This window comes from Cannabis sativa, chromosome X, assembly GCF_029168945.1.
Source record: "Cannabis sativa cultivar Pink pepper isolate KNU-18-1 chromosome X, ASM2916894v1, whole genome shotgun sequence".
NCBI lineage: Eukaryota > Viridiplantae > Streptophyta > Magnoliopsida > Rosales > Cannabaceae > Cannabis > Cannabis sativa.
The window spans coordinates 39,364,966-39,437,054 of record NC_083610.1 but is presented as its reverse complement, the minus strand read 5'-3'; the positions used below and the strand labels follow the sequence as shown (position 1 = coordinate 39,437,054).

Here is a 72,089-nt window from a genome sequence, read left to right as displayed (position 1 = left end):
ACATGTACAATCATCATCAGCAGTTAGCTCGTTTCACGGTTCAGTAAGCCTTTATTGCTTTAGTAGTTTATTTTATTCAGTTATGAAAAGAAAAGCCTGTTAGGAAGCATGTTAGTAGCCTGATAGTAGAATAGGCACATGTTTCGTTTTTAATTTCCAAATTAAGCGGCATTAGTAAGCTCTCCTTGAATACGACCTAATATGCCAACTCTGGGTTTCGCAGGCGGTTCTAATCAGATGGACGCCAGGCGGACCACCAGGAGTCAGGGCAACTCAGTGGGGTCGAATCAAGGTCAGGGAGCTCGCTCCCCACTCGTTAGGGGCCGAGGCAGAGGTCCCCGAGGCAGGGGCTCGTGGTCGGGGTGATGAGAACCCGCCACAGGCGCCTGTGCTCCCCCGGCCGATCGTGGAGCCCAGCATCTGGGAGTTGCGGTTTGCAGAGATGCAAGCCCTGGATCGAAGAGCAAGACCTCGAGATTCGGAGGTTGAGACAGCAGGGTGCTCCGCAGCACCGGCTGCCCGTAGTTCCGGTGGCACCCGCCCGCCGCCTGTGCCGAGATAGTGGTGGCGGCCCACAGATTGGAACCTCTGTATGTGCGGTTCCGGAAGCAGGCACCTCCGGTTTTCCTGGGAGGTCCGGACGTGATGAAAGCCGAGCAGTGGCTGACGGTGATCACCAAGATACTGAATTTCATGGGTGTCACCGGTAATGACAGAGTGGTGTGCGCCACATTTCAGTTCCAGGAGGACGCTCTGGTATGGTGGGACATGGTGTCTCAGATCCATGACGTCACCACCATGACCTGGGAAAGGTTCCAGGAACTCTTTAATGCGAAGTACTACAATGAGGCGGTCAGAAGCGCCAAGAGGAAAGAGTTCGCTCACCTGACCCAGCGTGAGAATATGAGCGTCACCGAGTATACGACTCAGTTTGATCGGTTGGCGAGGTTAGCCTCGGGAATTGTGTCGACCGACTTCAGCAAGAAGGAGAAGTATCTTGACGGGTTGAATGCCAAGATCAAGCATGATCTGATGATTACCACGGACGACAGCACCACCTATGCTCAGATGGTGGAGAAGGCACTGCGAGCTGAGGGCGCAGTTGGGTGTATGTCAGAATCAGCCAGTACTCCGGTGAGTGGCGGGGCTCCTACCCCTCCTGCATCAGGCTATAGCAGGGGGAGTAGTGGTTCGGCCATTGATCAGAGGAAGAGAGCACCCACTGCTTCCGGTGGCTCGAGTCAGAACAAGAGGTTCCGGGGGAACCAGAACAGAGGGAGTCGTCCTGGTGGTACTGAGACCCGATTCTCCTATCCCGAGTGCCCTAGCTGCAAGAGGCACCATCGGGGCGAGTGCAAAGGTCAGGGATGCTTTCACTGTGGCATGCCCGGACACTTCAAGAGGGACTGTCCCCAGCTCCGATCAGAGGCACCGAGAGCTCCAGCGATACCCACTCCAGCCAGGGTGTTCGCTATCACGCAGGCTGATGCAGATGCCAGCCCATCAGTTGTCACGGTGTCGGCCTTTCTATTAACAACTCGCTATTTTCGCGTCGTTTGATTACGGGGCTACACATTCTTATGTGGCGGCCAGAGTCTTTAGTAAATTGGGTAGACCGTATGATAGATATGAATCAGGGTTTGGAACCCTGTTACCTGGCGGAGAATTGGTTATCTCCAATAGGTGGATTAGGTCTATGCCGATCAGGATAGATGGTAGAGAGTTAAGTGCTGATCTGATAGAGATGAGTTTAGTCGAATTCGATATTATTTTAGGAATGGATTTCCTATCTAAATATTCGGCGAGTATTGATTGTAAAAGGAAGATGGTGGTCTTCCAACCGAAAACTGAAGAACCGTTTGTATTTGTTGGTTCAGTTCAGGGATCTCGGATCCCGGTGATTTCGGCTATGTCAGCTAGAGAATTGTTGCACGGCGGTTGCTTAGGGTTTCTGGCCGTGGTGGTGGACACCACTCGGCCAGATACCATTCGGCCAGAGGACATTAGGGTGGTTCGGGAATTTTTGGATGTTTTTCCCGAAGAACTTCCAGGGTTACCACCTCAGCGGGAGATTGATTTCGTGATAGACTTGGCACCAGGGGTGGAACCGGTTTCCAAAGCCCCATATAGAATGGCTCCAGCTGAACTTAAGGAATTAAAGATTCAGCTCCAAGGGTTGCTTGACATAGGGTTCATTCGGCCCAGTGTGTCACCCTGGGGAGCCCCGGTTTTATTCGTCAAGAAGAAGGATGGATCTATGAGGATGTGCATCGACTACAGGGAGTTGAACAAGCTGACAGTGAAGAATAAATATCCATTACCTAGGATCGATGACTTGTTCGATCAGCTTCAGGGGAAGACAGTCTTTTCTAAGATTGATCTCCGTTCGAATTATCATCAGTTGAGAATCCGAGAGGAGGACATTCCGAAGACGGCTTTCCGCACTAGGTATGGACATTACGAGTTTCTGGTTATGTCATTCGGACTAACCAATGCTCCTGCAGCATTCATGGACCTGATGAATAGAGTATTCAAGGATTTCCTCGATATCTGTGTGATTGTGTTTATCGACGACATCCTCGTGTACTCTCAATCAGAAGAGGAGCATGAGTTACATCTTCAGATGGTATTGCAACGGCTTCGAGAACATAAGCTTTATGCCAAGTTCAAGAAATGTGAGTTCTGGCTATCTCAGGTATCGTTTCTAGGGCACATTGTGAGCAAAGATGGGATCAAGGTGGATCCCGGGAAGATTGAATCCGTCAGGGATTGGCCGAGACCGAAGACAGTGACAGAGATCAGAAGCTTCTTGGGTTTAGCTGGGTACTACCGTAGGTTCGTCGAAGGGTTCTCTAAAATTTCAATGCCCCTAACCGAGCTTACAAAGAAGAATCAGCGGTTTATCTGGTCAGATAAATGCGAAGCTAGTTTTAAGGAGCTGAAACAGAGGTTGATTACTGCTCCAGTGCTAGCTTTGCCTTCGGATAAAGAGAAGTTCGTAGTATATTGTGACGCATCCAAACAGGGTTTGGGGTGTGTATTGATGCAAGCCGATCGGGTCATCGCTTATGCCTCCCGTCAGTTAAAGGATTATGAACAGCGATACCCAACTCATGATCTAGAATTGGCCGCAGTGGTTTTTGCACTGAAGATTTGGCGGCATTACCTTTACGGGGAGAAGTGTGAGATCTATACCGACCATAAAAGTCTCAAATATTTCTTTACTCAGAAGGATTTGAATATGAGACAAAGGCGTTGGTTGGAATTAGTGAAGGATTACGATTGTGAGATCCTCTATCATCCCGGAAAAGCCAATGTAGTGGCAGATGCCCTGAGTAGAAAGGGTCCCGGGCAAGTAGCTAGTATGGTTCAGATCTCACCTCAGCTAGCAGAGGATATGGTTAGATCCAGCATTGAGTTTGTGGTAGGTCAGCTTCACAACTTAACGCTGCAATCTGATCTGTTGGAAAGAATAAAAGTCGCTCAGATGACAGATCCGGAGTTAGTGAAAATGCGAGATGAGGTGTTGGCTGGTCAAGCCAAGGACTTTTCAGTGTCAGATAGTGGGATGCTTTTGTATAAAGCCAGGGTATGTGTTCCGAACAGTGTGGAACTTAGAAATGAGATCTTTGAGGAAGCTCATTCTACCCCGTATTCTCTGCATCCCGGCACCACCAAGATGTACCAAGATTTGAAACCGTACTTCTGGTGGAACGGTATGAAGAAGAATTTGGTAGAATTCGTATCGAGATGCCTCACTTGTCAGCAGATTAAGGCTGAACATCAGAGACCAGCAGGGTTGTTGCAGCCTCTAACCCTACCAGAATGGAAATGGGAGGATATTACGATGGATTTTGTGGTCGGGTTACCTAGGACCACGGGTTTATTTGATTCCATCTGGGTAGTGGTGGATCGATTTACGAAATCTGCTCATTTTCTGCCGGTTAGAACAACATTTACAGTGGATCAGTTGGCAGAGTTGTATGTCAGAGAGATAGTGAGACTTCACGGGGTACCGAAGTCGATAGTTTCGGACAGGGATCCGAAGTTTACCTCCAAATTTTGGCAAAGTTTGTAACGGGCAATGGGTACCAAGCTGAAATTTAGTACAGCATTCCATCCTCAGACAGATGGTCAGTCCGAAAGGACAATTCAGATATTGGAGGACATGTTGAGAGCCTGTGTTATGGATTTTGAAGGCTCATGGAATAAGTATCTACCGTTGATAGAATTTTCTTACAACAACAGTTATCAGAGTACGATAGGGATGGCTCCCTATGAACTGTTATACGGTAGAAAATGTAGATCCCCTATCCACTGGGATGAGACAGGAGAGAGAAAATACCTAGGTCCAGAGTCAGTGCAGCGGACCAATGAGGCAATAGAGAAGATAAAAGGTAGAATGCTTGCCTCACAGAGCAGACAGAAGAGTTACGCAGATCCGAAACGCAGAGATGTTGAGTTCCAAGTAGGGGACCATGTGTTTTTACGGGTATCTCCGATGAAGGGGATTAAACGTTTCGGGAAAAGAGGCAAGTTATGCCCTAGATTTACAGGACCTTTCGAGATTCTCGAGAAGATAGGTCAAGTGGCATATCGGTTAGCATTGCCTCCAGCCTTATCAGCAGTTCACAACGTATTCCATGTCTCGATGTTGAGAAAATACGTTTCAGATCCCTCTCATATACTCAGTTATGAGAGCCTTGAGCTACAGCCAGACATGACTTATGAGGAACAGCCAGTGCAGATCCTGGATAGAGTCAGATATGAGAGCTCAATCTCCAGAGTTATTCAGGTTAGATTTCGGGGACGAAATCCTTTTAAGGGGGGGATAGTTGTAAAGCCCGCTTAGTTTAATTTGGAAATTATCAGTTAACTATGATTAATTATGAAAATTATTTATAGCTATTTAAATAATTTATTATACTGTTATTTATGGAATTCAGAAATGCATGGTTATGTTATTCAGTAGTTTTCATATTTTGCATTTCCGGTGCCCGGTATTTTGGAACTCGGCGTTTGGCTCAGTAGAAATCACAACTTAGTATGTTAGTAGTTTGGGGACGGGTTTTTAGACATTGGGAATGTCGGGAATGGCCGGAAATTTAGAATTTCCCAAAAATACCCCTTTAGTATGATTTATGTGGTTTTAAGGTGGAGGGGCAAAATGGTCTTTTTGCCCCATTAGTGTTTTGTCTTTAGTGACTTGATTATTTGAAAAATAAATGTTATTTGTTTAATTAATGGCTGAAATGAAATAGTATATGTGGCTTTGTTTTCATTTATTCATTTTCACAAAAAAAACACAAAGTTAGAAAGTTAGAAATTTTAAAGGAAAAGCTCTCTTTTTCTCTCTATTTCGGCTGGGTATTTGGGATTCAAAGGCTGGGTTTTTCAAGCTTGATTCATCATAACTTTGGGAACTCTTGATTGGGGTATGTATTTTCTATTTGTCTTTCTTTGTTTTCTTGAAAAAAATGATGAAATATTGAGTGAAATGCATGCTTTTTGATGTTGTTGCTGCTGCTTGTTATTGTTGTTGTTTTTATGTCTTAAATGTTGAATTAATTATGTTTAGTTAGGTTGAAATGCATGCTAGTTGTTCTTGCTTGAGTTGGTTAATTTTCTTGATTAAGAAGCTAAGGTTTTCAAAGTAAAAAATTGAGAATTTGGTGGATGTAGTTATTGCATGAATTAGGTTTTGTTTTCTGCAGTGTTTCTATGCTTGATTATGTGATTCTAAGCTAGCTTTGAGGCTTGTGAGTGAGCTTTAGCCAAGTTTGAGTTTTAACTCAAAGCTTGGAGCTCACATGGTGTTTTTCATTTCTGTGAATTCTGGGTTGTTTTGAGGCCTTAGAAATGTTCTAGGGAAGGTTTAGAACAGGTCTGGAAAGTTTGAATCAATTTGGGGTTGAATTGGTTGAGTTATGAAAATTTGATGTTGTCGCTCGCGAGGAACCGGTCGGTTGTGCATCCGGAATTCCGGATGGGCTTCGAAAATTCCCGTAACCGGAATTCGGTTGGGCAACCGGTCTGCCGGTTGGGGAATTTTCAGAACCCGTGTTTTTCCTCGTTTTTATGTTTTAGGGGGTATTGCCATGCTTTTTATCGATAGGGAAACTTTTAGTTCCTAGTTTAAGTCCCCGGGAAGTGATTTAGCGTGTCACTTATAGTGTTGTGATTTTTATGGTTTAGGAGCCTGTAATCCGCCACTCAGCTAAAGTTCCAGTCAGGTTGACCGGCACACCTTAATTCGGAATCCAGGTAAGATTAGTATAACAGTATGCATATGTAGATTACATGTTTAGCGTGCATGTAGGAAGCCTATTAGATTACATTAGATATGTATGTTGGCTTCGAACCATCCAACCCTGTCACGTCGGTACAGCCGGAGTATGACCACAATGGAGTATGACCGGCTCGACCGATCAGGTTGACACTTGGTTGGTGGTTCCGTACTATTGACGTATCCCATCGGTACAGCCTGGAGTATGACCAAGAATGAGTATGACCGGTTCGACCGATCGGGAGGATATAGTAACACGTCGGTACAGCCGGAGTATGACCAGCAATGGAGTATGACCGGTTCGACCGATCAGGTTGTTACGTGTCAATAGTACCGTCCCTATGAACGTTCAGAACTCAGTACCGTGTTGGACACGGCAGTAGCGGGACTCAGTATCGTGTTGGACACGGCAGTTAGAATTATGTATGAGTATTATTATGCTTTTCTTACTGAGTCTGTCGACTCACAGTTCTACGTTTATGTGTAGGTAAAGGCAAGGCTAAAGCTGATGGACCGTGAGCGAGCTTGTGAAGATTGTACATGTCGGGGCGGTTAGGCCTGGAGCGTACGATCGTCGGGACAGCGAGGCTGATTTTTGTAACTGGTCGTTAGACGACCTTTATTTTATGTATCAGTTAATCAATTAAATCTTTTTGTAAATGATTTTATAATCGGGATCCCGAGTCTTTTGTAATATTGTTTTATAAGTTTAATTAAAAAGCAAAATTTTAATTAATCACGTTTTTCCATAAACCTCGTTGATTAGCAACGAGCTGCACAGTATGTTTAAAAATCACGTAATACGCCTATGTTAGTTAGGGTGTTACAACATCACATTGAAAAAACACCTTCCCATTATTAATAATTGTCTCCAGAGCTAGCGAAACTGAAAAAATAATGCAACACCAAACTAAAATACAGTTATATTAGAATGATAATCTTCAAAATAAAATAAATTTACAAACTTAGAAATTAACACGCAACGCATATCACTAGCTCAACATTACTAAAAATAAAAAACAACAAAAATACTAAGAATAACTAGCCAAAGGTATTATCCTTTGGCTAGTAACAACATACTAGCACCCTAATATAAACTGTTGAACAACAAAATCAAAAAAATTATAGATAAAATTAAAGTTATGAGTAAATTCCCTGTTATTGTAGGCCCTCCACAAAATAACCTACAAAATAACAAAAAATAAACTCTATTACCACATAATATAATAAAAACGATAATGTGAAAGAACAATGATAAATCAATCCATATTAAATATAAGGACTTAAAATTGAAATACTTATCCGTTTAAAGTGAAAAGGTAGTTGAAGTAGAAATCATGAGCACACAAAGAATCACTTCTCTTGCCAATTGAACATACCACAAAATTACCCTAAACAAATAGGGACAAGCCATAAAAAATGGTACAAAAGCCATAAAAGGCACATAAGAAAAAAGTAATGTAAATTTCTATGAATTAAAGTAAAAAATATTAACTAAAATTTATTAAATTGATTTATAAATAAATTGAAAAATTAATTAATATAAAAATATACATAAATAAATCAATTACAAATATAATTAATTGTGTAAATGTTCTAAATAAATACCAAAAAATCACAAAAGAAAATTTACCTTATTTCAAAACTAAAAACTTGTAAAAAACCAAACTTAGAAAATATTATCTACATAAATTATTCTTAAAATAATTAAAAAATACTAATTGACTGTCAATAATATAAAGAAATTTAAAAAAAAAAATAATTAATAAAATATAAAAAATAAGATTGACTTAAAATTATTTAACATTTTGAAAATGTGATTGAAATTAATACAATTACAAAGACATAATTGATGCACAAATTAACCTCTCAATTACTAAAATAAAAATCTAATTGATAACGAAATAAGATAATTAAATGTAAAATAATTTGAAATGAATACAAATTTTAATAAATTAAAATATATAAGGTAATTAATTAGTTTAATTTTCTCCACCATTCAATTCTATCACGTGCATGAACTTCGTCCGGCTAATCAACCGCTTACAACCATCGTCCTCCTAAGCTCTGCCACCTCCACCTCCACCGGAAAAAACGTTAAAAACTAATAAGACCGATAGCATCTCCAATACTCTAGATTACGAACCAACTACCACTATATCATCGAGTACGAACAACCATGAACTGTATATATTGCCATGAATAACTATCGATCTGTAGATTTCACGTTGCGATCTCAGATCTGGGTTGTGAAACCCCATTGAAGACGCTCGCATTTGCCGCCTCAATACCAAAGCGTAGCCCTGGTGGTCGGAGTCACTGGCGTCATCGGCAACAATCTTGTCGAGATCCTTCCACTCACTGACACTCCCGGCTGACCCTAGAAGGTTTACGACATTGCCCGCCGCCCCCGACCCTCTTGGTACCATAGGCAGATTGCATTTACAGGGATGAACATGAAAAACACTTCCCATGCTACCTGTGACATCACTACTATGGTCCCTAACATCTGTATTTTTGATGAAGCACACCGATCCAACCTTCTTGACACTTCCAAATCCAAGACACTTTGATCTGTAGATCCTCACCTTCTAATTTATCAAACAACAAAATGGAGAATAACAAAACAAGATGATCACTGCTATTTTTTTCCAAAATGGAGAATTAAACGGAATAATATTTGTCTATGACCAAACTAATTATTGACAGATTTTAAACATATATATACGTATTATTTAAAGTTGTGTTTGAAAGTAATTTAGTAATTACTAGTGTAATTATTATGGTGATAATTAGACGGTCTAGTAATTATATTGTAAAATATAATATGTAAAAATAATATTTTTTTTAATAGTTAATTTTTTTTGAAAGGAAAATTCAATCTTTATTAACCTTCAAACTCAGCTACCAAGCAAGGTAGCAAATCAGTTGGGACAGACCCCATACTGAATATACAATCAGAATATAATAAAGATGCTCTAGCAAACTCATGAGCAACAATATTAGCTGACCGTTTAACAAACGAAAAATTAACATGACTTAACTCACACAACATGGTTTTACACTCTTGAACGATAGCACCAAACAAAGAGACCATCTTGACAACACTCCTCAAAGCTTGGACAACCGAAAGGCAATCGGTCTCAATCCAAATTGGGCAGATTGGTTGCTTCTTGATCCAGCTCAAAGCTTCCCGAAAGCCCATTTCTTCTGCAATACCAGCAGCAACATTACCAGAGAACAACCTCGTTCGGCCTTGCAAAAGGAAGCCATTATGATCACGGACTACAAGGGACATTCCAAACCGATTATGGTCTTCGAATAAAGCCGCATCTACGTTTATCTTGATACTATTGTATTGAGGTTTGACCCAATGCTCATTCCCATCGTGGTGCTGTAAACTAGACCAAGAAGTCTCGATTGGAGTATTTTGATCATGTCGCCATTGATCAAGAAAACTAACAGCAGAAGCTACTATGGCCGAAGTATTTACGAGTTTTTTTTGCCAAATTAAATCATTCCGCGCTCCCCAAATGGACCAGCAAACAGTTGCAATTAGACATTTTGTTGTAGCTGAATTATTTTTAAAAACATCCACACACCAGTCGAGAAAACTCCCTCAGCCGCTTGTGAAGTTCCAATTCCAACTATGTCCCAAACTTGTTTCAGCTCACTACATAAAACCAAGTTATGACAAATGGATTCCCTCTCCCTGTTACATAGAGGACAAACTGTGTTAACCGCCACTTTTTTAATGGCCAATTGTACCAGCATTGGTAGACAATTCGAGCAAGCACGCCACATCAAATTTTTGACTTTCGAAGGTACTTTCAAAGACCATAAATCTTTCCAAAAAGCTGTTGAATTAACCTCTCTATCTCTGCCTTTTAATCTCTGTTGCAGCTTGTATCCACTCTTAACCGTGTATACACCAATAGCCTCCATAGACCAGTACACCATATCAGATGTTTGTGTTATTCCAAGAGGAATCTGAAGTATCAATTGTCTATCTCTAGCATCAAACAAATCATGCAAAATTTCCAAATCCCAGTCACTGCCTTGTACATTTAAGAGATTACATATATTAGAGTTTTCTAAGGTAGGATGTGTCGAAGACACAAAGGGAAACTCTGGATCAGGAAGCCACGACTCATTTAGAATATTGATTGAAGAACCATCACCAATGCACCATTTGACACCCGTTCAAACTAAAGATTGTGCTTCCCAAACACTTCTCCATACATAACTCGAATTAGAACCAAGAGAAGCCGAGAGATAGCTTCCATTAGGAAAATATCGAGCTTTAAAGATCCGAGTTGCAAGAGCATCTAACTTTGACAGAAAACGCCAGCCTTGTTTTCCTAAAAGAGCTAAATTAATGTCCTGGAGATTGCGAAATCCCATACCTCCATTATCCTTAGGAAGGCACATTCTATCCCAAGACATCCACCAAATACCTTTATTACCATTATTAGAGCCTTTCCACCAAAAACCAGCCATTGAGCTTTCAATGTCACGGCTAATCTCAAGGGGTAACAAAAACACATTCATTGCATAGCTAGGAAATGCTTGAGCTACAACCTTAATCAAAACCTCTTTCCCAGCTCTCGACAATACTTTTGAATCCCAACCTTGGAGCGTCTTGCGCACACGATCCTTCAAATAACCCAAAACCGCTGACTTGTTGCGTCCCATGGTACTCGGAAGACCAAGATACATGCTTCTATCATCAGCTGTGGTCATTTGCAACAGCGCATTTATACTTGTTTGCCAATGCACCTCTGTATTCAGGCTATAAAATATTGACGATTTCCCCAAATTGACTTTTTGTCCTGACGCTCTTTCAAACTTGAGAAGAAACTCACGAATTCTTTCTGCTTCTTGAATAGTGGCTTTACAGTACAAGTAGCTATCATCGGCAAATAACATGTGTGTCACTATTGGCGCACCATTAGCAACCTTACAACATGAATCCACCTTTTGTCCTCATAATTCTTGATAAGTGCAGACAAACCCTCAGCACAAATAATAAAGAGATAAGGAGACAAAGGGTCACCTTGTCTAATGCCTCGTGAAGGTATAACAGGTCCCATTTCTCTACCACCATGGATGAACTTGTATTTTATTGAAGAAACACATGACATTATAAGCTGAACCCACTCATCCGCAAAATCGAGCTTCAACATGATTTGCTTTAAAAAATTCCATTTAATTCGATCGTAAGCCTTGCTTAAGTCCAGCTTTAAAGCCATAAATCCATCTTTGCCCTTTCTTTTCCGCTTCAGGTAGTGTAAAATTTCAAAGGAGACTAAGATGTTGTCTGAAATAAGCCTTCCTGGTATAAAAGCGCTTTGAGACTCAGAGACAATCTTATCCATGAGACTTTTCATTCTGTTTGCCATCACTTTAGTAATGACTTTGTAAAGAACATTACATAAAGCAATAGGCCTCAAATCTCCCATATTTTCAGGCACTTTCTTCTTGGGAATCATCACTACATTCGCATCACCACCATTAGGATTAAACTCCCCTGAATGAAAGAACTTCTCCACCACCTCAATAACGTCCTTTTTCACCACATCCCAGCATTTCTGATAGAACGTCGACGTCATACCGTCAGGGCCAGGACATTCATCAAGATGCATACCGAAAACAGCCTTTTTAACTTCATCTTCACAAACAAGCTGTATCAAAGCTTCATTCATCTGTGGAGTAACTTTTCGATGGATACAATGAATAATTTCATCACAATCTGCCCCTGCTGTAGCAAACAAATTGTCGAAATAATCCACCACTACATTGGATAAACTCGAATCCCAGTCACGCCATATGCCATCACTATCTTTAAGCTTCGATATTTGATTGAAGCTACGCAAATTACTTGCTGCACGATGGAAGTATTTGCTATTATGATCCCTTCTTTCAACCAAAATTGTTTAGCTCTTTGTTTCCAAAAGGCCTCTTTTTGATCAAGAATGAGAAAGAGCTGTTTCTTCATTTCTCCATAGCACAAAACAGATGCATAATCTTGTTTATTTTTGAGTATTTTAAGCTCTTTTCTGCAATTACCAATTCTTTTCTTGAAGTTGCCCGTAATTTCTTTGCCCCAAATGGCCAACTTTTCAGCACATAATTTTATTTTTGAATCAATATCACAGGCACTTGGAGTGTTCCAGCAGTCACTTACAATTTCGTGGCATAAGGGCTCTTTGAGCCAGGCATTTTCAAAGCAAAAGCGACGAATAGGGACTGAATTATCAGGTACTATAAACTCAAGCAACAGCGGACTATGGTCCGAAGGGGAAGTCTCAAGATTTACTAACCTTGCATTAGAAAATTTTTGGAGCCAAGCTGAGGAGACAAGAGCTCTATCCAAACGACATTCAATCCATGTTGCAGTTCCTCTTCCTTTTTCCCAAGTGAAAGGGTGACTAACCAACTCAAGATCGAACAAATCACAAGCTTGAAGAGTTTGCTCAAAGCCTTCTATTAACCATCTAGGATATGCATTACCTCCACGTTTATCATTTTGGCTCAATACATTATTGAGGTCTCCGATGACACACCAAAGCCCAATATTAGTGTTGACAAAAGATCGAAGTAAATTCCATGAAGCCTCCCGTTGACATCTTCTAGGCTCACCATAGAATCCAGTAAGCCTCCATTTATCACTGCCTTCTATTTCCACCATAGCATCAATATAATGTTGAGAAAAACCCAACACAGTACACTCCTCTTTATTTTTCCAAAGTAAAGCCAATCCACCACTCCTTCCTTGGGCCTCTACCAAAAACACACCCTCAAATTGCAAATATCGACCCACATAAGCAATTCTATTTTTATCACATTTTGTTTCACACAAAAAAATAAAATTGGGTTTCTTATTAGACACAATCTCTTTAAGGAATTGAATAGTCCGCTGGTTCCCAAGCCCACGACCATTCCAGCTCAGGACATTCATAATTCTTGGCGGGCTTGAGAACCAGCACCCACTACAACAGAGTTTTTTGGCCCACTTATTGTATCAGATACCAATAGCCCATCATTACCATAAGTCAGCCCATTACCATTTGTTTTTTCTAACATTTTCCTCTTTGAATCTGATATCATTAACTCCCCATCCACGATTGATTCATCCTCAATCACATTCCTAATATCATGGGAATTTATTGTATGTGAGTCAACCAAACCAGCTGGTGCAATATGGGAATTAACTCCCCTATCACCATTCAATTGAAGGCCATTAAATCCCATAGAATCAGCAACATGATAGCCTTTGCCAAGAATTTGATTGCCTAAAGATCTCCCCGGAGTTGATGAATCTGCCACCTGACTGTAACACCCTAACTAGCATAGGCGTATTACGTGATTTTTAAACGTACTGTGCAGCTCGTTGCTAATCAACGAGGTTTATGAAAATTGTGATTAATTAAAATTTTTGCTTTTTAATTAAACTTATATAATATTTCATACAAAATACTTTGGGATCCCATTTACAAAATACTTTACAAAAAGTTTACTGTCTAATACAAAATACTTGTCGCCCAGCGACTAACTACAAAAGCACTGTTGTCCCAAGGATCGTACGCTCCAGGCCTAACCGCCCCGACATGTACAATCTTCATCGGCTCGTCCTCACGGTTCCTCAGTCTTGGCCTTGCCCTTACCTACACATAAACATAGCACTGTGAGTCGACAGACTCAGTAAGAAAAGCATAAATCATAATCATACATAAATCCCAGGTTATGGTTAGACGCTCATACCCCTGACCATAACCCTAACTGCAGTGTCCCACACGATACTGTGTCCCGAACGTTCGTACGACGGTACTTTTGACAAAGTAATAGCCTATACTCGGTACACTGGTCATACTCCAGCTGCTAGTCATACTCTAGCCTTACCGATGTGTTACAAGATCGCCTATACCGCATTAATCGGTCATACTCCAGCTGCTAGTCATACTCTAGCCTTACCGATGTGATACGGTCAAACAGTGCAGTACCACCAACCCTAGAATCAGCCTATACTCGGTACACTCGTCATACTCCAGCTGCTAGTCATACTCTAGCCTAACCGATGTGATATGGTCGGATGGTACAAAGCCAACATACATATCTAATGTAATCTAACAGGCTTCCTAACATGCACGCTAAACATGTAATACATATGCATACTGTTATACTAATCTTACCTCGATCTGAATTCAGGTGTGTCGGTCAACCTGAGTGGAACGAACTGCACGGCGATTTACAGGCTCCTAAACCATAACAACCACAACACTGATAAGTGATACGCTAAATCACTTCCCGGGGACTTAAACTAGAAACTAGAAGTTTCCCTATCGATAAAAAGCATGGCAATACCTTGAACAACATAAAAATGGGAAAAACTAGGGTTCCCAAAAATCTCCCAACCGGCAGGCAGGTTCTGCAACCGAAATTCTGGTTCTGGGAATCCTGGAACACCATCCGGAATTTCGGTTGCTGAACCGGAATTCCGGTTCTAAGCAGGAAATGAACAAAAATTCATAACTCACTTAAAACGATCCCAAACATACAAAACTCTCCAGACCTATTCTAAATACCCCATTAAACAATTTCAAAGCAACAAAATCAAGCTTCATGCATAAAATTAAAAACCACCATGTGAGCTCCAAGCTTTGAGTTCAAAACTCAAACTTGGCTAAGCTCACCTACAAGCAACCAAACCTGGTTTAAACTACATAATCATGCATAATAAAACTGCAGAAAACGAACTCAAGCACAAACAACAACTACAGTAGCTTAATCAACAATTCACCATTGAAAAATACAAGATTTTGAGTTTAAAAAGCTTCACACATGCATAGACCAACAACTAACAACATAATCAGTTCAAATCCATTCAATCAAGCATGCTTAAACTTTAGAAACCACACCTAATCACAGCAGTAACAACAACTCAAAAACTACACATGCAACCTATCTAATTTCCTTAAAAATTCAAGAAAACATCAAGACAAGTTCAAGAACCTTACCAACAACTTGAATTACACTTAGATTGGTTGAAAATGCTTGAAAAACTAAGAAAAACCCCCAGCCCTAGCAGTCCACACCAAGCCGAGAGAGAGAGAGAGAGAGAGAGAGAGAGAGAGAGAGAGAGAGAGAGAGAGAGAGAGAGAGAGAGAGAGAGAGAGAGAGAGAGAGAGAGAGGAAAAGAGCTTGAATTTCCTTAAGTTTTTCCAATTTTTTCTAACTTGAATAAAATGAGAATAAATGCATATAACTAATCTTTATTTCAGCCAAAAAGATGCCACATAAATCACATATTCACATTACACTAAGTCCACTAAAGGACAAAACATAATTGGGACAAAATGACCATTTTGCCCATCCACACTAAAATAACATAAAGGGGTATTAAAGGGTATTTTGGGAAATTCTAAATTCCCGACCAATCCCAACATTTCCAATGTCTAAATAAACGTCCCACAATACTAACATGCTAAGTTGTGATTCTACTGAGCCAAACACCAAGTTCCATGTTACCGGGCACCGGAAATGCAAAATTATGAAATTCACTATATGACATAAAAATGCATTCAGAATTATAAAATAACAGCATAAATAATTATTTAAATATCTATAAATAATTTTCATAATTAATCATAATTAACTGCTAATTTTCAAATTAAACTAAGCGGTCTTTACACTGACCACCACCATTGTGCACCGTGTCACCTCCATCTTTACTAGTTAAACCTTGCCTGAGCCATTTTGCTCCAATAGTATGTTGACGTCGCCTAGGCATGGCTTTGAGTTCAATACTACAAGGCTTTTTAATCAAGTGTAGTGGAGTATCAAAAAGCTTGTGACAGAACTTTTCGGAATGGCCAAGTATTCCACAAATGAAATAGAAAGTTGGTAAATCCTCATATTTGAAATTAGCATAACAAGTCTCACCTCCTTTTTGCTCTAATTTCATTCTGCGTTTGAGAGGTAAATCCACACGGACTGAAACTCTAACTCGGAGGTAATCGCGCCATATTCCCATGAAATTGTTTTTATCTGCCTCTATAAACTTGCCAATATAATTCCCAATATCCTTCACCACTTTTGCTGACATGAAACCGGTAGACATTCCATGAAGTTGGATCCAAAAATCCAGCTTGTTTAAGACCACAGATCGTGGTACTTCATTCTCCTTCAGACGAGAGAAAATCAATGGCACCCTATCAAAGGTCCAAGGACTTCCTTCAATCACTCGATCAATATCAACTTCATGATAAAACTGAAACAAATACAAGTTCTGATCCAGTTCTTTAACATATAAACCTCATCCTGGCCGCCATAAAGATGCCATCTTATGTTGCATTGCCATGAAATCCAACGTTCGGTCTGTAAGAAATCTTCCCACGAGGCACCCACGATCATCAAAATCTGATAACTCTTTTTCCCCTGACTCGTATACAATGCCACCATCATCGTCCTCCCCTCCTTGTATAACATCATACTGACGTTCTCCATCCAAATCCATAATATCTCGATCAGACATAACAGTAGGTACAGACAATAAAAGACAACAAACCATAGCAAAACAAACAACACAGGTCAAAAGACCAGACTCATGTTCCAATACCAAGCTTCTAATACCTTCCCTAATTAAAACATTTTCATTTTTTTAATAGTTAATTTTAAAATAGAAAATTTTTAGTAATTTACACATTATAATTTTACTCAATTTTTATGGGATCCATGAGAATAAGAATTAGAACCTCTCAATTACTTTTAATTATACAATTAAAGTGTAATTATATAGTTAAACAAATATGTAAAAGTTTATAATTACTTTCAATTATACACATAAATTCAATTATATTGTGGCTTTCCAAACACTTTAGGAATATTTTATTACGAGTAATTCATGTACATTATTGATCAACCAACAGAAACATCAGTTCAACAAGCAATTAGCTACCGCAATACAATCAAAACAAAGTATAAAGAATTCTACAAATTATAAACATTAGGTATTATGTTACAAAGAGTACTTATGGTGTATGTATGGTCCAAACTCCAAAAAACTTAGGTGCCGTTTGATAACACTTTTGTTTTCTAATTTTTTAATCACAAAATGAAAATAAAATTTTTGTTTTTAAAAATTTTATTTTTGAAAAATAAAAATGCGTTCCGTAACCACTTTTGTTTTTCAATTTTAAAAATAGAAAATAAAAGTGTGTTCTGTAAAGTTTATTTTTATTTTTATTTTTTTATTTTATTTAAGTCGGGTCTACGTCCGGGGTCGAATTCGGATCCGGGTCAGAGGTCGGGTTCAGCACAAGGACTGTGGGAGAGGATTTGGGTCTGGGTCGTGTCGGAGTCCAAAATATTGATTAAGAAAAAAAACTGTTTAAAAAAATATTGAAAGTGATTTTTTTTTTGTTTTTAAAATTTTGATTCTCAATTAAAAAATTGAAAAGCAAAAACAGTTTTATAGAACATGTTTTTAAAAAATATTTTCACTTTTCTAATTTTAAAAACAAAAAACTAATTAAAAAAGTGTTAACAAAGGCCACCTAAATTTCTCACTTTCCAAATGTCGTAGTACACCCTAGCACGAAATTTGGATATGCAGCCACACTGTTAAAGAATTAAAGAAATGGTGACTGTGATCCTCTGCTTAATTTTCTAGCCCACAAATTCCATCAATATATCCATATCCCAAATTTTGTCAAACAAAGAACCTATTCCTATATATATGCTTCGGATTGTCAAAGTTACCTTTCTCGCATGCTTGAGAGTAATGAGCTCTTATAAGCACTATATTAATAATGTTTATTAGTCATATATTTATATATTTAATGAATTTTACGTACTCTCTTTCTTGTTAAAGATATATATGTGTATATATATGACATGGATGGGCAATTAATACAAACTGCTATGTACATACATATTATCAATTAATTGAAAATTAATGTTTAGGTTTTTAATAAGGACAAAATATAAGCAAATATGATGACGAGAAATTATTAAGCCGTGGTGCTAATATACCCAAGAATCCAACATGGTGTTGTCCAATTTCCATCATTATTTTATATATAATTATATACATAAGACACAAACGCACGACGAATGAATTATGAATTTATATATATATATATATATATATATATATATATATTAAATTATTTAATTCGTTTTACTCAATTTATGAACATTCCGTATATATACGTAGCTACTACGTGTGATATGGTCCTTCTTTCCCTCTATCTTCTACGTGTATATAATGATTAGTTTTACTACAGTAAATATATATAAAAAAAAAAAAATTATTGTGAGAAAAATTTGGGACCATATTATATTTTGTATTAAATTTGACACAATTTTTAATATTGATCAAATTTAATACATTTTTTTAGAAACTATAAAAATAATTTTTTTAAAGTATTACTAAAATGTAACTGTATACTATTTTTTTAGCACTTTAATAAAAAGTGGAGAGACTAATAAAGCTAAATAGTCATATCAATATATTCAACCTAAGCCAAACAGTACTCAATCCAAATGCCACCATAACAGCTAGAGCTACACCATAACTATATATATAATATAACATCATAACTACCTAGGCTAATTGATTGTTGAGAAACCAAACAAAAACTTGTATATAGTTTGGGCAACTTTCACGTGATCTTATAGTGAGATGTCTTTCATTTTATAAAATTTAAAATATATTTATATATAATATATTAATAATAATTGTGTGATGCATTTAAATTACACATACTTTACACTATGTAATTAATGTTTTCAAAATGTGTATATGTAATTAATTGTTTTCAATTATATAATTAAAAGTAATGTGATATTCACTTGAAAGTAATATATATTAAGTGAATGCATTGCATATCAGTATGTGTAAATATTATACAGGTTAAGTGTATCTATCTAATATTACTCATGGCAAGACCATGTGAGAAAATATATCCTAAAAATAATAATTAATTAATTTTTGATAAAACCACACCAAAAATAATATTTATTTAATTACTAAAATTTTATAATAAATTTAATCCATAATTAATTACATAAAGATTTTAAGTTTTTTTTCTTTTGTTGAGCAATAATTAAACTTTAATAAATGGTCTGGGCCAATTTATAGAAGATCACATGTGTTGCTTAACTATATAAAGAAGCTGGGTACTGAGTGACTGAATATAATGCATATAGTGTGGCCATAATTGAAAAAATAATAATGCATCTTGGTGAGGTAATATTATTATAATATAACAAAAGTTGTTCTAACAATATATGCGACTGGAGCCTTATTACAATATATACTTAGCTTAAAATATATTTATGTAATATATATATATATACACATTATAAAAGAGTACTTATATATCTTCATCATATATAGTGTAGAGTAGTAAATAAATAATTAATAATTAATTATTAGCCTTTGTATTTTGTATTTCATCAAAAAATAAATAAATTATGGTGCAATTAATTAAAATCATTTACTCTGTGCTTGTTAACCACCTCCATTGGATGATGACATGTTGAATACGTGGGTTAGGATCATATATAGAGCCATGCAAAGTTTGTGTATTAATTAAAATAAAATAGTATATGAAATTCTCAATAGCCCGCCCTTTCAATTGAGGTTTCACACCTTAAAAGTTTTTTAAGGTAACCTCATATAATTTGTTAGCATTTTCTTAAATTATTATTAAAAAATATATATGTGGACTAATAGTAAATTAAACACATTAATAATGATATTATTTTTCCTTTCAAAAAAAAATAATGATATTATTTTTTGTAATAAATAATTATATAACACTTCATAATAAAAATTTTAGGGCATACCCTATAGCATTTTTCTTATTTTATATATGATAATTATTTATGTTTTAATTATATATAACAAAATAAATTTTGAATAATTTGGTAAACATATATAATTAAAACATATTGTCTATTTTTCTTTTTCAATAAAACGATTTGAATATTCTTTAGAGTAAATTATCAAGAATTGTTTGGAGAATAAGAGCTTGTTTGGTTGTATTTTTATAAATGAGAATAAAAAACAGTTTTTTGTCATTTTAAATATTTAATGGAGTTTGGCACAAATTTTTTAAAACTATTTTTAGATTTTTCTTACTTAAAAAATTAATATGTTAACACCATACCATGACATGAATGAACCCATCCGGGTTTGGGTTCGGGTATGGTTTTGGGTCTAGGATCTGAGTATGCAAGTAAAAATATATAAAATATAATATGTTAGACAAAAAAAAATGTTTTTGAAAATTAAAAATAACATTTTGATATTTTCTGTTTTCTAGTTTTTTGAATTTTAAAAAACTGTTTTTAAAAAATTTTGCCAAACGGCCCCTATTAGTTTTTAAAAACTGTTTCTAGTTTAAAAAAAATAATAATAAGTAGAATTAGCGGCGAATTTTGGTTCCGCCGCTAATGCTACCACTATTAGGGGTGAATTTTGCCCATCGCTAATAATATTGCGGTTATTGATAAATTTTATTGTAGTGATAATATATAATAAGACGATGTCTAACTTAACTATAAAATATAATATTAGCACGTGAGTATATAATATTTACTCTGGATATAAATTATTACACACTGTGTGAATATATTGCTCCATATACATATAAGTTAGTTCTTGAAAGTCTAAATTTATTAAATAAGTGAGTTATATTAAGTGAGTGACCGGTCTAAAAAAAATTGTGAGGGAGCCGTTATCACCGTTGATATATATATAAATATATATAACGTACATCATCACAAAGGATTATAATAATCTATTCAATAACATGTAAAACAAATTATATTGAGACTTTTAGTAACATGAACAGATATAACAGTTTTTTTTTTTTTTGAAATGTATAATAGCACTTATTATAATGTTATAAACTTCATTCATTCCATCACACTTTTTCAGAATTATTGTACTTGTTTTTCCTTTATAAAGTGTACATCAAAAGCATAAAGGCTAGGTCCACCAATAATTCTTTTATTTCTTGGATAAATATTCTATAAATTATAGGCTAATTAGTAATTTTTTTCTCTCGAATTTTAACATGTATTAAATCGTGCCCCCTAAACTTTTTGGCCGTTAGAAATTCCCCCCCGAACTATTGAGATTATTAAATTTAAGGACTTTCGTCTAATTTCATTCAATTTTACTGTTTCAGTGATTGTTTATAAACCATGCTCGCCAGACTTTGATATCTACCAAATTATGCCCCTCAAACTTTGATATGTACTAAATCATGCCCCTTGAACTTTCATCCATGTTAGAATTTTTTTTACTAAAATTAGAAAAAAGTCCTTAAATTTAACAATCTCAATAGTTCGAAGGGAATTTTTAACGACCAAAAAAGTTCAGGGGGCACGATTTAGTACATGTCAAAGTTCGGGGGGAAAAATTACTAATTAGCCTAAATTATATGTATGCATAAATATTTTTCGAGAATATATATATATATATAAGGTAATACTATGGTAGGACCTAGCAAAAATTTTCTACCGGTAGGGAACTTTTTCTTTGACCGTTGATTTTAGATCTTGTGGTTATTATTGTAAGGTATATACTCTTATTATAGGACTGCTTGTATATAATTAAAACTTTATACATATTATAATAATATTTAATAATATATTTATTTTAAAAAATAAAATAATATTAATAATTAAAAAATTTATTAAATTTAATTTTTTAATTATTATTATTATTTAAAATTAATTTAAATAATTTTTATATAGATATTTATTTTCAAAAGTTCCTCTGATGTAGGTTCACTTGAATGATTTTAGATGCTCTTTAATTGGAACCGTACCAACTTGCTTCTCCTAAACTCAATTTTTTTGGCAAAAAGAAATAATATCTAACCAAATTAATTAATTTTTTTTTTATAAGTGGCGTCTCAAAATAGCAGCCAAACAACAAGATAAAAACTATTGAAAAAACAGTTAATAACACTAGTACGCACAGCCTAAAAGCAAAACAAATAAAAAACTAGGTGTAAACATAAAAAAAAAACTATCAGTAAATTATGAAAAGCCAAAAAATGAGAAGCCAAAAAAAAAATGAGTTTAGAAAAAATAATTCTTTTCTAAAAATAAATACCAATATAAAAATAATTCAAAGTAACTTTAAAAAAAATAATGCTTTAAAAAAAATTAATAAATTTTTTAATTATTAATATTATTTTTTTAAAAAAATAAATATCATTAAATATTATTATAATATGTATAAAGTTTTAATTATATAGAAGCAGTCCTATCGTAAGAGTATACACCTTACATCATAATAACTGTTGGGTTTTATGCCCTAAATAAAACTCTATTTCAATGTAATCCAGATTATTCAATATCAATAAAATAACAGAAGTATATTTCATTCATTTGTGTATGTTTTGGTTCATCTAATCAATTGTTTGTCTATTTGATTTATAAATTCATTCAAACCCTTTTCACATACTTGATCATGTTTATTGTGTTGTCAACACAGTGGAAAGTAAACATGACTACGTGATTAAAGATTCCTAGATTTATCAGAACACTAGGGTTTTACTGATATGACAATCTACAACAGAGTTTACTTGCATTTGGTGAAATGATATGTTCTTTCCAAAACATTGGTTAAAGTAAAGCTTGGGTTGGATGCATGGAGTACGCATTGGAATGGACTGATATTGATTTTGATATAGATTTATTAAACTTACCGTAATATCTATTCAATTCAATATCACTTAGTTGATCCTAGATCAAATAATCTTAATCCTGATATGAGTAGGTTCAATATCAAGAGTGTTATTCGTGTTCTTTGATTTGTTATTTAAGCCTACTTTTTGGTCAGGGTGATACGTACATTTTGGGAACACGGTAGTGCAATTGAGTAGGAGCACTAACATAAATATGGAATCTATAGCTTCTATCTGGCGAATAGAAAGTAAAGGATGATTTCCTTCGAGCTTAACCAAACAAAAATAAATGGTGGAGTACTCATTTTACTTAGCTGAAATATCATTTATACAGGGTTAAGTGTTTTAAGGATAAAATACATTGTAGGGTGTTACGGTAATTAAATCCCTTTACAGTGTAAATCATCCATATAGAGGATCATTGATCAAATTAGGATTATAACAATGGATAATTAATGACGTGTCTATATGGTGGAACATATAGAGCGTTCTATATAACTGAGAGTGCAATTCTAAGTTCTATGCGTGGATTCAACGAAGAATTAATAAGTCAGTGAATTTAAGATGTAAATTCTTGATCTGCTTATTGGAAGCTCGGATATATAGACCCATGGTCCCTACACTAGTTGAGACAATATTACTTGTAAGACTCATTTAATTGGTTTTAATTAATTAATTATAATTCTCAAATTAGACTATGTTTATTTGTGAATTTATTACCTATTAAGGGTAAAACAGTAAATAGAGAGTTTACAGGGTATATTTATTAATTGGGAAACTTTGATTAGTTTTTATTAATAAATAAAATAAATGAAAATATATTATTTAATAATCTATTATAGTTATTAAATAATTAGATTTGACATTTATATGGTTGAATGAGAGAATTGGCAATCTTTGAGAAAATGGGAAACTAGAAATGATGAAATAGAAAAGTTGAAAAAGTGAAAGGCTTGTTTCCACAATGCTATGGCCGGCCACTTAACTTGCCTTTTCTCATTTTATTTTTCATTTTTTAATGCCAAATAATTCAACCTTAACTCTATGTGGTATTCTATAAATAGAAGGTAAAGGCTTCAGGTTTTACACACACATTACTGCATTATTTTCTTTCACTCAAACACTCTTGAAGCCGCCACTCTCACTCTTTCTTTCTTCTCTGTTTTCGAAATCCCTCTAAGTGATAGAGTAGTGCCCACACACATCAAGTAATACCTCAATCATAGTGAGGAAGGCTGTGTAGAATTCAGAGTCAACAAAGAAGGATATTCGGGCTCAGATCTTGATTATACTCTGCGACAGAAAGGAATCAAGGGTTAGAGATCTGAGTGGGAGAAGACATATTATTCTGCTGCACCCAATGTAAGGTTTCTCATACTTTATATGTGTTTAATTATATTCGTTTTAGAAGTTCATATTTAGGTTATTAATCAACATACTTGTGAGTAGATCTAAGATCCTGGTAAAATAATTCTAATAATAACTACATGATCTAAAATCAATGGTGAAAAAAAATTCCCTACCGGCAGGAAACTTTCGCTAAGTGATGAGAACACTAAGGCTAAAGATACAAGTAAAGTTCCAGTTGGCCCGATGACAAGGGCGCAAGCCAAGAGATTCAAAGAAGAACTCAACAACTTAGTCAACAAAATTTTAAAACAAGAGGAGACCGCAGTCAACACTGAAGGAGAGCAAAAATTTGTGTTTCTCATCAAAGTGGACTCAATTTAGACCCAAGTTGAGCTTATCACGTTTTCCAAGGCAATTGGCAGCTTTCATTTTTTAATTTTGTTTCCTTTATTTTGTCTTTGTTTTATTTGGAAAGTTGTCTTTCTTTTAGTTTCCTTTTTTTTTCTTGGGTTCCTTTTTTTTCTTTTGTTTTTTTTTTTTGATGAAATTCGAATTTTTTTTTTTACTTGCTAATGACACAAAGAAAAAAAAAAAAGAAACCAATTAGACAAGCTTTATGAAACAATTTTGGGAAACCAATGAGAAACAAAAATAAGGAAACAGATTTGTGACACAAATAGGGAAACTAGAATTCAGCAATAACAAATTGGAGTTTTTTTTTGTTTTATTTTTTTTGAATTTCAATTAAAAAAAGGAAAACTAATTGACAAAAAAATTTGGAGACAAGAAATCAACCAAAAAAAATTAAGAGTTTTGAATTTTCGATTTTTTTAAGAAGAAAAGAAAAGCAAAGACACGATGTTTGACACAAGAAAAATTATCAGAATGTGGTTCTAACAGTTTTCGGATTTCACAAAGAAAAATAGAAGAGATGAAACACGAATTGACAGGAAAGTAGAACACAAGTTAAACAAGATTATAGAACATGAATTGAAAAGAAAAACACGAAAGATAGACAGGCCAAACACGATGATCCTAGGCTCTGATACCAAATAATACGAACCACACCAACAATTATGATGAAACCCGACACCAAATATGGCAGACTCTAAGAATTCTCGAAATTTGGATGTGGAATCGCGACCCAATGCTTATTTAAGCATGAACCTTGGTATGAAGGAAGATGCCACAAACGGTGGTGGAAATCCGTTTGATAAGTCAGGTTGAACGCCACAAGGAATACTCCTTGATAAGTTCGAATAGTTCTCTCAAGAACTCAAGAAGAAAACCTCTCAAAATTTTATTCCAAAATATTCTGATTTTTCAAAGTATTTACAAGGCTTTATATAGCCAACTTACAACTAAGAAAAAAGGAAACTAAAAGAAAGACAACTTTCCAAATAAAACAAAGACAAAATAAAGGAAACAAAATTAAAAAAGGAAAGCTGCCAATTGCCTTGGAAAACGTGATAAGCTCAACTTGGGTCTAAATTGAGTCCACTTTGATGAGAAACACAAATTTTTGCTCTCCTTCAGTGTTGACTGCGGTCTCCTCTTGTTTTAAAATTCTGTTGACTAAGTTGTTGAGTTCTTCTTTGAATCTCTTGGCTTGCGCCCTTGTCACCGGGCCAACTAGAACTTTACTTGTATCTTTAGCCTTAGTGTTCTCATCACTAGGTCCTACCATAGTCTTGCCCTATATATAAATATATATTAGAAGAAAGCTTTCACTATTATTATAAATTAGGAGTTATTTATCCAAACAATAAAGAAAATAGGATAGAAGAATTTACTCATTCAATAAAGCATATTTTGCTAAACCATGTACAGCTTGATTAGCATGTCTCTTAACATGTGAGAAAATAACTCTAAGAAGAAATGGATAAAAGATAGTGAACATCTGAGATTATATCTGAAAAAGAAGAAAAATTTAAAGATGTAGTTGATAATGCATTTGAGTGGAATGTCTGCTTAATTTTAGTATGAGAATTAGCAGATAATTAGAGTTTAATTTAGAATTTAACTTAATTAGAAAAGGTGCATACCAGTGAGAATGATTCTGATATGTTGGCAAAGACTTTGACTAAAGAGAAGCTCAAAGCTTGTAGGCGACGAGCGGGCTTAGAAGCCCACCAACTGAGACGGAGGGAGAGATTTGTTGGGTCCGTCCCTTGTTAGTGAGCTTGGACCAATTAAGGACTTAAGGCCCAATTTAAATGAAACCTAAAAGAAACAAAAAAAAAGTAATAGTTGATGGTGGTATCGTGAAAAACCAGCAGCCAAGAGAAAGAAAGAAAAAGAGAGGGAAATAAGAGAAAGAAAGCTAGAGAGAGAAAGAGATTTTGCCATTTTGCATTGAAGATCAAGTAGTTAATTCTCATCCATTTTAGCTCAAATTTTGGGTGGTGAATCCTTGCAAGGTTCTCTTCAAATCCAATGATTCTAATTTGACGATTGTCCTCTCTAAGGGGCTCTTCTACAATACCCACTTGGTGAGACCCAAACTTTTTCTATTTCTGTATCCATCTTTTGAGATGATGATGATGATTGTATTCGTGACCCAAGATTGTTTAATCTTGATGTTGTTGTGAGCCTCTATTTTTACTAGAGAAGAGCTTTATAATCCCATTATTAAATATTGGTGATAGTGGATGATTTGAGCGGATTACGGTCCCGTAGTTTTTTCCCGCATTGGGTTTTCAAGTAAATTTGCTTGATTTGTGTATTTTATATTGTTTGTGGTACTTTGGTTGATATTTGATATTGCTTATTGTGATGTTTGATAAGTATCCCATTTTTGACATACAAAGAAGGAAAATATTGTGGTTAATTGCAATAGATTTTTCCTCACGGTTATTTGTTATTTTATTTATTTTAATTTATTATTGGAGACATAAAGTAACAATAATTTATTTCATTTTGTTGCTATTTATGTGAAAAAAAAATACTTTTTTCATAAATATTAAACAATTTAATATTAAGAAGTAACTAATCCAAAATAATCGATCTAATCCGTACTTTTCCGAATTAGATTTGAGCTATTGTGCGGATTAAATTAGATTCAAAATATGAAATTTACAATTAGTGCGGATCGGATACACTATGAGCAAAATAGTGCGAATTGGATTGAATAAACACCCCTGCTGTCACATGTTCATTCAGGATGAAAATCTAGTAGTATTCACATTGTTTTGATGCTTCACAGCTAACAGCTTATGTGTTATTTAGTTGAAGATATTGTTAGAGTTTGTGTCCTGATTTTAAACGAACTTGGTTTGTCTATTTTTACTGAGTATATGCTCAATGAGCAATATCTGCATGTAATGTAATGGACTATGTCTGAGTTACTAATTAATGGAAAATGTGTCAATCTTAAAAAAAAAATTATAAAGACACATGTAAATGGCATGGATCATAATGTGGTAATTTTGGTAATAATTAACAATTTGCTACGTTTGAATGGCTTGTGTAATCATAATACCGTGACTACTTGTAACTAGTTTCCTCTTATCCTTGCTTAAAATTAGAAAGTGTCTTATACATACTAATATTACTCATATAAGAAGTAATCATGTATAATTTATATATATTTATATAATTTGATTCTCCATGTGTCACTATTCATGAACATATATATATATATAGCTAAATTAAGGATTTGAAAATGTTATAACTATTAATTAATTAGTTAATTATACAATACACATATATGCATAAATAATACTTGAATGAAACATGATTTTCGATGTAAATAATTAAATAACTATCAAACAGTGATTTTTTTAATATATTACTAAATGAAATGAAAAGCTCGCCATTGGAAAAAAAAAATGTTAAGAGAATGATATATTTTTTTTTTTATTAAAAAATTAAAAGTAACTATATTAATTTATAATTGATCGTATATTCATAACAGTAATTTTTTTAAAAAAATTATTTCATCATAGTATTTAATTTGTCATGAATCTATTTATTTTTCTTCATACAAAAAAGGAAACGGTCGAATCAAGCATTCAAACTATAAATGAATACATAGTTGTTTTTATTATTATTATCATTATTTATGAAACAGTCTTCAATAACTGGATTGAGCATTATCACTTGAATTTTTGTTTTTCCTTTTTGTAATTGGGGAAACTTATTAAATTAGTTTTGATTATTATTGGCAATAATATTGTTAATTTGTTAGAAGAGCTCTCGTACGTCATTGTGAGTGGTCCATTACCCAAATTCAAGCAACATCTCCCGTGGGTATATTTTATTTATGTACATGGTTCCAAATTCCATGCATTATATAGAGGAAAATTTGATTTTTTTTTAATGCATGCATTAATTTAAAAATAATAACTTAAATTTAAGTTGCACAATATTAGTAGTATATGTATATTTTAGGATTTTGTTCCTAAAATATTCTTCCATACACTGCACGTTTGTTATACAGTACTAAGAATCGAAATAAAGTAATAGAGAAATGTAACAGAATAAATGAAGAATAATCAGAATCAATATTTGTAATATGTTATTTATTAAATTTTTTTGGATATGGAATGATAGTGATTTATTTTGTTTACTTTATCAGGAAACGTAATCAGAATATTCAAAATGACTAAATTACTTTTTTAAGTTAAATTATAGTATATGGTAGTTATTATGTAAGACATCTTTTAAAGGATAAAATTGTTATAAATTTAATATTAAAAAATAAAATAAAAATAAATAAAATCCATTACCCTTAATGACATTTCTTAAAAAATTGGTGGGAGAAGTTCTCCCTTTCTTTTCTCCCTTATTTAATCAAGTTCTACCTTTCTTAAATTTAATAAAGTAAATAAACAAATGTAAGGGAATGACTCCCTTACTATTGATTCCCATTGCTTATTAGTAAACATGCCATAAAATTATTTTCTCTTTCCTTTCTCTTTCTCTTTCTCTCTTCACTCACTTCACAATCTCAAACTCATTTTCTCTCTTTCTCCCTAACCAAATCACACTAACATCTTATTAAAAGTAAGGATTTTAATTACTTCAAGCTCACATATAAGGTGCATTAGAGTGAGACATTTTTTTAATCAATGGGTAAGTGATGTTTTTTGTTTCTTTTTGTTGTTGGTTGTTATAGTTATTTTAAAATGTTGTTTAGATGTTTGATTTGTAGGTTGTTGCTTTTTTTGCTAATGTTTGTGTGGAAATGATTGTTCTTCGAAAATTTAGGTTTTTTTTTTCTAATTTCTAAGTTTTTTTTGCTTTAGCTCAATGGTGTTTGATAGGGGTCCGATAGTGTTCTAATAGTTTGTTGAATTTTGAGGTTAGAGATGATGTCTCGATGGGGTCCGAAGCATATATGATAGAGTTTCAATTGTCTAGGTCAGGATGAAGGTTCGATATTAGTTCGATTGTTGGTTCAATGGTCGGTTCGATGTTGTCAAATTATTTGTTGAGGATGTTAGTCATGAATTTGTCCCAATAGGGTCCGATTATAGTTCAATGGTCGTTTGATTGGTTAGGTTTGATTTTGTCTGATTGTTATTCGATGTTGGTACGATGAGAATTGTGTTGAATATTATTCTTTAAGTACGATTACAGCCTCATTGTGTATGATATTTGTCTGACATTACACATATTGTTCAATAATTGATTATCATTTCTATTAACTTTTTTATTATGGATCATAGGGTCAATTGTGTTTACATTCATCATGTGTAATGGTGTTTGAGAGTATGAGGGTAGAGATTGAGTTTTTAATGGAGCAAAAAATTTGATATTCGAGATTGATAAGCACATAACCTACTCACAACTGGTTGAACTTTTGTACGATGAGATGATGGTTGACAAAGTGCACTATGACTTAAAATTAGAAGTGAATTACAAGTACATGAAAGGGTTGATGTGTCGGCCTGAAGTTATAAGTAATGATAAGCATCTAAGTTTATATTTGTCAATGCTTTCGAAGAAGCCAGATAAATCTGTTCCCCTTTTTATGACTTTGGTGAAGAAGAATGGTTGTATCGATCCTACTCCTACACCAAGTACTGTTGGTAGTCAATGTGTTGCCTGAATTAAATACTATGATGTCGGCAGTTGACATTGTAACACGAATACCCTTGCATGATGAGTTTGGTGATAGTCTAGACCCTGAAGCTTTCTTTGATGACAATGATGATGTAAGAGACGACCAAAAGATAGAGGTCTCTACTGTAGCTTTAAACTTGACTCCACTATCGTACCAAATATCCAGGCAAACAACACGTAGAAAAAAAACCCATAGAGAAGATTGCCAAACACCTAGTACTAGTAGTAGTCATTTAGACGGAACCAGTAATGCTAGAGAAACCAATTATGCTAGAGGAACTAGTGATGCTAGAGGATTTAGTGATCCATTCTCTTCTTCGATAACTTACGGTAAATTCAAGAAGAAATATTGACAAGAGAAGACGTTGAGGATAATAGTTATTATACATCTATGGGTGGTACTCCAGGTGGGGAGTTACATTTAGGAAAGTTTTTTAGAGACAAAAAGTATTTGAAGATGGTTGTTCGCTTGTATGCAATGAAGAAACGGATCGAAGCTATTTGATACATTACATGCAAGAATTTAAATTAAGGGTAGAGATTAAGAGTGAAGAAGAGCTTACTTTTATGACATGTTTGATGTGATTACATTTCAAAATTCACACACTTGCTCCCTTGATGTTCAAAGTAAAGATAACCGTCAAACATCACCTTTGATAATTGTCCACCTAATTAAGGATAAATTTGCAAGTGATGACTCAGATCATTTGGCCTCTGGTATAAGAAAATATATGCATAACAATTATGTGATCAAAATGAGTTATGAAAACGCTTGGAGGTGAAGAGAGAATGCACTACACCTAGTTTGGGGTACACTTGAAGCTTCATATTCAAAATTACCTGATTACTTGCATATGTTATAATTGAAAAATCCACGTACCATTACGGATTTTATGCCAGAGAATGGCCACTTCAAGTATTATTTTTCTTATGCTGGGTTCTTGTAGGCATGAATTTAAGTTTTGTCGACCTGTTGTATGCGTTGATGGCTCATTCATGAAGACTAGATATGGTGGACACATGTTGTATGTAGTGACATTAGATTCTGATAGCCACATTTTCCTAATTGCTTTCGTGATAATTGATAGTGAGAATCATATGACTCTTGGACTAACTTCATGAGAAAATTGAAAGAATTGATTGGTGATGTTGAGAACTTAGCCTTTGTATTGGATAGGCATCAGTGCATTGTTCATGATTGGAAGCTTGTGTTTCTTGATGCACACCATGGTGTATGCTACCACCACATTACTCTAAACGTGGCCAGCAAGTTCAAGACTGACGTATTCATGAATCATATTTACATGTGTGCGTACTCATATACAAAAACAAAGTTTCATAGAGAGTTTAAGATGATAAAAGCAATGAAATGTTGCCATTAAACTATATCTTGAGGGCATTGGATTTTAAAGGTGGGCTCGTTCTTACTTTGTAAGGGATTGTTACAATGTAATGACAAGCAACTAGGTTGAAAGCTTCAACAACACAATTAAGGACTCAAGAGCCTTCCCGATCACTACTTCTATTGAATTCCTTATGTTCAATGTTCAAGAGTGGTTTGCTATGTGAAAAGAAAATTTTGACAAGTGTACGGAGATTATCACCAGAAATGAAGCAGGACTTGTCATTGCAGTTTGAGAAATCTTGGTGCCTGAACATTGACACGTGTGGACCTTACACGTTCAATGTTCACCCTGGAGGATCAGTTGAGAGGGGTGTTGTAGTAGCCTTGCGGACACAAACGTGCACTTGCAGCCTATTCCAAATCATGAAGATTCTCTATCCTCATGCATGTGTTTCAGCTCAAGAATGAAATATTAGCATGTACGCACTATGCACTATAATAAAGTATTGGAGGAGCACATATGAGAGAACAATTATACTAGTCAATGACGAGGATGATTGGGAATTGTCCGAAGACATTAAGAACATCACAGGTGGAGTGCTTGTTAAGAAGAAATGTGTTGGTCGACCGAAGAAGCAAAAGGATGGAAGAATAAAGCAAAAGCAGACTCATTCTAATGGTGAAAAGATAGTGGTACAACAAAAGTGTAGCAAGTGTGGTGCTAAGGGGCACAACAGAAAGTCATGCAATTCTTGAGATTAAAAATTTATCGTCGAATTTCTTTTCACTATGTTATTTTATGTTAGTAATGCTACAATTATGTGTTGAATTAGCAAGTTTTATTTTGTGTGCTTTCTTTTATTGTAAATTGATAATTCAAAGTGGTAAAATAGAAGTTCTTATGTTTTTTTTACTGGGTTTCGTATTGGTACAATGAGGCCCGATAGTTGCTCGATAGTGGTATGATGGTACTGTTGGAAATTATTTTACCAGGATCTTAGATCTACTCACAAGTATGTTGATTAACACCTTAAATATGAACTTCTAAAACGATTATGCAATAAACACATATAAAGTATGAGAAACCTTTACATTGGGTGCAGCGGAATATTATGTCTCCTTCCGTTCAGATCTCTAACCCTTGTATCTTTTCTGTCGCAGAGTATTATCAAGATCTGAACCTGGATGTCTTTCTCTCCTTCTTTAGTGCTGAAACTCCTTCTTGTTGAATGTCTTTCTTCACGATCTTCCTCACTATGATTGAGGTATCACCTGCTGCGTGTGGGCACTACTCTATCACTAAGAGGTTCGAAATTTAAGAGAGGAGAAGAGAGTATAGGTGGCGGCTAGGGTTTAGAAGAGAAGGCTCAGGTTTTTCTCTGAAGGAAATCAGAAGTGAAAGTGTAATTTTCCTGAAGCCTTCACTATCTATTTATAGCATTCCACTAGGGTTATGTTTGAATTATTTGGCATTAAAATAATGAAAATATCAGATGAAAAAACCTATAAAAGTGGTCGTCCTATGCAATGTGGATTTGGGCCTCACTTTTTGCAATTTTGCAATTTTATCATTTCTGCATCTCATTTTCTCAAAAACGCCAATTTTCAAATTCAACCATTTAAATGCCAATTCTAACTATTTAATAACTATAAATAATTATTAAATAATATTGTCATTTATCATATTTATTAATTAAACCATACAAAGTATCATAATTAACAAATATGCCCTAAAAACTCTTTCTTTACAATTTCGCCCTTACTTAGTGAAAAATTCACAAATAGACATAGTCTAATTTGAGAATTATAATTGATTAATCAAAACCAATTAAATGATTCTTACAAGTAATATTATCTCAACTAGTGGGGGACCATGGGTCTATATAACCGAGCTTCCAATAAGCAGATCAAGAATTTATAACCTAAATTCACTGACTTATTAATTCTTCGTTGAATCCACGCATAGAACTTAGAATTGCACTCTCAGTATATAGAATGCTCTATATGTTCCACCATATAGACACATCATTAGTTATCCATTGTTATAATCCTAATTTGATCAATGATCCTCTATATGAATGATCTACACTGTAAAGGGATTAGATTACCGTTACACCCTACAATGTATTTTATCCTTAAAACACTTAACCCCGTATAAATGATATTTCAGCTTATGTGAAATGAGTACTCCACCATTTATTTTCGTTTGGTCAAGCTCGAAGGAGATCATCCTTTACTTACTATTCGCCAGATAGAAGCTATAGATTCCATGTTTATGTTAGCGCTCCCACTCAATTGCACTACCGTGTTCCCAAAATGTACGTATCACCCTGACCCAAAAGTAGGCTTAACTAAAAAATCAAAGAACACGAATAATACTCTTGAGATTGAGCCTAATCATAACAGGATTAAGATCATTTGATCTAGGATCAACTAGGCGATATTGACTTGAATAGATATTACGGTAAGTTTGATAAATCTAAGTCAAAGTTCAATATCGGTCCCTTCCGATGCATACTCCATGCACCCAACCTGAGCTTTATTTTAACCAATGCTCTGGAAAGAACATAGCATTTCTCCAAATGCAAGTAAACTCTGTTGTAGATTATCATATCAGTAAAACCCTGTGTCTGATAAATCTAGGAAACTTTATTCACATAGTCATATTTACTTTCCAATGTGTTGACAACACAATAAACAGGATCAAGTATGTGAAAAGGGTTTCAGATGAATTTATAAATCAAATAGACAAGCAATTGATAAGATGAACCAAAACATACACAAATGAATGAAAAATACTTCTGTTTCTTTATTGATGTTGAATAAAATGGATTACATTGAAATGAAGTTTTATTTAGGGCATAAAACCCAACAAACTCCCACTTGCACTAATATAAAACTAATCAGTGCATATCAATTAATCCTAAATTCTGACGGTGCTTTTCAAATGCAGTCACGGCCAAGACTTTGGTGAATGGACCAGCTAAGTTGTCTTCTGTGTCCACTTTCTCAACTAGTACATCCCCTCTTGCCACATATTCTCTGATGATGTTATACTTTCTTTCTATGTGTTTGCTTCTCTTGTGGCTTCGAGGTTCCTTACTATTGGCTATTGCTCCATTATTATCACAAAGTAGGACCAGAGGCTTTTCCATTCCAGGCACGACACCGATACTGGTGAAGAACTTTCTTAGCCAGACAAGCTCTTTAGCTGCTTCTGCTGAAGCTATGTATTCGGCTTCCATCGTCGAGTCCGATATCGCAGTTTTTTTAGCACTTCTCCAAACCACTGCTCCACCCCCAAGAGTCAACACCATCCCAGATGTAGATTTCCTGTCTTCAAGACATGCCTGGAAATCTGAATCAGTATAGCCTATGGGATTTAAAGCACCACCCTTGTAGACTAATACTAGATCTCTTGTACTCTTTAAGTATTTCAGAATATACTTAACTGCATTCCAATGTTGTTGTCCTGGATTTGACTGATACCTGCTCACGATTCCAACTGCATAGCAGATGTCAGGTCTAGTGCATAACATTGCATACATTAGACTTCCAACTGCAGAGGCATAAGGAATTTTTGCCATGTCCTCTATCTCTTGAGGATCAGTAGGAGACTGTTCCTTAGATAGACGGATACCATATCTAGAAGGCATGTTCGCCCCATTGGTGTTGTTCATGGAGAATCTCTCTAAAACTTTGTCAATATAGGTTGTTTGAGAGAGAGCAAGAGATCTGTTCTTCTGGTTTCTGATAATCTGAATACCAAGAACATAGGCTGCTTCACTCAAATCTTTCGTATCGAATTGAGTGTTAAGCCATTCCTTGATGTGAGTCATTTTCTTGATATTGTTTCCAATAATCAAAATGTCGTCAACATAAAGGACCAGGAATACTACTACTTGGTCTTCCTTGAGTTGGTAAACACAAGGTTCATCTTCATTCTGAAGAAAGCCGTAGGTCTTGATGATTTCATCAAACCTTTTATTCCATGAGCGAGAAGCTTGCTTAAGTCCATAGATAGACCTATTTAATTTGCAAACTTTCTTTTCCTGCCCTGGAAGAACATAGCCTTCTGGTTGCTCCATATAGATGGTTTCTTCAAGTACCCCATTAAGGAAGGCAGTCTTGACATCCATTTGCCAGATTTCATAATCGAAAGCAGCAGCTATGGAGAGAAGAATTCGGATGGATTTGAGCATGGCAACAGGACTAAAAGTTTCCTCATAGTCCACACCTTCTCTTTAGGTATAACCCTTGGCTACAAGTCTAGCTTTAAAAGTTTCGACTTCGCCTCCAGCTCCTCTTTTCTTCTTGTAAACCCACTTACATCCGATTGGATGATAGTCATCAGGTGCGTCTACATATTCCCAAACTTTGTTCTTTTTCATGGAATCCATTTCTGAATCCATGCCGGCTGACCATCGTTTCCGTTGCGGACTAGCCATTGCCTGTTTATAGGTTAATGGGTCATCTTCAATACCGTCACCAACGACCATATTGATTTCACCATCCAAGCCATAACGAGTTGGTTTTGTTGAAACCCTCCCACTACGACGAGGAGCGGTGATCTTCTGAACAGGAACTTTGGTAGTAGTTTTCTCAGTGGGTTCGACTGAGGGAGTGGGATTATCCTCTTCTTGAGTGGAAGAGGACGGAACATTGGAAGGAGTTATATCTGAAAGCATTTCCTCCAACACTACTTTACTTTGTGATTTGAAATTCTTAATATAGTCATCTTCAAGGAAAGTGGTGTTTGTGGAAACAAACACTTTATCATCCTTGCGACTATAAAATAGTCCACCCCTAGTCTCTTTAGAATTTCCGACAAACATGCAAACTTCAGTTCGTGACTCAAGTTTGTCGTCTTTCTTTCTTAAGACATGAGCAGGGCACCCCCAGATTCTGTAATGGCGTAAACTAGGTGTACGACCATTCCATAGTTCTAAAGGTGTCTTAGGGATTGATTTAGATGGAACAACATTTAGAATGTCGGTTGCCATCTGAATTGCATATCCCCATAAGGACGTAGGTAGATTTGAGTAACTAAGCATGGACCTAACCATTTCCAAAAGCGTGCGATTCCGTCTTTCTGCAACTCCATTTTGCTGTGGAGTGCTAGGGGCGGTTAATTGGGATTCAATTCCAAGTTCAATTAAATGATCTTTGAACTGCATATCCATATATTCTTCACCCCTATCAGTTCGCAAGATCTTTAATGTTTTACCTAATTGGTTTTGGGCAAATGCGTGAAATTCCTGAAACTTTTCAAATGTTTCAGATTTCTTATGCATAAGGTAAATGTGTCCATATCTAGAGTAATCGTCAATGAAAGTGACAAAGTAATCATAACCACCTCGGGCTTTTACATTCAAAGGTCCGCAAACATCTGAATGCACTAACCCTAGGGGTTGTTTGGCACGCTCTCCCTTTGCAGAGAAAGAACGTTTGGTCATCTTTCCTTCTAGGCAAGACTCGCAAATAGGTAATTCACCTAAGACGACATTTTTCAATGGACCATCTTTGGTTAGCCTATTTAGTCTGCCATAGCCTATGTGACCCAAACGTAAATGCCATAGATATGTTTCATTATCATTATCGATCTTTTGCTTTTTGTGGTTTCTAGGTTTAGCTACTTTAAAAAGTTCGTTATGTCGGGCAAATGGTGTTTCTGGTCTAAGAACATAAAGCCCCTGTTCCATGGATGCAACACAAATATGAATATCATTTCGAGAAATGGTAGAACCAGAACTCGAAAAATTTAATTTGTATTGTTGCAATTGTAAGCATGAAATAGAAACCAAGTTTCTACTGAAATTTGGAATGTATAAGACATTGTCTAATTCCAAAATTCTGTTTTGAAACTTGAGTTTGGCTTTTCCTCTAGCTCTAACCGAAACCATTTCGCCATTACCAACCTCAAGTTTCAACTCTCCGGATTTCAAATAATTCCAATTCTCAAGCAATTGCAATGAACAACTTACATGGTTTGTAGACCCAGAATCAAGAATCCAAATGGATTTATCATTCTCTAAAACACATGATTCGAAGACTAAAGCATCACTGCTTATTCGTTTGTGATCTGTTGTCCTTGCTGGTTTATTTTGTTGTGAAGTATAACTTGAGGAAGTGGAATCACTTTCTCTTATCTTCTCAACTAAGCTTGAATTAGTAGGATTTATGGAGTTATGAACTATTTGCTCTTCAGAGTGAACAATTCCCAGCTTACCTGCTTTTTGGAAGTCTATGTTCATCATGAGCATATGTGAAGTATTACTCTGACAAGGAGTTTATAACTTCAAGTTCATTTGCTAAGATATTAACTAGGAGTGGAATGGGATGAGGGTTATTGGCACTACAACACATCAATAAAACAGAAGTAAGGTTTTGGTTCAAATTCATACACAAGTTCAGAAAATAACAAATAATCGCATATGTTATAAAAATACTAAATCTAACATAGTTTATTTTCCAAGGTTTCCAACATAATGAAATACAGTGTCCCGGTAGGCGAGAGTCAAAGATAACATTAGTTGAATAGAGTAGTCAGCTCATCTAAAATAAAACCATTTTAGCAACCTTTTATTCGATCAAAATGAGAATCCAACGTTGTCCCGGTAGGCGAGAGTCAAGGTTATTCTCATTTTATGAGCTTCCACCATTGTTTCATGTTTTATGAGTTTATCTCTAAGTAGTCACCGTAGGGGAGAGTCTAATAGAAACGAAAACTCACAAAACACTTATCAAATGAAATCTTACGGTGTTAAAAGTTTTCAACGAATAACCATCCATAGGGGGACGAAGTCTAAAGTCTCGAGGTTATATTGAAAAAATTTAACTTTTGTAAGACCAACAATGGAGATCGAATATCTTTTGATTAAAGCTCATTATTTTTTAAAAAAATATATATGTATTTTATTTAATCATCTGTTCCATGAAAAATTACAAATTAAAGTTGGTTTAAATAAAAAATCAACTTTAATTAAATTTCAATTATTATTTAAATTCGAAAAATAAATTCGAAAAAATAGAATAAATTTGAAAATATCTTGTTTAAGTTGTTTAGAAGAATCTAAAAAATCAACTTAAATATCTTTCAAATTAGACTTAATTAAATATAAAATTAAGTTGTAACCACTTAATTTGAAAATATTCCATTTTAAGTTAATATTTGAAAAAATATCAACTTAAAAAATATCTAAAGAATCTTAATAACCAATTCCTAAAATTCTTCAACTTAATTTTGAAATTTGAAATTCAAAAGATATTCAGATTTAAGTTGATTAGTTAGAAATAACTAAATTTCAACTTAAATAGGAATATTTAATGAAAAATTCAAATTAAGCTTCAGAAAGAATCTAGTTGGTTATAATTCTATATTTAATTAAATTCAAGAAAATACATATAGTTTAGCTTAGAATAAAATTCTTTAAACTATGGTTTTCTTAAATTAATTTCAAAATAAATGAAATTAATTATGTTGCTAATCAATTTTATTAGGTTAAACTAATGTAATTAACCTAGTACATTTATCCAAATCAGGCAAATGGGCCTTCACAATTGGGAGAGTTCATGTGAGGGGGGCTGGGTTCAGTATGTCGTACCCACTACTATGGCTCCAAACTCTCACACAAGGCCCAAAAGAGAGGAATTTAACCTTAAAATGAATAACTGTTATTAATTGAATAGGCCCAAAAACTAAATGGGCCTAAATAAAATCTATCAAAAACTATGATATTTTATTTAGCAACAACAACCTATGTGCATCTATAACAAAATTAAACATATAGGCTCACACAGGCACACATTTGGATGGATCCTATCATGTTGCTAGGTCATACACAGATGAAAGAAGATTGTAAAATTTACCTGTTACAAATTATTTACTTGACCAATTGAACCATGAGTTAAAATCAGATCATTGGATCTGTCAACAAGTTAACCATGGCTATTTGCAATCAAGCAATAATAGGTTTTATAAAACTTACATACAAGCTAAAACACATACTCCTGCAACAAGATGAATTGGATAGTTGGATGTAGGATTTATTTAATTTTAAATAATTATTTTTCGAAAAATATTTAAATAATAAAAAAAATATTTCGGTTTTTAAAAAAAATTATAAAAAAAAAATTAAAATTAAACCTACAATTTTTGAAAAATTAAGTTTCAACTAACCTAAATGTCATTTCAAAAATAATTGCTAACTACCTTTTAAATTTTTAAAGTTATTTTATAAATTAAATATAAAATAAATAAATAAATATTTTTCAGATTTTATAATTTAATTTAAATAAACTATCAAAATTTAAAAAATTAGCAAAATATCTTATTAAAATTACATGATTATAGTAATCTTATTTTAAATTTAAATAAGGTCAAATAATTTAAAAAAAAATTAATTTTAAAAATATTTAATATCTGACCTTTAAATTTAAAAAATAAGATAAAATAATCAAATTTAAAAATAAGATATAAAATCAATCAAAAAGATAGATATTTACTTGTTTTCAAATTCAAATTACACTAATATCTAAAATTAAATTTTAAAAAAAATTCAAATTAATTTATTTCTGATATTAGATTTAAAAATTGAAAAGTAAAAATCAAAATACAAAACTACACAAAAAATTGGAAGTTAATTCCATGAAATAGCATGAAAAATCGAAGAAAAACGAAAAAATTGCGAGCTGTACGGACAGTATGCATTGCATACTGTCCGCGCGCGGGCTCAAGGGAGGCTGACCGAGAAACATCAGCGCACGCGCGCAGAAGCCTCGGTTTCAGACAAGAAACTTGTCTGTGCGCGTGTTGTCCGAGAGACAAGCCCTTGTGCGCACGCGTGGGTAGATGCACGACCCCTGATATTTTTCGAAACTTCAGAAAATCATAACTAATTCAAATTAAATCGAAATTGAGTTCTATAAAAAAATAAATTGCTTAATTTTTTCCATACTATCCAATAAAAATAATTCCAGAAACAGATATTCAATTATTTTTCACAAAAATTCACAAACATCAATCAATCATCATACAACACACAAAACAACATGATACCATCCAAAACATCAAACAAATCGTTTTAAGTCCAAATTTCTTGCAAGCAAATCAATTACCATGGCTCTAATACCAGTTGTTGGAAATTATTTTACCAGGATCTTAGATCTACTCACAAGTATGTTGATTAACACCCTAAATATGAACTTCTAAAACGATTATGAAATAAACACATATAAAGTATGAGAAACCTTTACATTGGGTGCAGCGGAATATTATGTCTCCTTCCGTTCAGATCTCTAACCCTTGTATCCTTTCTGTCGCAGAGTATTATCAAGATCTGAACCTGGATGTCTTTCTCTCCTTCTTTAGTGCTGAAACTCCTTCTTGTTGAATGTCTTTCTTCACGATCTTCCTCACTATGATTGAGGTATCACCTGCTGCGTGTGGGCACTACTCTATCACTAAGAGGTTCGAAATTTAAGAGAGGAGAAGAGAGTATAGGTGGCGGCTAGGGTTTAGAAGAGAAGGCTCAGGTTTTTCTCTGAAGGAAATCAGAAGTGAAAGTGTAATTTTCCTGAAGCCTTCACTATCTATTTATAGCATTCCACTAGGGTTAGGTTTGAATTATTTGGCATTAAAATAATGAAAATATCATATGAAAAAACCTATAAAAGTGGTCGTCCTATGCAATGTGGATTTGGGCCTCACTTTTTGCAATTTTGCAGTTTTATCATTTCTCCATCTCATTTTCTCAAAAACGCCAATTTTCAAATTCAACCATTTAAATGCCAATTCTAACTATTTAATAACTATAAATAATTATTAAATAATATTTTCATTTATCATATTTATTAATTGAACCATACAAAGTATCATAATTAACAAATATGCCCTAAAAACTCTTTCTTTACAATTTCGCCCTTACTTAGTGAAAAATTCACAAATAGACATAGTCTAATTTGAGAATTATAAGTGATTAATCAAAACCAATTAAATGATTCTTACAAGTAATATTATCTCAACTAGTGGGGGGACCATAGGTCTATATAACCGAGCTTCCAATAAGCAGATCAAGAATTTATAACCTAAATTCACTGACTTATTAATTCTTCGTTGAATCCACGCATAGAACTTAGAATTGCACTCTCAGTATATAGAATGCTCTATATGTTCCACCATATAGACACATCATTAGTTATCCATTGTTATAATCCTAATTTGATCAATGATCCTCTATATGAATGATCTACACTGTAAAGGGATTAGATTACCGTTACACCCTACAATGTATTTTATCCTTAAAACACTTAACCCCGTATAAATGATATTTCAGCTTATGTGAAATGAGTACTCCACCATTTATTTTCGTTTGGTCAAGCTCGAAGGAGATCATCCTTTACTTACTATTCGCCAGATAGAAGCTATAGATTCCATGTTTATGTTAGCGCTCCCACTCAATTGAACTACCGTGTTCGCAAAATGTACGTATCACCCTGACCCAAAAGTAGGCTTAACTAACAAATCAAAGAGCACGAATAATACTCTTGAGATTGAGCCTAATCATAACAGGATTAAGATCATTTGATCTAGGATCAACTAGGCGATATTGACTTGAATAGATATTACGGTAAGTTTGATAAATCTAAGTCAAAATTCAATATCGGTCCCTTCTGATGCATACTCCATGCACCCAACCTGAGCTTTATTTTAACCAATGCTCTGGAAAGAATATAACATTTCTCCAAATGCAAGTAAACTCTGTTGTAGATTATCATATCAGTAAAACCCTGTGTCTGATAAATCTAGGAAACTTTATTCACATAGTCATGCTTACTTTCCAATGTGTTGACAACACAATAAACAGGATCAAGTATGTGAAAAGGATTTCAGATGAATTTATAAATCAAATAGACAAGCAATTGATAAGATGAACCAAAACATACACAAATGAATGAAAAATACTTTTGTTTCTTTATTGATGTTGAATAAAATGGATTACATTGAAATGAAGTTTTATTTAGGGCATAAAACCCAACAGGTACCCCTAATAAATTCTTATTTTATTGTGTTGAAATAGGATGATGATAGTCCAATAATAGTTCGATCGTACCCCCAATAAATTCTTTTTTATTATGTTGAATGGAACGAGGGTAGGCTGATAGGTGCCTAGTAGTGGTACGATAGTCCATCTTTAAATGCTTGTCCTTTTATGTTTTATTATGTTTAAATTGGACGATGATAGGCCAATAGGTGCCCGATGGTGGTATGATAGTCTCTCATTAAATGCTTATTTTTATGTTTAAAATGGGAAGATAGTAGTCTGGTAGGTGGCTGATAATAGTACAATGGCAACCATTTAATACTCATCAGGCTTACATTTTAAATGGAACGATGAGGTACGATAAAACGATACTATTAACACATAATTTCATTAACAACAATGAGGTTCTTTAAATGAAATTAAATGAAATCAAAGGAATAATCTTTATAGAATTAATAATAATAGCAATAAATAAGATAAATAATTTTTACGTAGTTTTGTAGTTAAATCTACATAGTTCATGATTCTATATATTATTTTTAAGTTGTAAATCCTTACAGGATACAAGATATTAAGTATTAAATGTAAGAAATACTGGGTTTTCTATACTTATTCTCTCAGAGGGATTCTTTTAGAAAATTGGTCGTCTCCTATATCGTAGGTTAAATCCCTATTATAATTAAAGTGATGCGTCCAGTAACGTGGGTCCTAGTGTCACTGGACTTCATCTTGAACTGTCACGTATTTTGGGAGAAATCTAGGCAACACTTATTATAAATTTATGACATATATTTTTTTTTTTTATCTTTTTTAAATTAGAAACATATTTCATAAAAATTAAATTTTGAAAACAAAAATAAATTACTTTCAAAATTTTTTGAACAATTTTTTTTTTATAGTGTGTATTTTATTTCATTTAAGGGTGTTTGGTACACCGAATCATGTTCCTGACGACCCCAAATCCACACTCGCACCCGTAATTAGACCGTGACCCGATTCCCGACTCCTTAGCCCTTAGCACCTGACCCCGACCTGACATACCAAACGAACTTAAATTTCTCTCTTAATATTTATTTTCCCCACTTTCTCTCACCTCACACTTTCTTCTAACTTTTTTTTACGAAGTGATTAGAATTAATCATGAATTAACAACGCAAATATTCACAACCGGCGCTGGAACCTCCTCGAACCGACTTAAATATTTATTTTTATGAATAAACATACTTTTGGTAACTTATTAATTTATTTAAATAAAAAAACAAAACAAAAAGCAAAAATGGTTATCAAACACATTTTTATTTTTGAAAATTTAAAAATTGTATCGTTACTTTTGTAGTTTAAAAACATCATGTTTTTTTTTACCAAATGCACCCTTAATTTTTACGTTACTGTAATTAAAAAAAAATTATATAAATGAATGTGTATATTGTAATTATAGTAGACACACTACTAAATTTTAAAATTTTTGAATAAATTACAATACTGAAAATTAATTAAAAAATTAGTATTGCATTCTTGTATGTTTTTTTTTTTTTTTTTTTTTTCTAATAGTTGATCTTATTTTGATACGATATATTATTCTTTATTTTCCAAAAGTTAATTCTAAATAGTATTATAATTATAATTATTCATATATCAAAACATCAATTTAGGAAAATTCTTGTAGAACAGCCTATAAATATACATTGATATCCTTTTATTAATATTTAAAATACTATTATATTGACCCTAGCTGACCTAAAATCAACAATTTACATGTGAGTTGTCTCACTTTGCCATTCTAGGTAAGAAATTTTTTGGAAAAAAAAAAACTTAAAAATGTGAGAAAGAGATCTACAGATTGCAATAAATTTATTTGACCAAATAAGTAAAAAACTTAGAAAACATTAAAGAAAAATTATTTACAAGGAAAGATCCTTATGGTAAAAATGTAAGTATAGGAAAGTATTTTTTGTTAGAGAGAGAGTCTCTTATCAATATTTCAGTCAAACAAATTAAAGTAGGATTCTCTCTTAGAATTTTTTTTTTTTTAAAAAAAAAAACAGAAAACAGAAAAAGAAAAAAAAAATAGAAGTATAATTTCCTCCAAATAAATATATTTTTGAGATAAAATACTATTATATTAATTTAAAATATGATAATATAATATATATTAGAGGAGGTAGTAATTCCACCAAATTCACCCAAAAAGCATACTTTGCATATTTGCATTTGCATGGTTATTATCTTTATTATTAACGTTTTTTTATTACAATTATCTAGCTCGAGATAGATATTTATTGATAAAAATAAAATCTCATCTTTAAAAAAATGAGAATTACTTTATATATATATATATATTAATTTTTATTTTTATTTTTACAGTTTGAGTTACTTTAGTAGTTGCTCTGGTAATTTTAATGTGAGTTGTTATATTTATTTAAGTTGCTCCAATAATTATTACATAAATTATTATGTAAATTTTTATAACAATACAAAAAAATTATTTTAAAATATAAAAATAAAAAAGCCAACAAAACAAATATTACACTATTTTACTAAACAAAATATACATGGAAAGTAGTAATTAATGTTTCTCTTCTTTTTCTTGATCTTGTAAATAACAATTTGTTGACTGATTAAGAAAATGACGTTTTTTTTCCTTCAAAGAAAAAAAAGACGGTTTTTTTTTTCCTTAAAAAACAAATGACGTTTTTTTTTTACTTCAGTCTTTTTTGTTTGGAAACCAATAGGTAATTTCAATAAAATTTTATAGAATGACCCACCAAGTTTTCATATTTGCAGTTTGACCCCTGAAAATATAAACAAAAAAAGTACGTATGGGCAAAAAAGCTGATACCTCATATGTTGGCACAGTGAGAGAGAGAGAGAGAGAGAGAGAGAGAGAGAGAGAGAGAGAGAGAGAGAGAGAGAGAGAGTTCCTAAGAAGAAGACAGGTCTTCACGGATAAGGGCAAATTTTTCATTTTTTATTTTTGTTTTTAATTAATTAAAAAGAAAAAAAAATATGGAGAGAATTTAGCTTTGGGAGTTTTCTATATAAACCCCTTGAGTTTACAAGTTTTGAACATCTTTTCTCTCCTCCTTCAAAACTCATTACCCATCTTTCTTTTTGATATATGTTCTTTCTCTAGAATATTTTTCATTTCTTCTAACAACTTTTTACTCTCTCTGCCATGGATGTTCTGCATTTCATTTTTGGTGTCTTTGGTGGGTCACTCTCTTTCTTCTTCTTCTCTACTCTGAGTTTTTCATTTCTTTACTTTATTTTAATGGATTAAAGTTTTCTTCTTTTTTATTTTGTTTATGCAGGAAATGCCTTTGCTCTGTTCCTCTTCTTGGCACCAACGTAAGTCTCTCTCTTTCTCTCTCTCTCATCACGGGAATTGGCTTTTCAGCCTAAAAAATGTGCATTTCTTGTTGTGTCAACACTAGTCATGATATTATGATAATAATTCATAGTAAGTTAATCATATAAGATAAAATAAGGTTGTCTGAATCTGAAGTCAGTGACAAGAACTCATAAAGATTTGTTTTTACTTGAGTTTTGGCTGGTGTTGGTCTGATTCGGTGCTAAAGATTCTAACTTTTTCTTATTTATTTTTTTCCCAAAATTTGTCAGGATAACATTTAAGAGAATCATACAGAACAAATCCACAGAGCAATTCTCAGGCATTCCTTATGTTATGACTTTGCTCAACTGCCTCCTCTCAGCTTGGTAACCTTCTTTCTCTCCCTCTCTCTAGAATTTTCTGAAATACCCAGATGCTAAAAATCATCAAACAAAAATAAATGTTACATTTTTGCAAAGTTTTCTGAAAATGGTATTTTTAAGAAAGTGCTCAAACACTAATTCTTCTTTTTTGGTGGGGTTTGGTTACAAAAGGTATGGTCTTCCATTTGTGTCCCCAAACAACATATTGGTATCAACGATCAACGGCACAGGAGCAGTGATTGAATCAATATACGTTGTGTTGTTCATCATATTTGCACCAAAGAAAGAAAAGATCAAAATTCTTGGACTCTTTATTTTTGTTCTCACAGCCTTTGCAACTGTGGCTTTGGTATCTCTTTTGGCTTTGAATCACAATCCTAGAAAGCTCTTCTGTGGTCTTGCTGCTACCATCTTTTCCATCATCATGTATGCTTCTCCTCTTTCAATCATGGTAAGTCCCAAGTTTCAATTTTTAATACACAAATATACACAATTCTGTGTGCTTCTAACTGGGTTTGTGTCATTTTCACAATTTTTTTTTTACAGAGAACTGTGGTAAAAACCAAAAGTGTGGAATTCATGCCCTTTTTCTTATCTCTCTTTGTCTTCTTATGTGGTACTTCATGGTTCATTTTTGGCTTATTGGGCCATGACCCTTTTGTCGCAGTAAGTTCTTTGTTTATTTATTGATTTATTTTTTTTTTTTGACAATTTTATTAAATTATATGGAAAATAATTCTTGTGTCGTTTTTGTAGGTGCCAAATGGTTTTGGGTGTGGTCTTGGAACAGCACAGCTGATATTATACTTCATTTACCGAGACAAGGGAGCCAAGAACAAGCCCAACACTAAGCCGACCCCAGAAGAATCTGTAGAAATGGGCCTATCAAAGCCCAACTATAACAATTTCCCCAATAAGCAGTCAAATCCTAATGGGGCCTAAACTGGGCTACCCATTAGGACAGGTGTTAGACCGTGATTGGATCGGCCCAGCCCGGCCCATGCTATGTTTTTACCTTCCCATACCATAATTAACAACAAAGTGTTTTTGTTCACTTCTTCATTTTGAAATTGTCTTATGAAGAACCGAATGCAAAACAATGCAAAGCATATGTTTGTGTTTTTGTTTTTGAGTGTGCTTTTTATTTTAGGTATTACAATTTAAAGTGTTTTTAATTAGAGCATTTTAAATTAATAAGAATATATATAAATTTATATTTCATTTTCAAGTGGGAATTATGTATGGGGAATTGTTGAAAAGGACCTTTGTGAATTGTGGAGGGTGGGATATCCATGCAGTTGTATTTTAATGCCCTAATAAAGACAGAAACCAAAATTGGTTTCTTTAAAATTAAATAAATACATTTGCCACCGAAAAGAAAAATTAAATAAGAAAAATTTGCCATCAATTAATGGAACAAAATTTAAACAGTTGAGGTAACTTTGATTTAAGGATAGATATTCGATATACAATAATTATTGTAGACGCTAAAATCTACAATGATCAGAATGAGTGTTAGTGGGCACCGACAACCTGCGGAACAAAGACAAAGGATGACCGTGAAACCTTGGGACACCAGGGTGGTGCCGGCCGAAGGCAGTCTGACAGTCAAGTCAGTAAATTTATCGTGCGAAGTAGAAAAGAAAATAAGAATTGTAAATAAATACTTCCTGTGTTTATGGTTATGTGATGATCGACGGTCAAACCTTGCTCACCGGAATGAGAAAGAGTACGTCAGATCGTAGAGAAATGATAAGTTTAATCGTCAAACTATAAAGAGAGGGTAAATATTCGTCCCCCCTCTCAGTCCCAGTGTGGGCCTATTTATTATCTTAGGAAAATGGCTACCTCTTGAAACGTGGTCCGTCCCTAGAGAAATGGTCTTCCCCCACTTCTCCAGGGATGAGCGTCATCTTTTAGGTTCGTTCCTGGATGAGCATCCTACCCTTAGCGTATCACTTAGAGGGTTGATATTCTTGCTCCGCTATGCTAGGGAAGATCGCTATTTTCGTGGGTTAGTTGGGAAATTTAACGTTCTTCTTCCTCCACGTGTCAACCCTAACATTACACTTTAAAATCAAGCTTTATTGTGGGTTGGACATTCGAATATGGGTATGACCCAAAAGGCATGGATTGGGCGTGGCCCATGTGAGCCATTGGGCTTACGGGTTCCTTGTTTTTGACTTATAAGTGGACTTCGTAAGTAATTCGATCGTTGGGCCTTTTTCGTTGGGCTTAGAACAATTTTTGACCACTACAATTATTAAATAAAAAAATAAAATAAATGTAACTTTTTTTTTTCTTAACTATGATTTACGTATATTATTGTCTCATGCACTTTTTTTATTACAAAAATAACAACTGTAAAAATTATTATAATTTACTTATGTGGTTATGAGTCACATATACTCATAGTCATATAGTGTTGTAGTACAAAGGGTTTTTAACAACCTTAATCTACTTCAAATTCAATTTGTTGAAATTAAATATACAAACATTAATTCTAAGAATATAGAGGTGCACATTGGGTTGAGTTTTCGAGTTCAGGTTTTGGAATCTTGGGATTGAACCCGAAGCAAATTAAACTCTATACTTTTTTTATATTGCCCTCTTTTAATTTTACTCTATCTTTTAAAGTCTATCATTTCTATATCTTTTTTCAAACATTGTACTAGTGTTTAGAGATAGAAATTGGTCGGTTAATGTACGGGGAATGCAATCCCCGCCCCCATCCCCGTTACCTATTTATACCTCCATCCCCGCCCCATCCCCGTCTAATAACCAACGGATTCGGGGTAGGGGAATACCCATCGGTTATGGGGAACCCATCGGGTATCCATTAAGGTAAAATGAAAAAACAAATTAATTTAAAATAATTGAAAAAAATAAGTTAAACTAATATTCTCACAAATATTTATTATGCATTCATAATTCATAGAAGATAAAAAATAAACCTACTTAAAAAAGCATAACCTAATAGAAAATAAAAACTAAATATGTGTCAAAGTTTGAAAAAAAAACAAAAAAAATTATATATATCTATATCGGGGTCGGATATGGTGCGGATAGTATTATCCCCGCCCCCGCCCCATCCCCGGTTCGGGTATTGAAATTGTCCCCACCACCGCCCCATTAACCACTAAGATGGGGAATCCCCACCCCATTAGGGGCGGGTCCCCGCGGTTACCCATCCCCGCGGTATAAATTTCCATCTCTACTAGTGTTCCCCTCTTAATCTCTTTTGTGCTTTTCTCACTTTTTTTATTTTTATTTTCTCTAATAATTTAAGATATTTTTGTACTCTTCTTATTAACTATTTTCTACTACAATTGCATTTACATGCATGCATGGTTAGACTTGTAATTTTAACTACAATGTTTATAATATACGAAATAAATTAAGAAGAAACCATGTTTCCTATATCATTTACGTTGGTCTTATCAATCATAAAAAAAATTTAATGAAAAATAATTATGTAATTTAAGTATTTTTTTCATTGCTATTCTCCAAATTAATTAATTAATTAACAATTTTTATTATAGCATCTATGTCAGTCATCTTAACAATTAAAGAATCATTTTATATGTGTCATAGACTTATTTTAGATAAATAATATGCTTTAAATTAGGTAAACGACATGTTTTATTAGGTAAATAACATGTCTTAATTTAGGTAAACGACATGTAATATTAGGTAAACAACGTACCTTAAAATAAGGTAAATAACATGCCTAAAATAAGGTAAACGACATGCCTTAAATAAGGTAAACAAAATTACTGCCCTATAATAAGGTAAATAACATATTTTATTAGGTAAATAAAATACATTAATTTAGGTAAACGACATGCAATATTAGGTAAGTGTGTCTTAAAATAAGGTAAACAACGTACCTAAAGTAAGGTAAATAACATGCCTTAAATAAAACAAACAAAAATTACTACCCTAAAATAAAGTAAACGACACGCCTTATTAGGTAAATAGCGTGCCTAAAATACGACAAAATACATATTTTACTAGATAAACAACATACCTTGTTAGATAAACAACATGCCTTATAGTGAGGGTATATTAGGCAGTTCAATTATAAAACATGGTATATTTCAATTAAATTATTTTGCAACTATTTTTGGTGAATGTATAATAAAAAGAGGCAATTATCAATTTCTCCCCTTGAACCCGCTCGAATGGAGACTGGGTTTTTTGGGTTTCAAGTCCGGGTGGGGCGAATTGGGTCAGATTTCGAGTTAGGCTCTGCTTTTTTTAATATCAATATTTTAACCAAAAAAAACAACTACAAAATAATATAATTATACAGTATATTATTATATATACATATTACATAAATTAACACATTAACAATTTAACACACACTCACAAATTCATAATTAAAAAAAGACATATATATATATAATATATATAGTATATATACAAAAAAAAATATAAAAAAATTACTAACTAGTTTTCGAGTTTTGGATTTTCAAAATATTACACCTGAACCCGGACCGGTACAAAACCAGGTTACACCTGAACTAGGTCAACTAAAATTGAAATCCATTTTTTTCCAAGTTTTTCTGGGTTTAGACCGGGTAGGTTTCGGGTATAAATGTGCACCCCTATAACAATTTAAATATATATTCTCATAATTTATCATTTAACTGTTATTTATGTATTTATTTTTATTTGGACTCTTAAAGTATGGGAAATTAAAGTGCTATATCAATAAATTGTTTAAAAAATAAATATAATACAACTAAAAAATAATATATGCAACAATTTTTATAATTCATGAAAAAAAAATCACAACAAAAAGAAAATATGACAAAACTATGGTATAGTTCCTCCAAATAAAAAGGTCTCCAAAAATTGTTCCTGGAAAGTTAAGTGTCTCTCGGATGTTGTTCCTGGATAGCTAACTTATCCATCCTGGAAAGAGTCTTGTGGAATGATAGTTGAGTCCGGAAGGGAGTTCCTGGATAACTATCATGTCCAGTCCGGGTTTAGTCTTCAAGATAGCTAGCCCTCCTCCAGAAAGGAATTCTGAACATCTAGTTATTTCTCCTGGAAGGTTATTCTCCTTGGAAGGCAGTACCGGATAGTCGACTCCAGTTGGTTCTATCCTATTCAGAAGCTTCTTCAGTGAGTGTCTTTGGTCCATGATCCCGGAAGCACGTATATGTTCCTAAATGCACTAAGACTTATGCTAACGTGGAGATCTCGCTCATAGGAGAGTTGGTTAAGTTAGTTCTTATCTAACTAACTTAACAACTTCAATTCTTGCAGCCACCGACTTTAGGATCTTGATCCTAAGCCTATAAATACCACCTTGGCTTGTCATCTTCAGAACATGATTCAAATTTAGATTAAGAGTTAGAGAGAAAAAAAAAAGATTGAGAGGTAGAGAGAGAGGTACTGAGAAAAGAAAGAGATTGGGCTTGGGTTTTGTAAGAAGATTCTTCTGTAAGAGTGTGAGAGCTGAAGAATAGTACTGTCGGTAAACTGGTTCCCCAACCGGAAAATCAGTTCTATGGGGTCTGCCAGGGGAGGAATCAGTCTACCGGTTCTACAGGACCAAACTGAACCGGTCGACCGGTTCAGCGTAGGAACCTCAAAAAATCTCACAAACATCTCAAATCAAACTCAATTCGTACCAAACCTTCCAGAGTACCTAAAAATACCATATTGAACTTAAATCATGCAATAAAACCAAGTAATACTCTCTATAGCAAAATTCACCATTAAAGAGCAAAGTTTGAGTTCTAAAGCTCAAACCTTGCTCAAACACAACACCAAGCAACAAATACAAGTTAAATCAGCTTAAATAACTTATAATTAATCTAACCAAACTTGAATTACACCTACAGTACCCTAACCTCCAAAAATTGCATGAACACCTATTCTTTAAAGTTTGAAAATCAAAGGAACAAAAAGAGGGAAGCTTACCTTGGATGAGAATCACTAAAACCTTGCTAAATCCCCTTTGAATTGTAGAATACAACTTACTTGACTCTGAAACCCTGGTTGAATTGAAGCAAGAAGAAGGAAAGGCAAACTTTAGTTTTTCTAATTTCTCTTTTTCTTCTAATTCTACCAATTACTTAGATTATTTTTTTTTTCTTAATTAATGCTCTAGAAAAAATAATAGTGGCTAGCTTCCCAAAAGAGAGGGTACCACCTAGCCAAGCCATCAAAAAGACTAAAATACTCTCACTAAGGTTTTTAAATGGCAAAATGGCATAGGGGTAAAAGGGTCTGAAACCATAACCCCGCCAAACCCCGACATTCTAAATGTCTATCTAAATTGCTCCGCTATTTCTAAAATCCTAAACCATAAGAAAAGTGACTCTATCGACCAAACGTCGCATTACTATTACTGGGCATAAAATATGAAAAATATGAAATTTCACATGTAATATAAATAGCACACCTAGAATTTAAATATATCTCCATAATTACGTAAATCATAATTAAAAGTCTAATTCTAAATTAAACCCTAATTATCTGCTAATTCTCATATTAAAATTAAGCGGTCATTACAAAGACAATAAGGTTGATGTTGTCCTTAGCAGTTCAATTGAAGTTCGAGATTGAACAACTTGATGTTAAGATTACTTTTCTAAATGGATTCTTGGATGAAGAGATCTACATGAAGCAACCACCTAGATTTCATGTGGAAGGAAAAGGAGTTGAAATGGTGTGGAGTCTTAATAGATCTGTATTGTTGGGCTTTATGCCCTAAATAAAACTCTATTTCAATGTAATCTCTATTATTTAAATATCAATAAAGAGACAGAAGTATTTTCATCACTTATTTAATGTGTCATTTGGTTCATGTTATCATTTATATGTTTATTTGATTTATAAATTCATCCAAACCCTTATCACATTAATATTCTTGTTTATTGTGTCGTCAGCACAGTGGAAAGTAATCAAGATTGTGTCATTAAATATATATTCTTAGATTTATCAGTACACAAGGTTTAACTGATATGATAATCTACAACATAGTTTACTTACACGTGTTATGTCCTTTCCAGGGCATTGGTTAAAGTAAAGCTTGGGTTGGATGCATGGAGTATGCATTGGAAGGGACCGATATTGAACTTTGAATAGATATGTTAAATTTACCGTAATATCTATTCAATTCAATATCACCTAGTTGATCCTAGATCAAATGATCTTAATCCTGACATGGTTAGGTTCGATCTCAAGAGTATTATACATGTTCTTTGATTTGTTAGTTAAGCCTACTTTTTGGTCAGGGTGATACTTACATTTTGGGAACATGGTAGTGTAATTGAGTGGGAGCGCTAAACATAGATATGGAATCTATAGCTTCTATCAAGACATAGAGGTGAAATGATGATTTCTTTCGAGCTTGGCTAAACAGAGATAAATGGTTGAGTACTCATTTCAGTGATTATGTTTAGTTCACTGAAATATCATTTATAGGTGGCTAAGTGTTTTAAGGATAAAATACATTGAAGGGTGTAACGGTAAATTAATCCATATACAATGTAAATCATCTATAGAGGATCATTGATTATTGGGATTATAACAATGGATAAATAATAGCGTATCTATATCGTGGAACATATAGAGCGTTCTATATAACTGAGAGTGCAATTCCAAGTTCTATGGTGGATGCAACAAGGAATTAATAAGTCAGTGAATTTACATGGTAAATTCTAGAGCTACTTATTGGAAGCTCAGATATATAGGCCTATGGTCCCCATACTAGTTGAGACAATACTACTTGTAAGACTCAGTTAATTGATTTTGATTAATCAATTATAATTCTAAAATTAGACTATGTCTAGTTTATGAATTTTCACTAAGCAAGGGCTAAATTGTGAAGAAAGAGTTTCTGGGGTTAATTTATTAATTAAGAGACTTTGATAAGTCTAATTAATAAATATATTAAATGACAATATTATTTAATAATTAATTTTTAGTTATTAAATAATTAGAATTGGCATTTAAGTGGTTAAATTAGAAAATTGGTATTTTTGAGAAAATAAGTTGGAAAAATGACAAAATGGCAAAATTGCAAAGTGGGGCCCAATACCTATCCATGGCCGGCCACTTCACAAGGATTTTCCACTTTACTTTTTCCATTATTTTAATGCTAATTAAATCTAACCTAACCCTAAGTGGTTTCCTATAAATAGGTAGTGATGGCTTAAGGGAAAAGATGATGCATCTCATTCCTTCAGTTAAAATTTGAGCCTCTTTTCCTATACCTAGCCGAAACCATTCTCTCTCTCTTCCTCTCTTCAAAACCGAACCCTATAGTGAAAGAGTGAGTGCCCACACACATGAAGTGGTACTCAATCATAGTGTGTAAGGCTGTGAAGAATCCAGTTTCAAGAGAAGGAGATTCGGACTCAGATCTTGGTGATACTCTGCTACAGAAAGGATACAAGGGTTAGAGATCTGAGTGGAAGGAGACATTATATTCTGCTGCAACCAGTGTAAGGTTCTTGATACTTTATATGTGTTTATTTCATATCCTTTTAGAAGTTCATATTTAGGATGTTAATAACATACTTGTTAGTAAATCTAGATCCTGGTAAAATAATTCCAACATGTATATGGTTTGAAAATGTCTCTAAGGTAATGGAATAAGAGATTTGATACGTATATGCATCAAATTGGGTTCAAATGCTCCGCATACGATCACTGCGTATATTTTAAGAATCTGAAGCAATCTCCAATCTTGTTCTTATTGCTCTATGTGGATGATATGCTCATCATGAGCAAAGATAAATATGTGATCAAAAGTATCAAAGCCAAGCTCGAGAGAGAATTTGAGATGAAAAAGCTTGGACCAGTTCAAAAGATACTTGGTATCGAAGTCTCACAAAACTGAAAGGAATGGACTATTAGCTTAATGCAGTTCGGGTGCATCAAGAAAGTTATTCAAAAGTTCAACATGGAATATGCAAAGAGTACATCTATTTCGTTAGGGTGTCAGTTTGTTTTGTCAAAGGAACATTGTCCTAACAGTATGAAAGAGAAAGAAGAAATGAAGGATGTATGCTATGTTGTGGTTCTAGGATGCCTAATGTACATGATGGTGAGCACGATACTAGATATAGCTCACGCTCTAAGCACCCTAAGCCAGTTCATGTCCAATTCGGGCATTGAACATTGGAAGGCCCTAAAATGGTTATTGAGATATTTAAAGGGCACTTGGGATTATGGTTTGACCTATGAAAAATCTAAAGGAGAATTAGACTTGAAAGGGTTCGTGGACGCAGACTACGCCTCGAATAAAGATACCAGAAAATCAACAACTTCCTACGTTTTCTTGACAAACCAAAACTTTATAAGCTAGAAAGCCCAGTTACAGTCCATGGTTGCTCTTTCCACCACGAAAGTAAAATTTATGGCGACTACGAAAACTTTCAAGAAAGTTTTATGGCTTCAGGGAGTTCTTGAAACAAATAAAAAAGGGAGTGACTGTATTTTTAGATAGCCAGTCATTCATCCATCTTTGTAAGAACCCAATTTATCATGAAAAGAATAAAAATATAGATATGACTCTACTGAATTAGAGAGAAGATAGAGGAATGGCTGGTTAATTTAGAGAAGGTCAAAACAGAAGATAATCTTGCTGATGTTTGGACTAAGGTCTTGACTATAAACAAGTTCAAGCATTGCTTGAACTTGATCAATCTCAGAAGTTAGTATACTGAGATTCTTGGAATACCAATCATGATGGCTACGTTCTTTCTTCATCATCGTCATTCTTTTAATTTGAAGTAACTAGGTGGAATTTGTGGTATAGTTCCTCTGAATGAAAAGGTCTTCAAAAGTTGTTCCTGGAAAGTTAGGTGGATCCCGAATATTGTTCCTGGACAGCTAACTTATCCATTCTGGAAAGAGTCTTGTGGAATGATAGTTGAGTCCAGAAGGGAGTTCCCGGATGACTAACATGTTGTTGGGTTTTGTGCCCTAAATAAAACCCTTTACAATCTGATTAGTTATCAATATAAGAAATTTGAAGTAATTTATGTTTGCATGAAATTTACATGCTAATGGTTTAATATGTTTATTACATTTACACACAAAATCTGTTAAGTCCAGATCATATGTTTATTGACAATTACAGTATCATCAACACAGTGGAATGTGATTGTGATCATATGAATCAAAAGACTAAGTCCCTGTTTCATCAGTGTTTTGGATTTACACTGATGTGATAATCAACGATGATGTGTACTTACACTTGGAGTAAGTGTTATGTTCTTTCCAGGATATTGGTAAAGTATACTAGTTTCGAATGTATGGAGCATACATTGGACTGGACCGATATTGCAACTTAGTTAAGATATTATAAACTTACCGTCATATCTTTCCAAGTCAATATCAGTAGTTGATCTTAAGATTAAAAGAATCTAAATCCTGATATGCTTAGGCTCAACTCAGGAGTGCTATTCATGTTCTTTGATTTATTAGTTAAGCCTACTTTTGGGTCAGGGTGATACATATATTTTGGAAACATGATAGTATGATTGAGTGGGAGTGCTGAACATAAATATGGAATCTATAGCTTCTACTAGTGTATAGAAGTCAAGTGATGATTCCCTTCGAGCTTAGCTAAATAGAAGTAAATGGATGAGCTCTTGTTTAAGTGACTAATTTTTAGTTCACTAAACATCATTTACAGGTAGCTAAGTGTTTTAAGGGGCAAAATACGTTGAGGGGTGAGAACGGTAAAATTATCCCATCTTGATGTAAATCATCTATATAGAGGATCTTTGATCACAATAAGATTATAACAATGGTTAAATGAGATAGCATATCTATATCGTGGAACATATAATATGCTCTATATAAGTCTGAGAGTGCAATTCTAAGTTCTAAGAGTGGATTCAACAAAGAATTAATAAGTAGGAATTTACTTAGTAAATTCGGTTCACTTATTGGAAGCTCAGCATATAGATCCATGGTCCCCATTCTAGTTGAGACTATACTGCTTGTAAGACTCAATAATTGATTTGTGATTAATCAATTATAATTCTAAAGTTAGACTATGTTTAATTTGTGAATTTTCACTAAGCAGGGGCGAAATTGTAAAGAAAAGAGATTCTAGGTTTATTTATTAATTAATAGACTTTATATGTCTAATTAATAATTAAATTAAATGACAATATTATTTAATAATCTATTTTAGTTATTAAATAATTAGTTTTGGCATTTAAATTGTTAGAATTGGAAAATTGGGGTTTTTGAGAAAATAGAAATAAAAATTGTGAAAACTGCAAAATCCAAGTAAGGCCCATTGACACCTATGGCTGGCCACTTGGATAGCTTTTCCCAATTAATATTTTCATTATTTTAATGCCAAATAATTACTAACCTAAACCTAGTAGTTGCCTATAAATAGAAAGTGATGGCTCAGTCAAATTAATACTTTTTGTCAGAAAATCAGAAAATCAACTCTTTTGAGAAAACTGAGCCTTCCCTCTCTCTCGATAGCCGAACCAACCTTTCTCTCTTTTCCTCTTCTAAATTTCGAAACCCTCAGTGATAGAGTAGTGCCCACACACAGCAAGTGGTACCTCAATCATAGATTGGAAGATTGTGAAGGATCACACACAAAGAGAAGGACAATTGGGCTCAGATCTTGATAATACTCTGCGACAGAAAGGATACAAGGGTTAGACATCTGAGTGGAAGGAGACATTATTCCGCTGCAACCAATGTAAGGTTTTCTTAACTTTATATGTGTTTATTTATCGTTTTAGAAAGTTCATATTTAGGGTGTTAAACAACATACTTGTGAGTAGATCTAAGATCCTGGTAAAATAAATTCCAACAACTGGCCTCAGAGCCATGGTAATTGATTTTCTTACAAGAAATTTGGACTTTAAAACGATTGTTTGTGATTTGGATGGTTTCATGTTGTGCTGTGTGTTATATGATGATTGATTGATGTTTGTGAATTTTCGTGTAAAATAATTGAAATTCTGTTTCTGGAATTATTTTTGTTGGATAGTATGGAAAAAATTAAGCAATTTATTTTTTTACAGAACTCAATTTCGATTTAATTTGAATTAGTTATGATTTTTTGAAGTTTCAAAAAATATCAGGGTCGTGCAGCAGGCCACGCGCGCGGATGAGGGTGACACACTCGGACAGCACGCGTTCAGACAGATGCTCGACGGAGGGCTTGTCTGAATTTCGTCCCTGCGCGCGCGGATCAGGCTGCGTGCAGCCTCCTGCGCCGAGGGACCTCGGCCATGCACTCCCATATGCGCGCGAGGACAGTATGCTGTGTATGCACAGCATACTGTCCGTACAGCTCGCATTTTTTTCGTTTTTCTTCGATTTTTCATGCTATTTCATGGATTTAACTTCCGATTTTTTGTGTAGTTTTGTATTTAGATTTTTATTTTTTATTTTTCAATTTTCAAATCTCATATCAGAAATAAATTAATTTGAATTTTTTAAAATTAATCTTAGATATTAGTGTAATTTGAATTTGAAAACAAGTAAATATCTATCTTTTTGCTTGATTTTTTATCTTTTTTTTTAAATTTGATTATATCTTATCTTATTTTTTAAAATTTATGGTGAGATATTAAATTTTTTTAAATTAATTATTTTTTTTAATTTGACCTTATTTAAATTTTAAATAAGATAACTATAATCATGTAATTTTAAATAGATGTAAGATATTTTGCTAACTTTTAAATTTTGTTATTTTATTTATTTAAATTAAATCATAAAATTTGAAAAAGATATTTATTTATCTTTTTAATTTTTATTGAATATTTAATTTATAAAATAACATTAATTTTTTAAAAGTAGTTAGCAAATTTTAAAATGATATTTATGTTAGTTGAAACCTAATTTTTTCAAAACTGTAGGTTTAATTTTAAATATTATTTTATTAATTTCGAAAATATATATTTTTAGTTATTTTTTTTAAATTCGAAAATAAATATATTTTTTTTTATTATTTAATTTTTCAAAATTTAATTATTTAAAATTAAATAAAACCTACATCCAACTATCCAGTTAACCTTGTTGTAGGAGTATGTGTTTTAGCTTGTTTGTAAGTTTTATAAAACCTATTATTGCTTGATTGCAAATAGCCATGGTTAACTTATTGACAGATACAATGATCTGATTTTAACCCATGGTTCAATTGGTCAAGTAAATAATTTGTAACAGGTAAATTTTACAATCTTCTTTCATCTGTGTATGACCTAGCAACATGATAGGATCCATCCAAATGTGTGCCTGTGTGAGCCTATATGTTTATTTTATTATATAGATGCATATAGGTTGTTGCTAAATAAAATGTCACACCATGATAGATTTTATTTAGGTCCATTTAGTTTTTGGACCTATTCAATTTATAACAGTTATTTATTTTAAGGTTAAATTCCTCTCTTTTGGGCCTTGTGTGAGAGTTGGGGGCCAATAGAAGTGGGTACGACATACTGAACCCAGCTCCCCCTCACATGAACTACCCCAATGGTGAAGGCCCATTTGTCTGATTTGAATAACTATGCTAGGTTAATTAAATTAGTTTAACCTAATAAAATTAATTAGCAACATAATTAACTTTAAAATATATGAAATTTATTTTCATTTTAATATTTTAAAGTTAATTTTAAGAAAAACACTTTTAGTTTTAGATATTATTTCTAGACAAACTATTTGTATTTTTCTTGTATTTAATTAAATAAAGAATTTTAACTAACTAGATTTTTTCTAGAGCTTATTTAAATTAAATATTCCTATTTAAGTTATAAATTAGTTACTTTAACTGATTTTTCATATCTAACTTAAATTTGAATATTTTATTTAAATTTAAATTTATGTTGAGGAATTCTAGACATTAGTTATTAAAGATTCTTAAGATATTTTTTAAGTTAGTTTTAAACTTAAAATGGAATATTTTTCAAATTTAGTGGTTACAACTTAATTTTTGATATTTAATTAAATTTAAATTTGAAAATATTTAAGTTCTAGATTTTTTCTATAACAACTTAAATTAGATACTTTTTCAAATTTTTGTTGAAAAGATACTTAGTCAAATAAGATATTTTCTAGATAGTTATTTCTAGACTACTTATTATTTCTAATATTAAATAGGAAAATATTATACATTGTGAAATTAATTATTTAAATAATTAATTTTGGTACAATTTAATTTAAGTATATTATTTTCTTAATATTAAACTAGAGATTAATAATTAAGTCTTCTCTACACTTAATTATTTATTTCTTGAATTTAATACATTTAATTAAATTGAAAATTAAATATCTAAGTTGATTTTCATCATGATACTTAAATGTTTCTTTTTCATGACACTTAATTAAATAGAAAATTATTTTAGTTGAAATTTAATTTTTCAACTTAAATTTAAATAATTTTCAAAATATTTTTTTTTTGTTTATTTTTAATCAATTTCGAAATTGCATTTCATAATGCAAGATGATTTTGAATTTATCTTGAAAAATAGATTAAGTTGTAAATTAATTATTTATTTTAATTAATTCTTGGCCAACTTAAATCAATGATTTTTTCATTTATTGATTAATTTAAAATAAATGAATTAAAATATATTATTAGAAATTGAATTAATTAGTCAAAGGAAAATCTAGATAGGTGATATTTTTGCTTGAAGTGTTTTTTCTAAGTATTTATTATTTAAGTATTTCGAAAATAAGTTTTTATACTTTCTTTTTCAAAACACAGTAAATATATTTTCATGAAAATTTATTTTGAGTTGTAAATTAATTTAAATTAATACAACTTAAATAATTTTCTTAATATTTATATATCAAAATTACTACTATGATGGAAATAATTCAATTTATTTCAATCACCATCTAAGTATAATTTTATAAATATTAAATTAAATTCTAATTTAGAATTTTAATTCTAAATTCGATATTTAATGAATATATTTTATTAGAAATAATCAAGAAAATACATTTTTAAAGAATGAGCTTTATTATTATTAAGATATTCGATCTCCATTGTTGGTTTTACATAGCGTTTGTTTTAGTGAGTAATCCTCCCTAATGGATGAACGTTCATTAGCAAGTTTGCACCGTTTAATCTCGAAAGATAAATAGCTTTGTAAGTGTTTTATATAGTATGGATCACCCTAATGGTGGCGACTATATTTGACTTATAAAATATGAAACAATGGTAGAAGCTCATAAGATAGAATAGCCTTGACTCTCGCCTAAACGGGACAACGCTGGATTCTAATCTTGATCGAATAAAAGGTTGCTAGAATGTTTAACATTTTAGATGAGCTGACAACTCTATTCAATAAATGGTAGCTTTGACTCTCGCCTAAACGGGACACTGATATCAGTTTGTTGAAAACCTTGGAAATTATTTAGGATTGAATTTTTTTTGGTATTTTCTCTTATCATTCCTACATGCTATGTGCTTATAATTTCTGAATTGATTTTATGTTAAACCATTATTGATTTCTATTTATTATTTCGTAGTATCCTATATAACCATGATGAATTCCATGTTATCACTCTTGACCGAAAATAAGCTAAATGGATCTAACTTTCCAAAATGGAATGAGAACATTAATATTGCTCTCATAGGAGAAAGTGCCTTGTTTGTGTTAACTGAGCCGTCTCCAGAAGTGTCGGGGGACAATGCAACCAAAGCTGTGAAAGAAAAGTATGAGCGTTGGCAGAAAGCTAACGACAAAGCTCTATACTTCATGCTTTCCAGTATGGTTGACACCCTTAAAACTCGGTTTTCTAAAACCGAAAAGGTTGCTGAAGTTATCACGAAGTTAACTGAGCTATTCGGTAGGGCATCTCTTCAGTCTCGCTTTAACGCGACTAAGAAATACATCAATGCACGGATGGAACCCCATCAAAACGTGCGTGATCATGTTCTCCTCATGGCAAGTTATTTCCAAGAAGCCCAGGATCATGGTGCTGAAATGGATCACACTACTCAAGTAAGCCTTATCTTGAATAGTCTGACTCCATCATTTCTGCCCTATACATCAAATTATGTCATGAATAAAAAGGACATAGACTTTCATGAGTTAGTCAATGACCTTCAGACATATAAAAATTTGATTGGAGGCCCCAAGAAGAAAGGGAGTAAACCTCAAAATTTTGGGAATGGTAATGGGACGGTCAAGCCTGAGGCAAATGTTGCCTCTACTTCTAAACCCAAATCTAAGAAGAAGTGGAGAAACACCAAGAAGCGTGCCAAAGCCATGAAAAACAAAAAGGCTGCTACTTCTGGTGATGCACTCAAAGGAAAGTGTTTCTACTGCAATGAGAAAGGTCATTGAAAACCCCAATGTCCTAAACGTCTTGCAAAGAAACAAGGTATTTCTTTCTATAAACTTTAAGAGTTTTAGTGAATTATTATCCAATTGGATTTTTGATTCTGGACTAACTTTGTTTATTTGTTTCTTCTTCTTATAGGCCAAGCTACTTGAACTCAGATGCTATCTTCATGAGTTGGATCGGAAAGCTGGACAAAGGGTGAAGATCGTCCAAGATGAAGATGAAGCTCATTTATCTATTTTTGAATTAATTGTTTTTGTCTAAAGACAATTTGGATTTCGAATTTTAGTTAGAGATTTTTATCCTTGTTTTTCTCATATTGTTGCAATACATTTTTTTTTATTATTAATAATATTTTACTTTATTTTCTAATCAAACAAATTGCAATTTATGAGATTGAGCTTCATTTACTTTATCTTAAACCAAAATTACCACATTATATTTATGTGTTTGTATGTGTAAGTGTTTTTTTATTATTGATACAAATTCTATAATATTTACAACTCTTCATAGAGTTATATTAAATAAACACTAGAGATTATTTCTTATGTTTATTAATAATTGTTAATTCAAATACAATTATTAAGAATTTGTTTAATAAAATGATCTTTTGATCTGATAAGGGTGGAGAAAAGTTAAAAAAACTATGCAGTTCAGCGATCTTTTATATCTAACGAACTCTGGATTGTATTCAACTCCACATAATCTCTATAACACTTAGAGAATCATGATCTTTACAACCTTTAGGGGTGGATCATAATCTCTATATACTTAGGGGTGGTGTAACGCCCTGAATAAATAGGCACGCTACCCAAAATACTTATGAAACCCTAATCCCGTAAACGGGATTACTAATCAAAATAGCGCAGAATTTAAACTTTTATATTAAAAAGAATGAAAATAAACTTGTAATATATTTAAACTTTTAAAATAGTTGGGATCCCAAAAATATTTACAAATACTATTACAAGTTATTTATTTCTAGCCGACCTAAACGGCAAAATAGAATTCCAAAAGTTCATCACTGATAGACCCTTAACCCGCTTGGTCTGATATGGCTTGAACATGTACATTCTTCATCTTGCTCCTCAAACTCATGGTTGACCAGCCACTGACTTACCCTTTCCTGCACAGTAGAGCACCCGTGAGCCAAGCCCAGCAAGACAGTATAAAACATATCAATAATATGCTCATCATACAATATAAACAACAATGCTATTCAAATTTGTCTGTGTGACACAGACCTGCATGTTACGCTCACATGCCTATTTATGTCTACGTGGCATAGACCTACGTGTTGCGCTCACACGTCTATTTATGTCTACGTGGCGTAGACCCACGTGTTGCTCTCACACGTCTATTTACAATAAGGCCTTAGATCAGTTCATCTCGGTTCTTGTTACCGAGTCCAACCTGGTTATGCCTTGAGTGCATAACCCTTAGTCTCAATATATATATATTTATCATATAATTATTGGTGCCACTGCACTATTTGTCTATTTGCTATAGACCTGCGTGTTACGCTCACACGCTTATATATGTCTATGTAGCATAGACCTACGTGTTGCTCCCACACGTCTATATATGTCTATGTAGCATATACCTATGTGTTACGCTCACACGTCTATTTACAATAAGGCCTTAGTAAGGTTTATCTCGATTATAATTACCGAGTCTAACCTGGTTATGCCTTGCTCGCATAACCCTATTCATATATATTTACGTAATCCATACATTACGTTCTTTCAATGGTTTATCCTAGTAATATACTAGGTCTAACCAAGTTATGTCTTATGCACATAACTCTTGAAAAATATGCATGTATTCAATAGATATCAAAACATATAGAATCTTAGGGTAATAACCCTAAATTACATACCAAATAGTCTCTCATATAACATATCATTGCATGCTCAAAATAACACTTATAGAGATTAATAACCCTAATTCATGCTTTCACTTGATTAGCAATATTATTGTACATCATGACTTTCTTACCTTCACATAAATTCTAGGGTAATAACCCTAGACCGCATTATTATCAAACTCAAGGTACTAATTTACCGAGTCTAACTTAATTATGCCTTGTGCGCATAATTCTTTATTACAATATATTTAGCATGGCATAGCATTTACACATTAATAATTACTAGGGTAATAACCCTAGACCATTAAACCGCTCACTTTAGGGTAATAACCCTAATCTCGGTTTCTAATTATCACCAATATAATATTCAATATAAGCACCACCGTGCATATCTCTACGTGCAACTACTGTCTTACCTGTTGTCCCGCAAAGGCAGAGATTCCGAATCCCCGGGTGCTCCTGACCAGGTGCCGGTAATCCTAGTCACACAATCCGGGATTTTCTCAAATAGGGTTAACCCCTGATTTCATATTCATAAAATAAATTCATTGCATTTCAAATACAGATAATCACATAGAGCTTGAAAAGAGCTTTCCAACGGTATAAAGAACGTCCCAAACGGAGTCCCGAGTCAAAAGTTATGGCGAAACAAAATTCAGCATTTCCCGATGAACTCCAACCGGAATTCCGGATGGAGCAGCCCTGAACCAACCGAAATTCCGGTTGTCTGGGCAGAGAACACGAAATTTCTCAATCTTTAAACCCCCAAAACTCACTCAAATCATCCCCAAACATTCCCAAACTTTCCAGAGCATCAATATATGTCATAATAAACATATTCCACAACTTAAACACAACAATTGCACTAAAAATCAAAAAGTGCCATTAAAGCACCAAGCTGGAGTTCCATGAACTCAAGCTTTCTTTTCACAACCAAATTCACAATTAATCCACTTACAGTAGCTAGCAAATATTATAGGATTAAAAACATATATCTCATGCATCCAAAATCCTACAATTAAACACAAATCATGACTTTAACTCATAAAATCCAAGCTCTTGAACTAAAGCTTCAAAACCATGCATCCCAACTATTTTTCCAGCAACAATCATCATCAAATACTTTGAATTCAAAATAAAGAAGAAACCCTAGAACTCCATCTAGAGCTCAAACAACCAACACACAAAGAATTCAAGCAAAACTCACTTAAATTAACAAAAGAACATCATCTCATGCAACATGTAATTATCATCTTCATTACCATCATATTCATTTATTTTCAACATTAAAATTCAGCAAGCAAAATGAGAATCAAAGTTATGAAGACTACCTCAACTTCCAATTCAAAGCTTAGCACAATTAATCCCTAAGCATCAAGCTCCAAAACAAGCTAAAAATCAAGCTTTCTTCTCAAAAATCAAGTTTGAGGAAGAAGAGGGTTAGAGAGGATGAGAGGGTTCGGTTGAGAGGGGGAAGCCACCAGAAATTAACATTTCATTTCCAAACATAGTAATTAGGGGTCAAATGACCAAAATGCCCTTAGGGCTTAAATATCCACATACACCCTCACAAGGGTAAAATAGTCATTCAATACTCAATTAATTTCCAAATAAAATTCAGATTATCATTCATCAAATACAATGCCAAATAATCAATCCAATTTACATTTCGGGCTCGAACCCAGTTCGGCCCGAAATTCCCGGTTGTGACTATATCGCGCTAACCTGTCAGAACACACCTGAAAAGACAACACAGACATACTATATAATAATATAGTTCTATTAAGCACGTAATTAAATTAATTTCATCATTTTACCCTTCTCAGGTCATAATTACCAAAATTCCCCTGGCTCACCAACGGGGTCTTTAATATATTAAAATTCATATAAAATCACATATATTGAACTATATAATAATATAATTCCTCAATTACACATAATTATCTAGTTAGGGTTTTGCTAATCTATTTCTTAATTCCGGGTATTACAGGTGGAATTTATCCACAATACCCTATGTAACACATATTTTCTTTAAACATGGAAGTAATATAATGAATTAGCTATTATCAGTATAAATCATTGATCTTGATTGTATGTTCCAATTTAGTTTACTATTGTAGTAAATAAGATACCTATAAAAGTTCTTTGATAATATATCACACTACCTTAATTGAGTGGGAGAATTTTAAAATTCTTTACCCATCTTCATTAGGTTGACACTTGTGATAGGAACTTAAGAACACTACTGAAAAGTAAATCTAACCATTCATGTGGATAGATATAACTTATCAGAATTATGAGAATAAGATAAAAGAACTCTAGTTCAGTCTATTCGAATGACTTGAGCTAAGAAATCTTAATCCTCATAACATTTTATGGTATCTTAATTTTGATTACTTAATCTCTGGCAAGTATTTTTCACTTCAAATACTAGTCTGCTATGTTGATGATTTAGTCTTAAAAGAAACTTAAAGTTTCAGACTAATACAATAAGTCACAACTAGATAACTCTCCAAAAAAAAAAAAAGAGGTTAAAAGTATTATTTAACCAGACATCTACTATTGAGTGGGAGCTATCTGAGATGTAATCAAAAAAGGAACGTTAGAAGATATTCAAGAAAGATTTATAAAAGTGATCTATATATGTTAGATATTAAGGAACTGTATATCAGTTATCCTTGTATCTTCCCCAACTCATTCGAAACTTTGAGATGGTGGTTACTCTGGTGGTGGAGGAGTTATTCTATAATAATTCAAGCTCTACCAGAGAAGATTTATAACTTTGTAAATTCGAAATTACCAGAAAGTTATTATACTGAAGAAAAGTCTACGCTGTATTATCTCAATTCCACATTTTAAAATATGAGAGATATGTCTTCTGTTTATTCAGATGCACTTTAAAACAGTGAGGATTTCAGTATCCCTTGATGAGTAAAGCATATAGTAAAGGATGTTTCATATTGTATTTATGAACTAGTTTCCAGAAGTTTGGGTGGATTCAAATATACTACACTTGATCTGATGATCAAGACATCAGATTGATTTATTTGCACAGTTTATTTTATGTTAGTGCAAGTGGGAGTTTGTTAGGTTTTGTGCCCTAAATAAAACCCTTTACAATCTGATTAGTTATCAATATAAGAAATTTGAAGTGATTTATGTTTGCATGAATTTTACATGCTAATGGTTTAATATGCTTATTACATTTACACACAAAATCTGTTAAGTCCAGATCATATGTTTATTGACAATTACAGTATCATCAACACAGTGGAATGTGATTGTGATCATATGAATCAAAAGACTAAGTGCATGTTTGGCATCATAATTAAAAAACTGTTTTTTGTTTTTAAAAACAGAAAATTGTTTTTAAAAACAATTTGACTTGTTTGGCCTTATTTTTTTAAAAACAGTTTTCAAAAAACAAAGTTACAAAAAACAAGAATTTTGAAAACAACAAAATGTTGTTTTCTGTTTTAAAAACCAATTCACCTTTGGTCAATATTGTTTTTAAAAATCACTAACCAAACATGACTTGTGTTTTAAAAACTTCAAAAACTATTTTTTGTTTTCATTTCTAAAAACAATTTTTTAAAACAAAAAACAGAAAACAATACCAAACATGCTCTAAGTCCCTGTTTCATCAGTGTTTTGGATTTACACTGATGTGATAATCAGCGATGATGTGTACTTACACTTGGAGTAAGTGTTATGTTCTTTCTAGGACATTAGTAAAGTATACTAGTTTCGAATGTATGGAGTATACATTGGACTGGACCGACATTGCAACTTAGTTAAGATATTATAAACTTACCGTCATATCTTTCCAAGTCAATATCAGTAGTTGATCTTAAGATTAAAAGAATCTAAATCCTGATATGCTTAGGCTCAACTCAAGAGTGCTATTCATGTTCTTTGATTTATTAGTTAAGCCAACTTTTGGGTCAGGGTGATACGTATATTTTGGGAACATGATAGTATGATTGAGTGGGAGTGCTGAACATAAATATGGAATCTATAGCTTCTACTGGTGTATAGAAGTCAAGTGATGATTCCCTTCGAGCTTAGCTAAATAGAAGTAAATGGATGAGCTCTTGTTTAAGTGACTAATTCTTAGATCACTAAACATCATTTACAAGTAGCTAAGTGTTTTAAGGGGCAAAATACGTTGAGGGGTGAGAACGGTAAAATTATCCCATCTTGATGTAAATCATCTATATAGAGGATCTTTAATCACAATAAGATTATAACAATGGTTAAATGAGATAGCATATCTATATCGTGGAACATATAATATGCTCTATATAAGTCTGAGAGTGCAATTCTAAGTTCTAAGAGTGGATTCAACGAAGAATTAATAAGTAGGAATTTACTTAGTAAATTCGGTTCACTTATTGGAAGCTCAGCATATAGATCCATGGTCCCCATTCTAGTTGAGACTATACTGCTTGTAAGACTCAATAATTGATTTGTGATTAATCAATTATAATTCTAAAGTTAGACTATGTCTAATTTGTGAATTTTCACTAAGCAGGGGCGAAATTGTAAAGAAAATAGATTCTAGGTTTATTTATTAATTAATAGACTTTATATGTCTACTTAATAATTGAATTAAATGACAATATTATTTAATAATCTATTTTAGTTATTAAATAATTAGTTTTGGCATTTAAATTGTTAGAATTGGAAAATTGGGGTTTTTGAGAAAATAGAAATAAAAATTGTGAAAACTGTAAAATCCAAGTAAGGCCCATTAACACCTATGGCCGGCCACTTGGATAGCTTTTTCCAATTAATATTTTCATTATTTTAATGCCAAATAATTACTAACCTAAACCTAGTAGTTGCCTATAAATAGAAAGTGATGGCTCAGTCAAATTAATGCTTTTTGTCAGAAAATCAGAAAATCAACTTTTTTCAAAAAACTGAGCATTCCCTCTCTCTCGATAGCCGAACCAACCTTTCTCTCTTTTCCTCTTCTAAATTTCGAAACCCTTAGTGATAGAGTAGTGCCCACACACAGCAAGTAGTACCTCAATCATAGATTGGAAGACTGTGAAGGATCACACACAAAGAGAAGGACATTCGGGCTCAGATCTTGATAATACTCTGCGACAGAAAGGATACAAGGGTTAGAGATCTAAGTGGAAGGAGACATTATTCCGCTGCAACCAATGTAAGGTTTTCTTAACTTTATATGTGTTTATTTATCGTTTTAGAAAGTTCATATTTAGGGTGTTAAACAACATACTTGTGAGTAGATCTAAGATCCTGATAAAATAAATTCCAACACATGTCCACGTCGAGTTTAGTCTTCAAGATAGCTAGCCCTCTTCTGGAAAGGAGTTCTGGATAGCTAGTTATTCCTCCTGGAAGGTTATTCTCCCCGAAAGGTAGTTCTGGATAGTTGACTCCAGCTAGTTTTATCCTATCTGGAAGCTTCTTCAGCGAGTGCCTTTGGTCTGTGATCCTAGAAGCACGTATATATTCCCGGATGCACTAAGACTTATGCTGACGTGAAGATCTCGCTCATAGGGGAGTTGGTTAAGTTAGTTATTGTCTAACTAACTTAGCAACTTCAATTCTTCCAGCCATTGACTTTAGGATTTTGATCTTAAGCCTATAAATACCACCTTGACTTGTCATCTTCAGAATATGATTTAGATTGAGATTAAGAGTTAGAGAGAGAAAAAGATTGAAAGGTAGAAAGGGAAGTACTGAGAAAAGAGAGAGAGAGATTGGGTTTGGATTTTGTATGAAGAATATTCTGTAGATGAAGAAGATTCTTAAGTAAGAGTGTGAGAGTTGAAAAACTTTGAGAGAACTTAATAGAGAATCTTTCTCGAGTGTAATGTACATATTCTTGCTCAATCAATAAAGAAGATTTGGTGGTGTTTCAGAATTGGAGTATAGCCATAGATTATATCGATCTATCAGACTTTAACCAGTATATATCTTAGTGTTAATTTCTTTATTTTCTACATTTATTGTTGCTGGTTTTATATACTATGTTTGCCCCTGTTTTTCTCTGATTTTTGTTTAGTGTTTGTAAATCTTATCATTGATAATTGTTTGATTATTTAAAGTTTAGTTGTTTTGATTCTGCACTGTTAGTCGTAATTTTTCCACAAAAATTCTAAGAGTCTTAGTTCGAGCGGATAAGATCTATTTATTTTGAAACATATATTTTTGTTGTATAAAAAATAAAATCTATAAAATTTAGAGAAACTTACAAAAATACTGGAATTTGGGTTAATTTTTACAAAAATATTGTCACACAGAAATTTTTTCAAAAATACTGTATTTTTATATAACACCAGTAGAACACAAAACAGGACAACTCAAAACAACAGTAGAACAACTAAAAAAACACTAGGAGAATACTAGTAAAAACTTAACACAGTATACTGCATTATGAAACTTATAAAAAAAAACACAGTAAAAAAGTAAAAAAATACCGCCTGACAGTATTTTTGTAAAAAAATAACAAAAGTTAGTATACCATGGAAATTTCCCTAAAATTTATAATTATATCATTAATAAACTAAGGGCAATAATATTATTTTGAAAAATTCCTTTCTGGATTCCATGTTTTATAAATTGGTTCAAAATAACCATTTTAAGTGTGTCTAACATTTAGACATCCAAAAAGGACTCCAATTGAACTACATTTATTATCCCATGTATCCTACTACAATAATATACATTACCTTTTATATACAATTTATCATATAAATTAAAAACAAGACACTAAAAATTTAAAAAAAAAATTACAAAAATATATCAATAAAAAAAAAAAATCATTTTTACTCTTTAAATTTTTTTTATTTACAAAAATACATTTTCAGTAAAAATAATAAACTGTTTTTTTGGTTATTTTAGTTATAGTTTATTTGTAGTTTTATTATAGTTATCATGAAGTTATTTTTTTGGTTACTTTTTGTTATTTTATAGTTTATTTATAGTTGTCGTGAAGTTGATTTTTTGTTATTTATTAATGTATGTTTACTTTTTGCTGAACAAAGTGTATTTTTGTAATTTTAAAACTTCACAAATATATTTTTTTAATTAAAAATTTTAAACTGTAAAATTATAAATAAAAAATATAAAATATATTTTTTAAAATTCCTCAAATTAGTATTTATAAATTATCATGATATCTATTTTTGTAAGATAATATGTATATTTTTTGTGTTTAGTTTTGTAATTGAAGTTTGAAAAATGAATAATATGAAAATAGCACTAACTTTGTGTATAATCAACAGTAAATAATAGTGTGACAAGTTGGATTGAATATGACGTAAGTGGTACTAATTGAATGAACTCAAGCATCACAACACTCTTTTGTTGGTCCTTAGTGAACCCATCTTTATTAGATGGGAATAAATTC

At 33.1% G+C, this 72,089-nt stretch overlaps 1 protein-coding gene across 1 annotated transcript; it reads left to right on the top strand.

The window, feature by feature from the left end:
- Window positions 1-45,643: 45,643 nt before the first annotated feature.
- On the top strand, window positions 45,644-47,749 carry LOC115710609 (bidirectional sugar transporter SWEET1). The gene is made up of 6 exons (XM_030638968.2): window positions 45,644-46,016; window positions 46,119-46,155; window positions 46,429-46,524; window positions 46,693-46,972; window positions 47,068-47,187; window positions 47,278-47,749. Exons 1-6 carry the CDS (start codon window positions 45,983-45,985, stop codon window positions 47,461-47,463), a joined length of 753 nt encoding a protein of 250 aa, XP_030494828.1. The 5' UTR covers window positions 45,644-45,982; the 3' UTR covers window positions 47,464-47,749.
- The last annotated feature ends 24,340 nt before the right edge of the window (window positions 47,750-72,089 follow it).

Bases quoted from the DNA above. Each gene is read 5' to 3' on its own strand.
- LOC115710609 (XM_030638968.2), top strand. From the start codon at position 45,983: ATGGATGTTCTGCATTTCATTTTTGGTGTCTTTG. The intron at 46,017-46,118 runs GTGGGTCACTCT...TTGTTTATGCAG, and splicing joins TTTCATTTTTGGTGTCTTTG to GAAATGCCTTTGCTCTGTTC. The intron at 46,156-46,428 runs GTAAGTCTCTCT...AAAATTTGTCAG, and splicing joins TTCCTCTTCTTGGCACCAAC to GATAACATTTAAGAGAATCA.